We start from the raw sequence: 72,089 nt of genomic DNA, 5'->3' as shown, positions 1-72,089 counted from the left end.
GTCTGCATGTTCATCAGGCTGCTTTCTGTTAGAGAAGAAATGGTTTGGGGCTGCTTTTTATTAAAGGAAAATTCTACTAAGACTTCTTTTACCCCTTTCTAAAACCTGCTTCAAAATAATTTTTTAATAATTCCTGTATTATTTCTTCCCTCAGGAGATGTGACTCTAACTGCTGTTAGGAGGTGTTGGACAATGATTCTTTCTCTCTGCTTCTTGCTGAAAGGGGTGTCATGTCAGGGGACAGCAGATGGAGGTCCTCCTGAGGTTGATATAAGCTTTCTCAGAAGAATGATGTGTCCATGTGTGACTCTGTCTGCAGCACCATTTGAAGTTTGATTATTTCTAGGAAAAAGGAGATAAATTTTATAAGAGCATTTAAAATATAGGGTTAGAATATGAATATTAACATTACCACTCTTAGTAGGGGTACTATAGACTTTAACTATGACAGTAGAACTAAGTAGAACTTAGTTACACCAATGGATTGTAATACTGGTTTGCCTCCACTAGATGTTGATGTTACTGTACATTACCGTAAGTGTTAGTATAAAAGCAACATTTTCTTTGAGGAATTTTCTTTGAGGAAAGCATATATCTTTCCCCTATGATTTGTCTTTAGGAAAATATTTTAGGTTTAGGTTATTTTTATAACTTGGGATATGATTGGAATAAATACATTATTGGCTGGCTAAAATAACTTCACTGTCAGTCTCAGGAATTTCTTTCCTTTAATCATTAAATTATTTTGTGACTTCTACAAAACATTTTACAACATTCTCAAACTTTCTGACCTGTCCTAAACATCCTTCCTTTAAATGACTGCCATTCCAGTCATTTCCTTTCAGGACAAGAATTTACCATACAAGATCCTTCCTTGTATAAAATCTCTTTTTTTATAACCTTATTTCCATAGCTTAGAGTGTTCCATATTTCTCATTTTCAATAAAAAGTTCTATCAAACTTAATGAAAGTAAAACTTTCATGCATACTTCTTGTTTGTAACTGTTACTCCTAATATAAGCAAAATAATCTTGACAAAATCTTTCCTGCAATTATTCATTATTAAGATGATAATTTCACAAAATACAACAGTAATTAGAATTTTGCAACCAGAATTCCATACTGTGAGTGTCACAGCACATAGTTCTTTTGGAAATAGTAACGTGACTATAGCAATTCCCTCAAGAATGAAGCAGTAAATAATTTCGGTTTAAAATTTTACTTGCCAAGATATAACATTTCCCTCTGGGGAATCTATGAAATTGCAAATGCAATTTAAAATCTCTCTGCAGATACGGTTAAAAATAAGTTCTAATATTTGGTGGCGAGTTCTGAGAGAATAGGTGGAAATGATAAAAATATCTGGTGAGGCATGAGTGGAACTTAGTAAGATGAGTAGCCCTCACTGAGTTACTTTTGTTATTTTCAGCTTAAGATCTTCTATTTCTCCACATTGATATTCAAGACATTCCTCTGGGCTTTCAGGGATTGCTCCCTCAGCTCTTCAGGCTTTGAGTTGAGTATGATGTATACAGAAGTTGATACCTGTAACTTTTACCGCGAAGGAAGTTGAAAGAAAAATGTAGGGCCCTTAACAGCTTGGCTTAGAGAAAGAGAGTTGAGTTTTCACTAATACTAAACTTCCTGGATTAAGTCAAGGTGGTTGTATTTCCCATGGTCGGACTTCTGCTTGTTTCAGTTCCTACTGGAAGTGATCTAGAGAGCTTACACACTTAACCAATTTAGAGGTTGTCTGCCTGGAAACAATCTCTTAGCACATTGATCAATTTTATCCTTTCCTAAGTGAAAGGCTTAGTGAAGGATTTTCAGGACTTTCCATTGGCAGGAGGCTGGCAGATGGAGTTTGCCATCCTCTAACTGTAGCCATTCTGAGGGCTGAAAACTATATCCTCAGAAGTGGCCCATTCTATTCCTGCAGGAAAATACTAAGGTTTAATTTCTCTTATGGAGCCTTCTTGATCAGAATAATTTGGAATTTGTTAATGCCTTGAATCTTCCTTGCTGCTTACTTAGCTGACTGATCTGCTAACCTATTTCCTTTGGCTACTTTATCTATTCCCTTTTGATGTTCCTTATGATGCATTCCTGCTATTTATTGTGGAATAAAAACTAAGAATAATAACCTGTTATTTTTCTGGTGATATTTTATGGGAGATTCATCAATGTTAAAAAAAAAAAAAAAAAAAAGCCCCTTCCTTTCAAATGGTAGGATGAGCATGGAGAACTGATAAAGATACCTGGAATTAGTGTAAATGTTAACTACCTTTCCCTTGCTTAATTTAGATGCTCTTGTAAGAGCTATTAGTTCAGCTAATTGAGTGCTTATCTGGGGAGTGACATTATTTAGCATGGCTACGGCTTATCCTGCCTTATGTACTTCTTGCTTTACCTGCTGTTTATTAGCTAAGAGCTCTCTGTAGAGAACAGTAATCCTGCTACATTATGTGGGGTTGTAAACAGTTAAGTTATTATCTCTTTGGTTTAATTTGGAGGGTTGTTTTGTTTTGTTTTGTTTTGTTTTGTTTTGTTTTGTTCGACTAGCAGAGTCATAGTGACAATGGTTTGGAAGCATGTGGAAAAAACATGTCCTCCTAACTGCAATGATGAGCTTGAGAAAAATATTGAACTAAAGTTTTCCCTAAGATGCCCTCTGTGGTTATGCTATGAGAAGAGGGGAGGCCTGGATTAGAAACTACAAAATTAGAGACTGGCTCTAGTGTTTAGAAGGAGGTCTACTTTCCTTCCTTCAACTTCCAGAATCATCTGGGGCTTCCTGTGCTATACTGGGAGTTTGAGGCACTGGAGCCAGGAATTTGAACCCCAGGACCCATCGGTCCTGCTGGACCATCTGTGAGACTGATTTTTAACCCACTGCCCTCCTCCCCTGGAAGAATTTTGATCTCCAGTTGCCTTCACCACAGGCTGGACATGGTCGAGCTGGCTTCTTGCTATTTGGCCACTCCTTCTTAAAATACCCTGGTTTGCCAAACTGAGAGCACCTAGTGGATACATCTCAGGGATCTAGCACTTTGCAACTCTGCAAAGCAGACACTAGAATATTTGTCTTTCCCCTGAGCTTTCTCTCTTTCATTTGGGCCTCCTCTTTCTAGCTATTATAAAAGACCAAAGTGGCCACCTTCAGGGGGTTCTCTAAGTTGCCTCCTGGTCCTGTAGCTTGCTTCTGTCATTTCCTTCTAATATTTGGAGCTGCTTGTGTAATAAACTTATTCTTTAGAATGAACGGTTCCTTGACTGAATCGGGGGATAAGGAGAGGTACTCTATGAGTGTCTTGCTCAGCCTTTCCATGAAGGCTGCAGGATTCTCATTTGGCTTTTGGTCTATCATAGACAGTTTAGAATAATTGAGAGGTTTGGCCTTAGATTTTCATAGGCCCTCTAAAATGAATATTAAAAAGTGCTTCTTCTCCATGTATCTGTAGAGCTACTAAGGTATCAGGGCTATCAAAAAAACTGCTTCCCTTACTTTCCCTTCCTATTGAGAATGGTGTTTCTCCTATTTATCTGCTCTTCCTATCTGCTTTCTACTTTCTAGGTGTAATATAGGAAATATATTTCTCATCTCTGAAATTCTCTACTGCCTACAGAGCTGCCTCTTTTTTAGCTGTGGTTAGGGTTTGGTTTAAGAGCAGCATAACATCCTTCCATGTGAGGTGAAACACCTGAGTTAAATTCTGCAAAGCTTCTGCATGCCTACTAGTGTTGTGAAAAAATTGGCCTTAGTTGTCCTTTATTTGCCTAAGGTCCTGCAATCAAAAGGGAATTTGGGGTGGCCCCAAATAAGGAAAATACTCAGATGATTCCATGGAAATTGCTTCTAATTCTGGTGAATTGTTCTCTATATGCCTGCCTGATATGCCTGTTAAGAAAGTTGGGTTGATCTTACAAGCTTGCAAAGGTTTAGTAAAAATGACATGGCCTTGAGCAAAAGAAAATGAGGACTTTTCTTTTCAAATTGCTGAGGTTAAAAAAGTTCCAGTGTTTCAGAGTGCATGTCAGAGCGGTGCAAGCTAAAAATGGTCTGTTACCCATCTGGCATGAGAGGTGACAATTATTCCCCACTTCTTTTATTGTGACCCAAGATGGATGGGAAGGCAGTGGGAGTGTTCCCCCAACTATTTTCTCTCCTTGAGTTTTGAGTCCCAGCACTGGGTTAAATGTGCTGCTCACAGTTGTGAGCATGGTTCTCCAAGCCATGGAATGGGATAAACTAAGAGATGGGATTAACCACAATTTATCCATGCAAGCTTAGCTTATCCTCCTGTGTGATTTGCCTGGCTCTCTGAAAAATGAGTGTTCAAAGAAACTACGTTGTCTTTGGTAGAAGCTTCTTTAATGGAGGCAATGTGCTAGATTGCCTCCTATTACAGTCTGTGCTAAAACATTTACCATTAGAAAAGTGGTTCTGTTTAACTTCTAGACCATTAAAATCCACTTACTAATTAAGTACCACTCTAATTGAAGACAGAACAGATGTCTTAAAAGAACAGATGTCTTTCCTGCTGTTGGGACATTATTAGGACTAAAATTTGACTATAGAGGACGTTTAACTCCTAATTGTTGAAGGCTTCCTTTTCCCAGAAGGGGCTTAGAGCCTGATTTCTAGCAGTGCAAAAGGAGAGAATTAGGAAACTTCAAAGTGCCTGATGAAGAGGATTTGTTTGTCCACTAGGTGGAGATGTTGGCTCAGAAATACAATGGGATCATCAGGGAACCGATAGAGACAGCGAGGCACTTATTGAGTAATATGTGTTTGCTAATACCTCTTAACAGAACTGTTTCCCTGAACTGTTAAACTCCCTTCACATTGCACAAACAGAGGGAATATAAGCCAGAGTGACTGAGGATAGAAAAGAAAGTAAAATTTTGCAACAAGATAGCTGGAGATCCATTACAAACATCCAGACTGGCTGTCAGAGTCTGGGTTCAGTCCAGAAGCATTTGAATCACACCAGAATGTGCCCTGGCCAGAAATTCTTAGTTGCCCCAGGACTCTTCCCAGCCTCAGGCAATGATGAGGACTTCTGTGAAAGAAAACTGCTTAGAAGAGAGCCTTGAGATTAAGGACAGACAAGGTTCACTCCAAACTCACCACTCTGATGTTTGTAGTTCTTGTTCTGATCCTGATCCCAGGTGAGAACACCAAAAATGAAATGACTCCATCATCTGGAGTATATATACCCTGGTTCTTAGTCATGGTTGAAAGAGACTTCAGGACACAGACACATGGAAGGAGTGCATTTAGGAGTGGAAAGTTTAATAGAAAAGAAGAGAGAGAAAAGGCTTCCTCATGCTGACAAAGCAAGTCGACCACAAGACGGTCTCCAAATTGCAGTGGCATGCAACTTATTTTGTAGAGAGGCTTTGGGAGGTGGTGTCTAATTTACATAGGCTCCAGGGGTTTGGATTGATCAGGGGTGCCGTTCATATAGCCAACAAAATAACTGGCTATCCCACCCCAGTCTTTTACTATGTAAATGTGGCACCTACCTGGAGGTTGTCATGATAACAGCACACATGGTTTTAACTGGATAGTGCCATGACACCAGTAAACATGGTGACAAGAAAAAAAAGTGGGAATCACCATATTGAATGCACCTGGCTTCCAGGTACACCTGCATTTAGATATAAAAGCTTCTAGTTTGCATATTTATCAGGCTGCTTTCTGTTAAAGAAGAAATGGTTTGAGGCTGCTTTTTGTTAAAGGAAAGTTCCACAAGAAAAAGACAGGAAAAATTGCACCAAGTTGGAAAACATATTTCATGAAATCATCCAGGAGAACTTTTCCAACCTAGCTAGAGAAGCCAAGACTCAAATTTGGGAAATGCAGAGGACCCCAATAAAATACTTCATAAGGAGATTATCCTCAAGACACATAGTCAAAAGTTCTCCAAGGTGAAAGAAAAATAAAAAAAAGTGAGGGTCACTCAGAGAGGAAAACCAGGTCACCTACAATGGGAAGTTCATCAGACTAACAGCAGACCTCTCAGCATAAACTCTACAACCCATTAGAGATTAAGGGCCAATATTCAACATTATTTTAAAAAAGAAACTCCAGTCCAGAATTTCAAATCCACCCAACAGAAGCTTCAAAAGTGAAGGAGAAATGAGACCCATTTAAGATAAGTAAATGGTAGCAGAAATTGTTACCACCAGACCTGCCTTACAACAGCTCCTGAAGGAATCAATAAATATGGAAAGAAAAAAAACACTACCAGCCACAACAAAAATACACGGAAGTATACAAGCCAGTGAAACTATAACGCAATCACATAAACAAGTCTGCAAAATAACCAGCTAGTATCATGGCAACAGAATCAAATCCATGGTTGCTTCCAAGATGGCTGAACAGGAACAACTCCAGTCTGCAGCTCCCAGTGAGATTGATGCAGAAGACAGTTGATTTCTGCCTTTCCAACTGAGAGTACTTCGTTCATCTCATTGGGACTGGTTGGACAGTGGGTGCAGCCCACAGAGGGTGAGCCAAATCATGGTGGGGTGTCACCTCACCCAGGAAGCACAAAGGGTTGGGGGATTTCACTTTCCTAGCCAAGGGAAGCCGTGACAGGCTGTACCTGGAAAAATGGTATACTCACATCCAAATATAGCACTTTTCCCACAGTCTTAGCAACTGGCAGACCAGGAGATTCCCTTCCATGCTTGGCTCAGAGAGTCCCATGTCCATGGATCCTTGCTCACTGCTAGTGCCACAGTCTGAGATCAACCTGCAAGGCTGCAGCCTGGTGGGGAAAGGGGGGTGCCCACCATTGCTGAGGCTTGTGTAGGTAAACAAACCAGCTGGGAAGCTCAAACTGCATGAAGCGCACCACAACTCAGTAAGGTCTACTGCCTCTCTAGGCTCCACCTCTTTGGGCAGGGCATAGCTGAACAAAATGCAGCAGACAGCTTCTGCTGACTTAAACACCCTGTCTAATAGCCCTAAAGAGAGCAGTGGTTCTCCCAAGATGGCATTTGAGCTCTGAGAACAGAAAGACCACCTCCTCAAGAGGGTCCCTGACCCCCGTGTAGCCTAAGTGGGAAATACCTCCCAGTAGGGGAAAACAGACACTTTGTACAAGCTGGTGACCCTCTAGGATGAAGCTTCCAGAGGAAGGATCAGGCAGCAATATTTGCTGTTCTGCAACATTTGCTGTTCAACAGGCCTGCAGATGAAGGGCCTGGCTCTTAGAAGGAAAACTAGCAAACGTAAAGGGATGGCATCAACATCAACAAAAAAGAGATCCACACAAAAACCCCATCTGTAGGTCACTTTGATATTGATCACAATATCAAAGACCAAAGGTAGATAAAACCACAAAGATGGGGAGAAACCAAAGCAGGAAACCTGAAAATTCCAAAAACCAGAGTGCCTCTTCTCCTCCAAATGATTGCAGCCCCCCATGAGCAATGGAACAAACCTGGATGGAGAATGATGTTGGTGAGTTGACAGAAGTAGGCTTCAGAAGGTCAGTAATAACAAGCTTCTCTAAGCTAAAGGAGCATGTTCTAACCAAATGTAGGAAAGCTAAAAACCTCAAAAAAGGTTAGATGAATGGCTAACTAGAATAAACATTACAGAGAAGACTTTAAATGTCCTGATACAGCTGAAAACCACAGCAGGAGAACTTCATGAGGCATGCACAAGCTTCAATAGCAGATTTGGTCAAGTGGAAAAAAAAATCAGTGATTGTAGATCAAATTCATGAAATAAAGTGAAAAGACAAGATTAGGGAAAAAAAGAGTAAAAAGAAACAAAGACTTCAAGAAATATGGGACTATGTGAAAAGACTATATCTATGTTTGATTGGTGTACCTGAAAATGATGGGGAGAAGGGAACCAAGTTAGAAAACACTCTTCAAGATATTATCCAGGAGAAATTACCCAAAGTAGCAAGGCAAGCCAACATTCAAATTCAGGAAATACAGAGAACACCACAAAGATACTCACTGAGAAGATCAACCCAAAGACACATATTGTCAGATTCACCAAGGTTGAAATTAAGGAAAAAATGTTAAGGGCAGCCAGAAAGAACGATCAGGTTACCCACAGGAAGCACATCAGACTAACAATGGATCTCTCGGCAGGAACCCTACAAGCCAGAAGAGAGTGGGGGCCAATATTCAACATTCTTAAAGCAAAGAATTTTCAACCCAGAATTTCATATCCAGCCAAACTAACTTCAAAAGTGAAGGAGAAATAAAATCATTTACAGACAAGCAAATGCTGAGAGATTTTCTCACCACCAGGCCTACCTTACAAGAGCTCCTAAAGGAAACACTAAACATGGAGAGGAAAAACCAGTACCAGCCACTGCAAAAAAAATGCCAAATTTTAAAGACCATCAATACTATGAAGAAACTGCATCAATTAACGGGCAAAATAATCAGCTAGTATCATAATGACAGGATCAAATTCACACATAACCCATTAACCTTAAATGTAAATAAGCTAAATGCCCCAATTAAAAGACACACATTGGCAAATTGGATGAAGAGTCAAGACCCATTGGTGTGCTGTTTTCAGGAGACCCATCTCACTATACTTCAAGGCTGCAGTAATCAAAACAGCATGATACTGGTACCAAAACAGATATATGTGCCAATGTAACAAAACAGAGGCCTCAGAAATAACACTGCACATCTACAACCATCTGATCAATCTGACAAAAACAAGAAATGGGGAAAGGATTCCCTATTTAATAAATGGTGCAGAGACACAAAAAGGCTCAAAATAAAGGGATGGAGGAAGATCTCCCAAGCAAATGGAAAGCAAAAAAAAAGAAAAAAGAAAAAAAAAACAGCAGATGCAGTACTAGTCTCTGATGAAACAGACTTTAAACCAATAAAGATCAAAAGAGACAAGGCCATTACATCATGGTAAAGGGATCAATTCAAGAAGAAGACCTAACTAGCCTTAGTATATATGAACCCAATACAGGAGCATCCAGATTCAAAAAGCAAGCCTTAGAGACCTACAAAGAGACTTAGACTCCCACACAATAATAATGGGAGATTTTAACACCCCACTGTCAATATTACACAGATCAATGAGACAGAAGGTTAACAAGGATATCCAGGACTTGAACTCAGCTCTGCTCCAAGTGGACCTAATAGACATCTACAGAACTCTACACCCTAAATCAACAGAATATACATTTTTCTCAGCACTACATTCCACTTATTCTAAAATTGACCACAAAAATTGGAAGTAAAACACTCCCTAGCAAATGTAAAACAACAGAAATCACAACAAACTATCTCTCAGACCACAGTGCAATCAAATTAGAACTCAGAATTAAGAAACTCACTCAAAACCACCCAACTACATGAAAACTGAACAACCTGCTCCTGAATGACTACCAGGTAAATAATGAAATGAAGGCAGAAATAAAGATAGGCTTTGAAACAAATGAGAACAAAGACATAACATACCAGAATTTCTGGGACACAGTTAAAGCAGTATGTAGAGGGAAGTTTACAGCACTAAATGCCCACAAAAGAAAGAGGAAAGATCTAAAATCAACACCATAACATCACAATTAAAATAATTAATGAAGCAAGAGCAAATTCAAAAGCTAGTAGAAGGCAAGAGGTAACTAAGATCAGAGCAGAATTGAAGGAGATAGGGACACAGAAAACCCTTCAAAAAATCAATGAACCCAAGAGCCAGTGTTTTGAAAAGATCAGCAAAATACGTAGACCAATAGGAAGAATAAAGAAGAAAAGAGAGAAGAATCAAATAAATGGAATAAAAAGTGATAAAGGGAATATCATCATGAATCCCACAGAAATACAAACTACTATCAGAGAATACAATAAACACCTCTTCACAAATAAACTAGAAAATCTAGAAGAAATGGATAAATTCCTGGAAACATACCCCCTCTGAAGACTAAACCAGGAAGAAGTTGAATCTCTGAATAGACCAATAACAGGTTCTGAAATTCAGGCAATTATTAATAGCCTACCAACCAAAAAAAGTCCAGGACCAGAAAGATTTACAGAATTCTATCAGAGGTACAAAGAGGAGCTGAAACTATTCCAATTGATAGAAAAAGAGGGAATCCTCTCTAACTCATTTTATGAGGCCAGGAAGATCCTGATACCAAAGCCTGTCAAACACAACAGAAAAAGAGAATTTTAGACCAATATACCTGATGAACATCAATGCAAAAATTCTCAATAAAATACTGGCAAACTGAACCTAGCAGCACATCAAAAAGCTTATCCATCACAATCAAGTTGGCTTCATCCCTGGGATGCAAGGTTGGTTCAACATACACAAATCAGTAAGCATAATCCATCACATAAACAGAACCCATGAAAAAAGCCACATGATTATCTCAATGGATGCAGAAATGGCCTTCAACAAAATTCAACAGAACTTCATGCTAAAATCTCTCAATAAACTAGGCATTGATGGAACATATATCAAAATAATAAGAGCTATTTATGATAAACCCACAGCCAATATCATACTGAATGGGCAAAAATTGGAAGAATTCCCTTTGAAAACCATCACAAGACAGTGATGCCCTCTCTCACCACTCCTATTCAACATAGTGTTGGAAGTTCCAGCCAGGGCAATTAGGCAAGAGAAAGAAATAAAGGGTATTCATTTAGGAAAAGAGGAAGTCAAATTATCTCTGTTTGCAGATGACATGATTATATATTTAGAAAACCCCATCATCTCAGCTCAAAATCTCCTTAAGCTGATAAACAACTTCAGCAAAGTCTCAGGATACAAAATCAATGTGTAAAAATCACAAGCTTTCCTATACACCAATAACATAAAAACAGACAGCCAAATCATGAGTGAACTCCCATTCACAATTTCTTCAAAGAGAATAAAATACCTAGGAATCCAACTTATAAGGGATGTGAAGGACCTCTTCAAGGAGAACTACAAACAACTACTCAATGAAATAAAAGAGGACACATACAAATGGAAGAACATTCCAGGCTCATGGATAGGAAGAATCAATGTCATGAAATGGTCATACTGCCCAAGGTAATTTATAGATTCAATGCCATCCCCATCAAGCTACCAATGACTTTTTTCACAGAACTGGAAAAAACTACTTTAAAGTTCATATGGAACCATAAAAGAACTTGCATTGCCAAGACAATCCTAAGCCAAAAGAACAAAGCATGAGGCATCATGCTACCTGACTTCAAACTATACTACAAGGCTACAGTAATCAAAACAGCATGGTACTGGTACCAAAACAGAGATACAGACCAATGGAACAGAACAGAGATCTCAGAAATAATGCCACATATCTACAACTATCTGATCTTGCCATATGTAGAAAGCTGAAACTTGATCCCTTCCTTACACCTTATACAAAAATTAATTCAAGATGGATTAAATACTTCAATGTTAGACCTAAAATCATAAAAACCCTAGAAGACAACCTAGGCAATACCATTCAGGACAAAGTATGGGCAGAATTCATGACTAAAACACCAAAAGCAATGGTAATAAAAGCTAAAATAGACAAATGGGATCTAATTGAAGAGATTCTGCATGGTGAAAGAAACTACTATCAGAGTGAACAGGCAACCTACAGAATGAGAGAAACTTTTTGCAATCTTCCCATCTGAAAGAATCTACAAAGAACTTAAACAAATTTACAAGAAAAAAACAAACAACCCCATCAAAATGTGGGCAAAGGATATGAATAGACACTTCTCAAAAGAAGACATTTATGAAGCCAATAGACACATGAAAAAATGCTCATCATCACTGTTCATTAGAGAAATGTAAATCAAAACCACAATAAGATACCATCTCAGGCCAGTTAGAATGGTGATCATTAAAAAGTCAGGAAACAACAGATGCTGGAGAGGATATGGAGAAATAGAAATGCTTTTACATTGTTGGTGGGAGTGTAAATTAGTTCAACCATTGTGGAAGACAGTGTGGCAATTCCTCAAGGATCTAGAGCTAGAAATACCATTTGACTCAGTGATCCCATTATTCAGTATATACTCAGAAGATTATAATTCATGCTACTATGAAGACACATGCACACATATGTCTATTGAGCACTATTCACAATATCAAATACTTGAACCAACACAAATGTCCATCAGTGATAGACTGGATTAAGAAAATGTGGCACTTATACACCATGGAATACTGTGCAGCCATATAAAAGGATGAGTTCATGTCCTTTGTAGGGACTTGGATGAAGCTGGAAACCATCATTCTCAGAAAACTGTTACAAGGACAGAAAACCAAACGTCTCATGTTCTCAGCCATAGGTGGGAATTGAACATGAGAACACTTGGAAACAGGGTAGGGAAAATCACACACAGGGCCTGTTGGGGATGGGGGGCTAGGGGATGGAGAGCATTAGGAGAAATACCTAATGTAAATGACAAGTTGATGGGTGCAGCAAACCAACATGGCACATATATACCTATGTTACAAACCTGCATGTTGTGCACATGTACCCTAGAACTTAAAGTATAATTTTAAAGAAGAAAAAAAATCATGCAAACAAGCAGAAAAAAAGTCAAATTAAACATAAATTCGAGAACAATTAGAAAAAAACAGCGTACTGAAATGAGTAGCAACCATAAAAGTAATTCCAGTAATACAACAAAACAGCATTCTATGAAAACCCCAAAATATCACACATTCTCTTCAGCAATGAATCCAAGTCATAATAAAATATTTTAAATACCAGATAAGGGTTTCAGCAGGTAAGTTATTAAGCTACTCCAGGAGATATCAGAGAAAGATGAAAGGCAAACCATCATAAAGAAATGTAAAAAGCAGTTCAGGGTGTAAACAAAAAGTTTTCTATGATATAGATATCATCATCATATCATAATTGAGTAAAACTTCCCTGGCTTGTCTAGAGATAACCAAATCCAAGAAGCATACGGGACTCCTGACAAATTTATTGCAAAAGGATCACCAAGGCATTTAGTCTTAAGGATATTTAAATCCAACAACAGGTAATTTCCAAAAGAAAAAAAAAAAATCAGAGTAACTGCCGGCTTCTCAGCAGGAAACTTACAGCAAGAAGGGACTGGGGTCTTATGTTCAACTTCCTTAAAAAGAAAAACTATCAGCCAAGAATTTTATACTTTGTGAAATTAAGTTTTATAATTGAACAATAAAAAGTCATTTTCATGCAAATACACGTCAAGAGAATTTGTCATTTCCACAGCAGCAGTGCCAACTGGAAATGATAAAGTAAGTTTTAACCTTGAAGCAAAACGCTAATATGCACAAAAATAGAAAGTCTTAAAAGCTTAAAACTCACAGGGCCTGAAAAACAATAACACAATAATAAACAACCTACATTAACAATTAACACAATAAGACAACAGTACTTCACATCTGAATATTAACACACTGAATGTAAATGACCTACGCACTTTACTTAAAGATACAGAATGGAAGAATGAACAAAAAAATTTCAATCCAAATATCTTATGTCTTAAAAAGACTTACCTACCACAAAAGAATTCATGTAAACTCTAGGTTAAAAAAAAAAAAAAAAAAAGAAAGGAAAGAAATCCCATGCAAATGGAAACCAAAAGAAAACAAAGGTAGCTATTCCTTTTTGGTTGTTTGTTTTTGTTTTGAGATGGAGTCTCGCTTTTTCACCCAGTCTGGAGTACAAAGGAGCGGTCTTGGCTCACTACAACGTTCGCCTCCTGGGTTCAAGCAATTCTCCTGCCTTATACTTCCCAGTAGCTGGGATTATAGGCATGTGCCACCATATCTCACTTTTTTCTTTTATATTTAGTAGAGATGGGATTTCACCTGGTTGGCCAGGCTGGTCTGAAACTTCTGACCTCAAATAATCCACTCACCTTGTAGCTATTCTTATATCAGAGAAAACAGACTGCAAAATAACAACAGAAAAAAAAAGTTAAAGTTGGTCATTATACAATAATAAAAAGATCAATCCAACAAGAAGCAATTAAAATCCAAATTTACATACATCCAACACTGAGCTCCGAAATTCATAAAACAATTACTACTAGACCTAGGAATTGAGAAAGAAAGCAACCTAATAATAGTGGAGACTTCAATACACTTCTGACAGCACTAGACAGATCTTTGAGAAAGAAAGTCAACAGAGAAACAATAAGCTTAAATGACTCACTAGAACATGTGGATGTAACAAATATTCATAAAAAATTCTACCCAAGAAATATTTAATAAAAATTATATCAAATATCTTCTTACATCACAGTGGAGAAAAGTAGAAATCAACTCTAAAAGAAACACTCATAACTATATAAATAAATTAAAATTAAATAATCTGCTCCTGAATGGTATCTACGTTAACAATCAAATCAAAATAAAAGTTAAAAAATCCTTTGAATTGAATAATGATAATGACACAAGTTACCAAAAGGTGTGGGATACAATGAAATCAGTGCTTTACAAAAAAAGGTTATAGCACTGAATGTCTATGTAGAAAAGCCTGAAGGGATCAAGGGCAGAAACTGACAACCTCCTGTCATACCTCAATGAACTAGAGAAACAAGAACAAACTAAACCCAAAGCTAGAAGAAGAAAACAAATAACAAATATCAGAACAGAATACATGAAATTCAAACAAAAGAAACAGCACAAAAGATCAATGAAACAAAAAGCTGTTTTTCTTTGGGAAAAAAAAGTTATACTTTCAGCTAGATTAAACAAGAGAGAGTATCCAAATAAGCTCAATTAGAAATGAAAACAGAGACACTTAAACCAATGCAACAGAAATTCAAAAGATCATTCAGTACTATTATAAAAACCTTTATGAGCACAAACTCTAAAGCCAAGGAAACCACCTTTGCAAAATTGTAACTGAGAAAATTATGACAGTGAACCCCCTGTGATTCTGCCTCCAACTTGACCAGTAAGAACTCCCTGCCTCCCAAGCCCCTATCCACAAAGTTATCATTAAAAACCCTGATATCCAAATGTTTGAGAAAAGTGAATTGAGTAATTATAAAACTCTGGTTTCCCACATAGCCAGCTCTGCATGAATTACTCTTTTATTATTGCAATTCCCCTGTCTTGATAAATCAGCTCTGTCTAGGTATTTGGCAAAGCGACCCCATTGTGCAGTTACAAATTTGGTGCATTGTTCAGGAAAAACCTTTGTGGCTACCTGCCCATGGTTTGGTGGCCTCACTCCAGCAATGGATCTAAAAGCTAGCCCAAGTGGCTACCTAGTTCTCTTGGGCTGGGGGGTGGCTCTGGTACTGTCTCTACTGGTGGGGCACCACTGATGCAATGTTCATTGATTTAATTGAAATGGGAGAGTCATGGGGAGACCTCTCTTAACTGTAGCCCTGTCACAGGGTGTTTTTCTGTAGCCCCATGGTGGGGTATCTATTTCTAGCTCCATTACATGATGTCTGGATTGGTGACTATCCTAGGCACTGCCAATCCCTCCTTTCTTTTTCCCAACTGGTTCTGTAGCCCCATGGTGGGGTTTATGTCTGTAGTCCCATTGTAAAGTGTCTGGCTTGGTGAGTATCCTAGGTGCTGCCAAAAACCCCTTTCTTCTCTCCACTGGTTCTGTAGCCCCACTGTGCAGGCCAGTAATAACATTTCATATTGGCTGAGTGTTTAAGTTAAATATGAAAAGCTAAAAAACACCACTGCACTTATATAAAGGCTGATGTAACCAAATCCCACCAAGAGCTTTGCCTAGGCCTTTCCTGGGCTTGAAAGCATAACAAAATAATGAAGGAATTCTCAACAGCACCCATTTAGAATTAAACAGGTCTTATTGTGGGTCTGAAGAAATTCCCCAGGCCTCCACAAACAAGTCTATTGGGGGTCTGAAGGAATTCCCAAACCTCCATGATTCAGCAGGAGGCAAGACAAGGTAATTACTCCAGCACCTAGACCAATTTAGATTAAGTAAACTTACTGAGGCTCTAGAAAAAGGTCTTTGAGACTCAGACTTTAGTTATAGAATAAAACAGTTAATCACTTATATCTTTAGAGGAATGCACACTGACATGTAGACATACAGCTTAGAAGATATATGAACTCTAGAAAACTTTGTAATTTTGAGTTGATCCAGTGATAATTTCCAGGCTTTCTCCCTGTAACCAGTTACAGAAATAAAAACTCTCCTTCTCCTCAGTTTCTCTGCATCTTGTTATTGGGCCATGAGAAATAGCAGTCCAACCCTCTCTTTGGTCTGGGAACAAGTTTGGCATGCCTGTGAGGAATAAGACAATGCTGAATTCATTGACTGAAAGGTTGTGACAATAGGGATCCTCCAGAGAGCTGTTCCATGCACAAGTGTGCACATTCCTTTCACTACTATGGAAGAATGGAGATCAGGAACAAACATGCTAAAAGATTGAGCTAACCAGATTGTATGCCATGAAGCTATTGAGTATGCTAATCTTTGGTTTGTTTTTTAGAATCAAGGAAAGTTTTCTTTTGAGCTACTAACAGCTTTTAACAATTAAGCAAAATCTATCGCTATGAACAAAATTTGGAGCATATTTGTTTCTCTCTACCTGATTCTCCAGACTTTGGAAACTATTTGTGAGTATTCTTAACTTATGGCAGTAAAGTTATTTGTGTAAGTGCAATAAGAGTCTGTTCTGTTTTGTTAACAGGACACAATTGGAGACACAGCTTATTTTACCAAATATTTGATTGGAATGGGATGCTCTTTTTTAAAGAATCAAACTTGCCTTATGGAGCCAATAAAGTCTCATATTTTGTGTACACAGTCCCTGTATACAGGGATTCTGATCTGTGTTAAATAAAGGAAGTCACTTTCGGACAGGCAGGAACCCCATGTCATCTTGGAACCTCAAAAGGAGAGGAATTCACCCAACTCATAGGTAGTTGATGGTAGAAATCCATGGCTGGGCTCAGCTTTGAAAAGGTCTTATCTTATATTCTTTCTATAGAACAAAGTTCCATCAATGCCAGTTTAAAAGGCCTACATAAAAAACAACTATCCTTGCTGCACTTTATTAAAATAATCTGACCAAGTATAATAAAGTAAATATGTCCTATCATGACTTCTCTTTAATAAAAATGGGAAACTGGAGAGAGAAAAATGTTTCCAAAACTATATTATATCCATTGTTAAATTCTAGTCTTGCCTGGTGTTTTTTAATTTTTATTATTTTCTGCAGTTTAAGTTAAATTCCAAAATAATATTTTCAATTTTTTTCCTTTTTCTTTTTCCCCATTTTGTCCTAATTGGAAATCACTAAAACCTAACCTGTGCTTTCTTAATGCTCTGTAAACTGAAGACTAGATGTTTCAGCAGATGCTTCCTCTAACTCCTTGAAACAGAGAGTGCTACTGGAAACAAACCACCCTCTTATACTCCAGCACTGGGTTGGGTGTCCCATAATGATGACCCCCATGTCAGCAGGAAGTAGCCAAAAAGATTATGATGCCCCATCTCCCTGTGTAGAAGCACAATAGAAACCATGCACAAATTGATGGTGGGGATTGTGGCAGACCAGGTCTCTGAAACAACTGTTTCAGTACTGACTGAGTGATTAAGTTAAATATTAAAAGCTTTAAAAAAAAGCCAGTGACTTTATACAAAGGCTGGGATGTAAAAAAAAAAAAAAAAAAAAAACCACCAAGAATTTTGACTAGGCCATTCCTGGACCTGAAAGCATGACAAAATAATGAAGGGATTTCTAACAGGACCCATTTAGAACTAAACAAGTTTTATTGTAGGTTTGAGGAAACTCACCACACCTCCACAAACAAATTTATTGGAGGTTGAAGGAACTCCCCAAACCTCCATGATTTAGCAAGAGACAAAATAAGGATAATCAGCTTAGCACTTAGACCAATTTAGATTAAGTACATTTACTGAGGTTCCAAAAGAAGGTCTTCAAGACTCAGACCTTAGTTATAAATTTAAAAAAGCTAATCACTTATATGTTTAGATGAATGTACACTTACATATAGACATATAGCTTAGAAAATATATAAGCTCTGGAAAACCTTCTAATTTTGAGTTGTTCTGATAATAATTTCCAGGCCTTCTTCCTGTAACCACTCACAGAAATAAAAACTCTCTTCCTCCCCAGCTAATCTGCATCTCATAATTGAACTGTGTTAAATAGTTGCTCAATCCCTCACAGTTTGGTTCAGAAACACTATGATGGGTTGTCTGTCTGTGGCCCCATTGTGGGGTGCCTAGATTTATGAGTGTCCTAGGTGCTGCCAATACTACCTTCCTTTTCTTATTTCTCTAGCCCTGTGGTGTGGTATCTGTAGCTTCATTATGGGGTGTCGGTTTGTAGCTCCACTGTGGGATGTCTTTGTCTGCAGACCCATTGCATCGTGTCTCCTCAGCTGCTAGAGTGAGGGGTTGATCTTGGCTGGCTCTTTCTAACTAGCAGGAAGAGTCTTTGTTTGGGAGATTTCTCATTCAGAAAGATTTCAAATAGATTTCTCAGATGGAGAATAGGAGAAAAGTTTGTAAGGGATACTCTTGGAGGTTTTGCTTAGAGATCATCTGATTTGGAAGGCCTTCTGTTTGCCTCATTGTTAGGTACAGTAAGTTCCTCTTCAAAGAGTCAGCTTGTTCAACTTACTTCTTTGTTTTCTATTTTCAAAGCCTACTTTCTTCATTCTTTGTCCCTCCTTGCCCCTAGTTATGGTAAACAATATTCCCACCAGCTCTAATCAATAACTCACATCTCTTCCCCTGGTTGCCCACTCTGCAGCTATTCTTCCTGCTGAAACAACTTGTTCTGCCACTCACATCCCCCTTCCCTTCCTTATTTGGGAAAGTATTCACAAATAGCCAGTTGGGTCAGCTTAGATTGTGCGATCTGACACCAGCCCATGTGGGAGTGACAAATGGGTAGGGACTGCTTTAGGAATAACAACCCTTTTCCTCCTTTGTTTAGTGTGCTCTTGTAACTGTGACTGATGCAGGCAGCACCCTTCTGCAGAAGTAAATTGCCTTGCTGAGAAAACTTTTTGCCTGAGTGCTAGTTCTTCTTTGCAGCATTGAGTACTTGTTTCTAACAATCTGGGGGCTCAATGAGGATTCCCATTCTCCACCAGAGAAAGGGTCTCTGGTCACCTCTCATCAGGAGATACATCCTGCTGCCTTATTGTGGTGGCCTCAAGGTGACAGATTGGGACCCACTCAGTGCAATGAATAAACCTGGACTCTCAGCAATATGGAAAGAAACAGGCCAACAACTTGGGAGAAAGAATCCTCACATACCATGGCAACCAGGTAAATCTGTGCACAGACCAAGGTAACAAGCATCACAAAAGTGACAAAGTCCTTCCTTGGTGGTCAGGATATCTTGGAAGTTGAAAGTGTGTGATTCATATTCAAGTATACTGACTGCAGAGTGAGTGAGTGCAATCTGAGATTTGGCTATGGTGCCCCTTTGGGGGTCCTGTCAGGGGTTTATACTGACCTGCCAATGTTAAAAGGGACCTAAATTCACTTTGGGGAAGTGGCCAGAAAGGAAGAAGCAGAAGGAGAAGAGTGCAAGAAACCTCCAGTTGTGGGGGTTGAGCCTCCAGGATAAGAAAGCAAGAAATCTCCAGTAGGGGGGATTGAGCCTAACACAAACCTTTGGTAATAGACAAGGCAAGACATTTCCAATAGGGGAGATTGAGCGTCACCTCAAAACTATTAAGATGGGAAATACCCCAAGTAAGATAGAGGGTAAAAAAGGATAAAGCTAGCAGCAATAACATTCCCCCTGAAAGTTCCCAATAATTCATGCTAAAATATTGGAAAGACAATGAAAGGACTAAGCACAAGAGAAAGCAACAGATGATAAATATTGTTATGTCATTTGAACCAAGGAACCAATCTTCGAACCCTCAGTTTTCTGGCCAAAGTTGGAGTCAAATGAGGATTGGATTTGTCAGCTTTTAATAGAACATATGATGAAAAAACCTTCATCTCCCAGGAGGAGATAAATTATGCCCTATGTTGGTGGCAAGGACCTGTCCTCCTTCACCCTCTAAAAACTGGAGGGAGAAAGTCAAAGACTAATTCCTCTGAAAAAGATAAAGTCCCTATTCCTAGACAGCCCAGCAACTCACGGGACCCCCTAGACAAACTTGCCCAATCCAATGCTCCTAACTCTAATTTACCTCCCCCTCAAGCAGAGACAGTTTTCTCAGATCCTTCTCCTACTCACATTGTCCCACCTCCTTGTACCCCTGCCTCTTGGTAATCATCCCAAGAGCCTGTTCACTACCAGCCTAAGTACCCTTCTCTGAAAGGACTTCAATGTGAGATAGAGCAATGTAAAAAATGGTATTCAGAACTCCCGATTCCCCTCTACCTCAGGAGAATCAGCTCCAGCCCTCTTCTCCTTAAGAGAGGTGCCCCTAGGAGGAGAAGGCATTAGTTTTATTAATGCTCCTTTAACCAGCTTGAAGATCCAAAACCTAAGAGAACTCAAGCCACTATTAGACAACCTTTATGGGTGTTACCAGACCAAAGAGAAATGTTATCCAAACCCCTCATGAGAGAAGTTCTTTCTCATTTGCAACAAGGAACTCACTGGGGACCTCAAGCTATGGATGATGCAGCCCTCAGGGTTCACGGATGTACAGGAATTTATACTTTAGCAAGACAATTTACAAATATCTGCCTGGTACGTAAAAAGACTAATAAGCAGACCCTCAGAAAACTATCTCGTGGAAGGAGAAATCCAGGATTAAGTCTGTTCCAAAGTGTCCAATATGATTACACTGAAATGCCCCCAATCGGCCACTTAAAATATTTATTAATGATAGTAGATCACCTTCCTCATTGAGCAGAAGCTATTCCCTTTTCAAATGCAACTGCTAATAATGTAGTCGAGGCATTAGTTGAAAATATTATACCCAGGTTTGGATTAATAGAAAATATCAATTCAGATAATGGGACTCATTTCACTGCTTATGTCATTAAAAAACTTGCACAAATACTAGATATAACCTGGAACTGCCATACCCCCTGGGACCTACCTTCAACAGGACAAGTAGAAAGAATGAACTAGACTTTCACAAACTGCCTAACTAAATCAGTCCTAAAAACTCAGTTGCCAAGGACTACATGCCTCCCCATCACCATGTTAAAAATCTGAACTGTCCCACAGAAAGATACTGGCTTATCCCCTTATGAAATGCTGTATGAGTTCCCTTATTTACACTCCATTGCTGACATCCCTATGTTCAAAATGAAAGATCAGTTCCTCAAAAACTATTTACTTGGTATATCCCCCACTTTCTCTTCCCTTAGGACCAAAGGCCTCTTAGCACAGATGCCACCCAGTTCACCGCACCAGCCCGGAGACTATGTTCTCTTCAAAGGTTAGAAAGATGGGAAGCTTGATCCCACCTAGGAAGGACAGTATTTGGTGCTTCTAATGACCAAGTTAGCTGTCCATACTGCTAAAATGGGATGGATTCATCACACTAGGATCAAAAGAGCACGACGCCCTCCAGAATCATGGACAATTATTCCAGGGCCAACTCCAACCAAGTTAAAGTTAAAACAGGTTTGATCTTCTTATGTTATATTTCTTTATCTTCCCCTGCTATTGCTAGTCCTCTCCTTATTAACGTAACCAGGTCAAGCTGACCCCAAACTATTACCTTTGATGCTTGTCTTATTATACCCTGTGAAGATCTCCAAAGTCAAAGGCAACTCTTAGCCTCACAGAAGTATCTCTTCCCCTTTAAGACAAAAGGCTCTCCCTCTCAAGACCCTTGTTCCTTAACAAATGCAGGAAAACAAATCTGCAATAGTGAAAATGAAATTATGTGAACAACCAAATATCAAGACTGGACCTCATCAACAGATGGTTGTATGTCTTTAAAACCATACATTCACTTTGCTAAAGGAAGCACCCACCCCCAATTGCCAGTATAACTAATCTAATCCAGTGCAAATTTCTGTCTTACTCCCACTTCTCCTACTTAAGTCGCTTATACAGCATGGGAGCTGAAATGTCAGGGACATATCTTAATGGATCTTTCAAGATATGTTTTATTACTCCTTCGCCTCCTACACTTCCTTCTACACTATCCCCCAAGGAAACTAGTATTCTTCCTCTACATAATGATAAAACCAAACTGGGTATTGTAGAAGTTAAGGATTTAAAACAAACTGTAGCCTTTGAAATAGGATATCAAGATGCAAATGATTGGTTGGAATGGATTAAATATTCCGTTTGAACTCTAAACAAAAGCTATTGTTATGCTTGTGCATACCGTATACCAGAGGCGCAGGTCATCCCCTCTCCACTGGGATGGTCATCCAGCTGACCAGGCATGTAGCTCTTTTCCAGGATCCCACAGTCTAGGGCAATAAATCCTGCCAAAGTCTCTCTCTGGTACTCCATGAAGTCCAACACCCTGTGGGTCAGCCCCCAAGGGCCATTCAGCCTCCGTCTTCTGACACCAATTTTACCTCATATCTCTCACAACAAGGGGTAAATTTGGCATTTCTTGGAAACCTAAAGGGTTCCAGTGAAACTACAGCCCTTCCAAGAGCCTACCAATCAGTCTGCCCTTGTTCATCCTTGAGCAGCTATATGGTGATATTGTGGTGGACCCTTACTGGACACTCTGCAAGTAACTGGAGTGGCACTTGTGCCCTAATCCAATTGGCCATCCCTTTCACCCTAGCATACTGTCAATATGATTAAAAAAAAAAATTGTAAAAGAAGAAATGCCCCTCATGGATCTTTTGACTCTCTTGTTTATATAGATGCTATTGGAATCTCATGAGGGGTACCAAATGAATTTAATGCCTGAAATCAAATAGCTGCAGGATTTGAATCTGTGCTGTTTTTGATGGTCAACTCTAAACAAAAATGTAGATTGGATAAATTACATTTATTATCATCAGCAAAGTTTTGTCAATTACACAAGACATGCCATCAAAGAGATTGCTAAACAATTAGGCCTCACCAGCCAAATGGCCTGGGAAAATAGAATGCCCCTTGACATGATGTTAGCCAAAAAAGGGGGAGTCTGTGTCATGATTGGAGTCCAACATTGTACCTTTATTCCTAATAACACAGTCACCAATGGGACAACTACAAAACTTTGCAGGGCCAGACCTCCTCCTTATTCAATGAGTTGGCAAATAGTTCTGGAACAAATGACCCCTCTACAAGTTTAATGGAAACATGGTTTGGGAAATGGAAAGAATTAATGTCCTTAATATGTACTTGTCTTGCAATTGTTGTAGGTGTCATTATTCTTGTTGGATGCTGTATCATACGATGCATTCATGGATTAGTACAAAGACTCATAGAGACAGCATTACCAAAACCTCTCTTATCGCTCCTCTACCTTATTCAGATAAGCTTTTCCTTTTAGAAAACCAAGCAGAACAGCAGAGCCAAGACATGCTAAAAAGGTTGGAAGAGGAATTATAAAAATTAAGAGAGGGAAATTGTTAGGTATAGTAAGTTCCTCTTCAAAGAGTCATCTTGTTCTACTTTCTTGTTCTTTGTTTTCTGTTTTTTTGTTCTTTGTTTTCTATTTTCGAAGCCTAGCTTTCTCATACTTTGTGCCTGTTTGTCCCTAGTTAATGGTAAACAACCTTCCCACCAGTTCTAAAAAATAATTGACATCTCTTCCCTTGGTTACCTGCTCTGCAGCTATTCTTCCCTCCAAAATGTCCTGCCATTGTAAACCACACCACCTTCCCTTCCTTATTTTGTAAAGTATCCACAAATAGCCAATAGGGTCAGCTTAGATTGTGTGGTCCAACCCCAGCCCAGTGGGGAGTGACACAGAGGCACAGACTGCGGGAGGGATAAAAACCCTTTCCCTCCATTGTTTGGTATGTTCTTGCGATCATGACTGATACAGGCAGCAGCCCTCTGCAGAGGTAAATTGCCTTGCTGAGAAAACTTTTTGCCCAAGTACTAGTTCTATTTTGTGGTCAAGCACTTGTTTCTAACATCATCTTTATGTGTGTTTGTATATGTGGTGAAATAACTCAGAAGGAATTGCTGAAGTACAGCAGGCCTAACTCAGAGAGCCCTCCATATTTGTCTGGTTATATTCAGTGAGCCTTGAAGAAAGTTCAACAGCCTGTCTTTGGGTGACTATCTGCTCTTTACCTTTCCCAGAGACCGCATCATAAATTTTCACTCTGAAATCATCCTTCCCCACCTGGAGTAGATCAAAGACAACAAGTACCAAGGGGAAAAAGTTTGAGCTTTTCCAGGTTGATATCGGGTGCTGAACGAAGTGACTAGTGTCTGTTTTGTTATGTGTGTTTTGCTGGGATAAAAAAAAAAAAAAAAGTTAATTCAGTTCTCCACACAGCCTGTTGGGCAGCATCTTGCAAATTAAGAATTTTGCCTATGGTTCCATAACATAGAAAAAGTTCCTTTTCTCTTGTAAAGTGGCTTGAACCTCACAGCTATGGCACAAGCAAGCAGGGTCATCAGAAGCTGCTCTGTTCTTCTGGAAACTGCAGAGAAAGGGAAACTGGAAATCTGGTATGCCAGCAAAAAGGGTAAGAAATTCTTACCAGCCAAGTTTCTGTACTTTCTCTCTGTCTATCTGTGCAAATGGTAAATATCACTATTCATCTCTCTTCAAGGGTCTGATCAATAGAAAAATGATTTATAAGATTAGTCTTAGTGTATAGCAAATGTAGTGTACTTTGTGCTGAAAATTTGTCTTTCTGTGTTCTGTAATGGGGAGAGGCATATCATGGAATGAAATGTGGATTTAGCATCCCTATAAGCCTGCTTTGTAAGCCAGTTCAGCAGGCTGATCAGGTACAAACTTTGCTATGGGTCCCTGAAACCAATATTGTATGAAATTTCTCTATCTTGTTTTGTCTCCTTAAGAGCTTAAACTTGTGACCCTGTGGGGATACTTTAATTTCCACCATCCAGAGGACAGGAATTTCCACCGTCCAGAGGACAGGAATTTTGGGGCCCATGTGATAACACTAATTTTTTTTCCCTAAGCAGTTAAAAAGCCTTTGCAAGCTTGAAATTGGCTTCTCTAGGTTCCTAGGAAGAGCAGTAGAAACTGTTCAATGCTACAGCATTCATTTACGAATCAGTAGCAATCCTAAGGAAAAAGAACAAATCTGGAGCCTTTGCATTGCTGGACTATAGGTACCAAAACAGTACAATACTGGTATAAAAATTGGCATGCAGATTAATGGAATACAAGAGAAACACAGAAATAAAGCCAAATATGTACTGCAAACTGATCTTCAGCAAAACATACAATAACATAGTTTGGGGATTGAATATCCTACCTAATAAATGGTGATGGCAGGCCAGGTGCGGTGGCTTATGACTGTATTCCCAGCACTTTGGGAGGCAGAGGCGGGTGGATCACGAGGTCAGGAGATCAAGACCATCCTGGCTAACAAGGTGAAACCCCCGTCTCTACTGAAAATGTAAAAAATTAGCCAGGCATGGTGGCAGGCAACTGTAGTCCCAGTTACTTAGGAGGCTGAGGCAGGAGAATGACGTGAACCCAGGAGGTGGAGCTTGCAGTAAGCTGAGATCACACCACTGCACTCTAGCCTGGGTAGCAGAGCAAGAAGCCACATGTAGAAGAATGAAACTGGATCTGTATCTCCCAACTAATATGAAAATAAACACAAGATAGATGAAATACTTAAATCTAAGACCAGAAACTATAAAAATTCTAGAGACAATGTTGGAAAAACTCTTCTAGACATTAACCTAGACAAAGAATGTATGACTAAGATCCCAAAACCAAACGCAAAAACAATGAAGTAAACAAAATGGTTCTAATTAAATTATAAATCTTCTGCATGGTAAAAGAAATAATCAGCAAACATCCCATAGGAGAAAATGTTTGCAGGCTACCTATCTAACAGTAAGAGTATCCAAAATCAACAAGGAACTCAAACAAATCAGTAAGAAAAAAGCAAATACTCCCATCAAAATGTGGGCAAAGTACATGAACAGACATTTCTCAAAAGAAGAAACATAAATGGCCAACAAATATTAATATACAAAAAAATGTTCAACATACCTAATCATCAGAGAAACACAAATTAAAACCACAATGAGATACCACCTTACTCCTGCAAGAATGGCCATTATTGAAAAGCCAACAAACAATAGGTATTGGCATGGATGGGGGAAAAGGAAACACTTATACTTTGCCAAAGGGAATGTAAATTAGTACAACCTCTATGGAAAGCAGTGTGGAGATTCCTTAAGGAAACAGTTGTAGAACAAACATTTGATCCAGCAATCACACTATTAGCTGTCTACCCAAAGAAAAAAGAAGTTGTTATATAAAAACAACATTTGCACATGTATGTTTATAGCAGCATAATTCACACTTGCAAAGATCAGAGATCAACATATATGCTACCCATTGACTGATGCCTGGATAAAGAAAATATGGTGTGTATACACAATGGAATACTATTCAGCCATAAAAAGGAACAAAATAATGTCTTTCACAGCAACTTGGAGCTGAAGGCCATTATTCTGAGTGAAATAACACAGGAGTGAAAAACCAAAAACTGTATGTTGTCACTTACATGTGGGAGTTAAGCTATGAGTACAGAAGTCATGCAGAGTGATATAGTGAAATTGAGATGCAGAAGGTAAGGAGTGAGATGGGGCCAGTGATAAAAGAACCACACATTAGGTACTATATATACTACTCAAGTAACAGATGCACTAAAATCTCAGAATTCATCACTATATTATTCACCCATGTAACAAAAAAACACTTGTAACCCCAAAAGCTATTGAAATAAAAAGTTTTAAATAACTGAAATTAAGCCACCAAGGAAATTTGTCAACTTAAAAAAAATGTAACAACATGTTTTAGGATCACATAGGACACAGGACAGTTCAACATTTTCCTTTCCTCGACAGTTTTATTGCATCTTCAGAAAATTTCTGTAAAAGTGTTACAGAAGCATAAATCTAACAAAGTTGAAAGAAATTATAAGCACAGAATTAAAATATTTACATTTTCAAGCAAACTCAACTGTCATTAATTTTCAATATTTTATAGTGAACAGAAAAACAGGCTGGGCATGGCCGCTCATGTCTGTAATCCCAGCACTTTGGGAGGTAGAGGCAGGTGGATCACTTGAGCCCAGGTGTTTTAGAAAAGCCTGGGCAACATGGCTAAACACTGTCTCTACAAAAAAAAAAAAAAAAAAAAAAAAAAAAAATTAACGAAGCATGTTTACACAGGCCTATAGTCCTAGCTTCTCCAGAGGCTGATTGTGGGAGGACCACTGAGCCCAGGGATGTAGAGGCTGCAGTGATTTCTGACTGTGCCTCTGCACTCCAACCTGGATAACAGTGAGACATTGTCTCAAAAAAAAAGAAAGAAAGAAAGAAAGAAAGAAAGAAAGAAAAAAGAAAGAAAGAAAGAAAGAAAGAAAGAAAGAAAGAAAGAAAGGAAGGAAAAGAAAAAAGGAGAAGAAGAAAGAGGAGGAGGAGGAGGAAAATAAATTAAAGTTTCTTCATTAGAAGATCATAAAATATTTGAGATTGGTTCATAGAAACTAATTTACAACCTTTAAGTTAGGTTATAAATTTCATACAATTAGTTGTGTTTCAGTGTAATTTTAAGTTGAAATATACCCAATAGCATATACCTGGCATAAGAAGATACGCAGCAAACAAAACAAAGAAGTTACAATATCAAATGCTTTTACCAAATTTATTCTCCCAAACACTCAATTTTGATGACATTATTTATAAATGTTAATGATCTCTGTCATCAGAGCTTTGTGTGGAAAAAAGTCAATAGGTAGGTAGGTGAGGCTCTTTTTCCTCATTATATTTTCCTTTTAAAAGACGTTCCAAATGAAAACAAATTTATTCAAAGCAGTTTCTGTACATTGAAAATTAAAGAAACATTTCAGCAATTTCATAACAAAAGTAAGTTTAAAATAAAAAGACATCTTTCTAAATCTTCTAGCTAGAGGGTTTATCTTATATAAAGCTGAAATATTTTCATATGTAATAATGTCCCTCCTCCACAGAAGTAGTTGTACTTTGATAAATATAAACAAGGATGAACGCTAGAACACACAGTATACAGTGGGACTTGACTTCTCATCAGTGGTCCTTCTCCAAGGCCACATCCCTGGGATTTAAGCATTCCAGAGAGGAGCCAAGGAGAATCTGGAGTTCATTTGTACATTCTAGTAAATCTAGTAGTTTGTTGCTTTCCAGATTGAAGGCTTCCAAGTCTTTGGAGGAAGAGAACAAGATACTTGCTGAAATCTGTCTGTAAAACTCTGCCTCTGCAATTGGGACAATTTTCAGATGTGGAAAACTCCAGCGAAATATGCAGGATGACATTTTCACTTTCTTAAGTACATCTGAAAGCAATAACCAGTTTTGTGGTCTGCAAAATAAAAAGAAAAGGTAGTCCCAATTTCTGGCAAAAATAAAATTTCCCCCAACCATTAATTATCATCTTGAAAAAGCTACCTTATAGGCATAACAGGAGCCATTTACTTTCACTTCAACACCCCTGCCATTTCTCACCATGCCCACTCATAGACCAACATTCTTCTTTCAAGGTAAGGGTAAGTACCTACTTCTGATGAGGGTAACTCTGGATTCATCTGGTTATCAGACATTTGTAGAAGACCAAACTGAATTATATAAAGCAAGGGAAACACCTTAGTGGGATTTATTATAACAGTTCCTCCACTGCTCTCATTGCTGATGAAAAAATTAAACTCCTGTTGACTCAGCTCTCACCATAATTTGGGTAATGACTCTTAATATGTCTCACTAGGTTTACTGAGATAAGTGAGTCTGTACCCCAACCCAAAAGGATGACTATAAACACCTCTTTGATCTTCCCTCTCCCCCAAGTCCATTCCTTTCACACACTCTGCAACACAACTTTACTATTTCTATTTATAATAAACTTCAAATCAAAACCACAATATCATCTTCTCTTATTTAGGATGCTTATTATCGAAAGACAAAAATAACATATGTTGGTGAGAATGCAGAGAAAAGAGAATGTGTGTATGCTGTTGGTGAATTCCTCAAAAATGAAAAATAAAATTAACATGTGATTCCGCAATCTCATGGCTAGGTATATATCCCAAAGAAATCAAATCAGTATATCAGTAAGATATCTGCACTCTCATGTCTACTGCAGCACTATTCACAGTAGCCATGTATGGAATCAACCTAAGTGTCCATCAACAGACAAGTGGATTTTAAAATGGAATATATTTACATAATGGAGTGCTAGTCCACCACAAAATGACTTGAATCTTGATATTTGCAACATAGGTGGACTTGGAGGTCATTCTATTAAATGAAATAAACCAGGCACAGAAAGTTCTACCTATAGGTAGGAAGTAAAAAATGTTAACCTCATAGAGGTATGGAGTAGAAGGGTGGGTACTAGAAGCTAGGCAGTGTAGGTGGGAGAGGGAATTAAGAGGAGATGATTAAATGGCTATTAAAATACAGTTAGAGAGAAGGAATAACATCCAGTATTTGATAGCACAGTAGGAAAATTATAGTTAACTATAATGTATTGTCTGTTTCTAGAAGAGAAGGTTTTAATATTTCTAATACAAAGACATAATACATGTTTGAAGTGATGGGTATCCCAAGTGCCCTCATTTGATGCTTACATATTGTATGCATGTATCAAAATATCACATGAACCCTCAAATGTAAGAATCCATGGCATACTAACAAAAAATAAAGTGAAATAAAACTGTCACTGTTTACAATGGAATACACATAACTCCAGAGCCTGAGGATACTATTGTTTACTAAGCACCAATGTTAAAATGTTAAAAAAAGTTCTCTTGATAAGATATTGGTCACCAGGGCACAGTGGCTCACAAATAGTGTAAGACTGTATCTTACTAAATATGACCATACACAAAAATCTCGAGTGACACTGATGATTTTCCTAATTCTACATGAGAAGGAAGATTAACGGCTTTGTACAGTACACCTTATATTCCCAAGAAACCCTTGTAATGATCTGTTGAAGGATTCCTAGGACTCCTTCCCAAAGAATTTAGTAAAAGAAACTTCTGTGCTTTGGCTTCTGGGGCCTTACTTACATTGGTGGTGTTCTCATGAGGATAATTTATACTATACTGTACTATACTATACTATACTATACTATACTATACTACACAACCAATTAATTAGCTGAGTATAATAAATCTTTAAAAAAAAAACCTATTTGCTACATCATGTAAAACTCTTAGGCATTTAGCACCCACTCACCCTCATCTACTTAAAAAGAGCTTTAAGTCCTGCTACTACCCACAAATCAGCTCAGCTAATTTTCAGTGACATAGCAGCCATGCTCACCCCTGCAAAGATGAAACTTGAATGTTGTAACAAGGTAAGAGGGGGTATCTGAAAATTTAAATTCAAACACATCACTGCAAGCCTCATTGTCATCATCCTGGTCCTCTGGTCCTGGGGGGTCTGCCAAAACATTGGATTCCCCTCCATTATCTGGTTCTAATGGAGAAAAGAAACAGACAAAGGTGTTAGCAATAGCAGGATTTCAGCTGTCATCAAATGAACAACTCTAAATAAAAATATAAAAATAGATTCTTTTCCAATGGAGTCTGTTTTATAGCATGCACAACCTATCCCCCGTCAACCACACCAAAGAAAAATGTCCTCTTCCTATTTTCCACTCAACTAAAAACAATAATATTGCTCACCACAGACAGAGCTGCCGTAGAACTCCCAAGAGCTATTCAGCTTACTGTCACTGCAACCCTGCAGGTCATTTAAGTAATCTGGAGAGAGAGGGGAAAAAAAAGATCAACTTTTAAAAAAATGTTAAAATTAGTAATTCCAGCAAAGTTGCAGGATACTAAATCAACACACACAAAAAAACCAGTTACATTCCATACTAGTGTATGGAAGTAATCCATTTCCATACTGGTGTATAGAAATGTAGTCTAGTAATGCCTGGGGCTTGCATGATTAGTTCTTCACTCACTGAGCTACACAGACTATTCTAAATAACCTCTTCTGTGGGAAGTTTGAGGTTTCCATTATCCAGAATCAAGATGTAAAAATCTGAGTCATTATTTGTTTAAAAATGCTTGGTAGGAAATCCAAATAATTTGGGGAAATCTTTTACAGCATTAGGGTAAAAATAGATCAAAGGAAATATAGAATCAACGGCTAATTACCAAAATAATTAGCTTCACTAGACTACTATATTCCGCAATACAGAAAAGCCACATTGCTGCTATTTTAAAGTCTCAAGCTTTTAAATTTGTACCTAGTAAAACTCAAATCTCAATAACCTGGTCTCCCTCTAATATTTGAATAAAGAACATATCTTGAACTTTGTTATTCCTGTTCCTTAAAGTGACCCACCTGTTAGAAACATTTCCATAACTTTGCTGTGGGTCATTTTCATAATGGTTCTGCCTGAGTAGGTGGCCAAAGTGGGGCCAGCGCCATAGGAAAGGAGGAGGCGGACAATTTCCAAACAATCATTTTCAACTGCACCATGGAAAAGGCCTAGTACAACCCCATCAAAAAGTGGGCGAAGGACATGAACAGGCACTTCTCAAAAGAAGACATTTATGCAGCCAAAAAACACATGAAAAAATGCTCATCATCACTGGCCATCAGAGAAATGCAAATCAAAACCACTATGAGATATCATCTCACACCAGTTAGAATGGCAATCATTCAAAAGTCAGGAAACAACAGGTGCTGGAGAGGATGTGGAGAAATAGGAACACTTTTACACTGTTGGTGGGACTGTAAACTAGTTCAACCATTGTGGAAGTCAGTGTGGCGATTCCTCAGGGATCTAGAACTAGAAATACCATTTGACCCAGCCATCCCATTACTGGGTATATACCCAAATGACTATAAATCATGCTGCTATAAAGACACATGCACACGTATGTTTATTGCGGCATTATTCACAATAGCAAAGACTTGGAACCAACCCAAATGTCCAACAATGATAGACTGGAATAAGAAAATGTGGCACATATACACCATGGAATACTATGCAGCCATAAAAAATGATGAGTTCATATCCTTTGTAGGGACATGGATGAAATTGGAAACCATCATTCTCAGTAAACTATCGCAAGAACAAAAAACCAAACACCGCATATTCTCACTCATAGGTGGGAATTGAACAATGAGATCACATGGACACAGGAAGGGGAATACCATACTCTGGGGACTGTGGTGGGGAGGGGGGAGGGGGGAGGGATAGCATTGGGAGATATACCTAATGCTAGATGACGAGTTAGTGGGTGCAGCGCACCAGCATGGCACATGTATACATATGTAACTAACCTGCACAATGTGCACATGTACCCTAAAACTTAAAGTATAATAAAAAATAAAAAAAAGAAAAAAAAAGGAAAGGCCTAGTAAGAGATGTGTGGTGGGATTAAACTCATGCACACTTGCTCATTTCTTGACTTTTCTTTAACAATAGGCAAAATTGGATACATGTGTACCATGTAAGCCTCGTAGACACAATATTCAACTCATGAGGAATGTAACTGCCATGTACAGATAGTGAAATTGAGACACAGTTACTGACCCATGATCAAATGACAAATTATTGTTATTATACATTTAATCCTTTTAACAGGACTCATGAAGGGACTATTTCAGCACTAACTCTCAAATGAAAAATCTATCTTAATCTGAGGCCTGAAAAACTGAAGACAGAATAAGTATTTTAAAAGTTCTGAAGGAAGTATGGACAGGATGTAAAAAGATAACTCAAAAAAAAGTTTACCATTATGAAAGCTAATACAACAAACAACTGTTAAACAATTTTAAAAATGCCTGTTTGTTTATATAAAGAACCTGGGTGCAAAGATAAATGGTGAGTTTAGACTCTCCTAAAAGCCTGCCCTGGCACCTTTCACAGATCTGTGATCAAACTTGTGGCTCAGAACCAGAGTTGTCAGGATCAGGATGAGATCTGAAAAAGCACAAAGTTCTCCCACCCATGTCTATTGGAAGGTGGAACACTGCCCACAGTGCCCTCCTGATGGAATGCTGTTTGGAATCTGTGGAAAACCAAAATACGTTTTAGTTTTTTTTTTTTTTTTAACTATTAGCAAACCCTAATACCCAACCCTCAAGCAGCCACCACATTTACACCACCAGAGGATTCCACAACTGACAAATCTTGGTTTCTCACCAATAAACTAAGGTCAAAGGCAGGATGAAGGCCAGATCTGGGGATGTGGATGGTGATAACAGGTCCTTCTGAACCAGCTGTGGGACATTTGTACTCTCAGGACTTAAAACTCAAATATACATTTTGAATATAGTCACAATAAAGAGTCCAGAGTCTTATAAGGCAGTATCACTAATTATTTGTCACTAATTATTGATATTTTCAGGGGCTTTTGCCCCTGGGAACATTAAAGAACAGTCCAACATTCCATGCTCTCACCACTTACCAACTGAGGGAAAGATATAAACATACATATACAGGAATAGGAAGAAATGAGGCTCCAAATGCTATCCAATGGACAAGAAAAGACCTGAAAGTGAAGGCTGAAGGCAACGAGGAGTTTGAGCTTGGTCTCACTGGGAGACCATACATGAGGTATGAAGAAAGATTGTGAAGCTTCACAAGGCCTCATGAAGCAGAAAACTTCTTCAGTTGGGCAATGAAGAAAAGTTATGTCAATTCAAGGAAAAAGTGATCAAAATAATAATATCACTACCCTATCCCAACCAAATGCTATTTGTATTCTTACTTTTGAGTACAAGAATGACTTGGTCACTGACTTTTGGAAAGAAAAAAAAATTAAAAAGAAAATTAGAGAAAAAATTGTTGTTTTTTTTTAAAACAACACTACTATAAAACCACAACAAGAAAACTAACGTGACCCTAACACTGAAATAAACCATATCTGTTGCAGGGAAACACACACACACACACACACACATATCACAGACATACACATATACATATATACACCATAACTTAAAAATCAGAATCAATCCTACAAGGGTAACCACAAGATTTTTGTTTGTTTGTTTATTTTGAGACTGTGTCTCAACTCTGTCTGCCAGGCTGGAGTGCAATGGCACAATCATGGTTCACTGCAGCCTCAACCTCACTGGGCTAGGGTGATCCTCTCACATGTCTCCTGAGTAGGTGAGTAGCTGAGATTACAGGCATGTGCCACCATTCCCAGTTGTTTTTTTTTTTTTTTTTTTTTTTTGTAGAAACAGGGTTTCACCATGTCATCCAAGCTGGTCTCAAACTCCTAGGCTCAAGTGATCCTGCTGCTTTGCTGCTTTGGCCTCTCAAGCTGCTGGGATTACAGGCATGAGCCACCGCATCCAGCCCCATGTGTAGTTCTTTTTTCAGTATTATCATTCCAACAATGTAGAGGTTATAGTAATAACATTTTAGAGTACCAGTGTTGAAGAAGAGTAACTAAAATGAGGCTGAACATTTATGAAGGATATATCCTAACTCTTGTTAAATTTGAAACACTAATTGTTTTATTTGTGGAAAAAATATATGTAATGTACATTTATCATCTTAACCATTTTTAAGTGTTCAGTTCATGGTCATTAACTCTTTCACATTATTGTGCAACCATCACCATCATTCATCTAAAGGACTTTCAACAGGCTCTGTACCCATTAAACAGTAACCCCATTAACCTTTCCTACAAACCCAGGCACCCACCATTCTACTATCAGTGTCTATGATTTTGACTTCTCTTAGCATGTCACGAGTGGAATAATAAAGTATTTGTCATTTTATGACATGCGTATTTCACTTAGCATAAATGAACGTCCTCAAGGTTCATCCATGTTACAGCATATGTCAGAAATTCCTTCCTTTTAAAAAGAAATAATATTTGGGCCGGGTATGGTGGCTCACTCCCATAATCCCAGCACTTTGGGAAGCCGAGGTGGGCAGATCATGAGGTCAGGGGTTCGAGACCAGCCAGACCAACATGGTGAAACCTCATCTGTCCTAAAAATACAAAAATTAGCTAGGCATGGTGGTGGGTGCCTGTAGTCCCACTACTCAGGAGGCTGAGGCAGGAGAATCACTTGAACCCAGGAGGCAGAAGATGCAGTGAGCTGAGATTGTGCCACTGTACTCTGGCCTGGACAGCTCTGTGCAATTGAAAAATGAGAACACATGGACACAGGAAGGGGAACATCACACTCTGGGGACTGCTGTGGAGTGGGGGGACGGGGGAGGGATAGCATGGGGAGATATACCTAATGCTAGATGATGAGTTAGTGGGTGCAGCGCACCAGCATGGCACACGTATATGTATGTAACTAACCTGCACAATGCGCACATGTACCCTAAAACTTAAAGTATAATAATAAAAAATTCAAAAAAGAAAAACAATTTAAGAATATTTTAAGTAAAGTTTATAATGTTTTTGTTATTGAATTTTATGTAATTAATTTGTTTTGACTTTGACTAGTAGTTTATAAGTTTATTAGTTTTTTTATTAGAGTTTTGAAAGTTTTTATTTGGCTTTTTGAACAAGTTATTAGAAACTTGTGTTTAAGACAACTTTTGTTGGGCTGAGCACAGTGCGTCATGTCTGTAATACCAAGTTATTAGAAAGTTGTGTTTAAGACAACCATTTGTTGGGCTTAGCACAGTGGGTCATGCCTGTAATGCCAGCACTTTGGGAGGCTGAGGCAGGTGGATCACTTGTGGCCAGGAATTCAAGACAAGTGTGGGGAATATGCAGAGATCCCCATCTCTACAAAAATACAAAAAACAGTCAGGAATGGTGGCACACGCCTGTAGTCCCCACTATTCAGGAGACAGAGGTGAGAGGATCACTTGAGCCCAGGAGGCTGGAGGCTGCAATGAGCTGAGATCATGACACTCCACTCCAGCCTGGGACACAGAGTGAGATCCTACCACAAAAGAAAAAAGATAATATTTGCTGTATTTATATTAATGGCAAATAAAACAAAAATTTCTTTGCGTGCTTCTTTCCTGCCAGCCCACTAATTTCTAACAAAGACACCAATAACACACATTGGGGAAAGGACACCCAATTTACTAAATGGGGCTGGGGAAACTGGATGTCCATACGAAGAATGAAACTAGATCACAAAACCTCAACAGATAACAATATCAACTCAAATAACAGACTTAAATTTAAGACCCAAAATATAAATGTACTAGACAAAAACAGAGGAAATGCTTCAGGACATTGGTCTAGGCCAAGATTTTATGTCTAAGACTTCAAAAGCATGGATAAACACAAACAAAAATAGGGAAATTGAACTCTGCAAAACAAACAATCAACAGGAGTGAAGAGACAATCTATAAAATGGGACAATATATTTGCAAACTGTTCATCCAATAAGGGACTAATATATAAGGAACTAAGCTCAACAGCAAAAAAAAAAAAAAGACATTAAAAGGTAGGAAAGGATCTGAATAGACAGTTCTCAAATGAAGACATATAAATGGCCATCATATATATGTAAAAATGTTCAACATCACTAATCATCACAGAAATACAATTCAAAACCCCTGTGAGTTACCATATTACACCAGTCAGAATGGATATTACTAAACAAGACAAAAAAATAAATTCTGCCAAGGATATGGAGAAAAGGTTGTTTTACAAACTCTTGGGATGTAAATTAGTACAACCAATATGGAAAACAATATGGAGGTTTCTTTAAAAACTAAAATTAGAACCACAATATAATCCAGCAATCTGACTAGACAGTCTCTATCAAAGAAAAATAAAAAAGTAAATCCCGATAGGTAAACATGGAATTGGCCTAAATGCCCACAGTGAATGAAAGGACAAAGAAAATGTGGTATACATACACAACAGAATATTTTAAGCCATATAAATGAATGAAATGCTGTCACTTGCAACAACCTGGATGGAATTGAAGGTCATTATGTGAAGTAAAATAAGTCAAGCATACCAAAAGAAATATCACCTATTCTCACTCATATGTAGGAAAAGTTGATGTCATGAAGGTAGAGTGTAAGATAATAGTCTCCAGAAGCTTGGAAGTGGGTGTAGGTGTGGGCAAGATAAACAGGGGTTGGTTAATTTATGGTACAAATATACAGGCATATCAAAAGAATATGATCTAATGTTTAATACCAGAGAAGGGAGACTACAATTAACAAGAGTATGGTATATTTCAAAACATCTAGAAGAGAAGGTATGAAATATTCCCAAAACAAAAATAGTAAATGTTTGAAGTAACGCATATCCTAAATAGCCTGACTGGATCATTACAAATTGTATAGATGTATCAAAATATCACATATAGGCAGGGAACGGTGGCTCGTGCTTGTAATCCCAGCACTTTGAGAGGCTGAGACAGGCAGATCACTTGAAGTCATGAGTTCGAGAGCAGCCTGGGCAACATGGCGAAATCGTGTATCTACAAAAAAACAAAAATTAGCTGGGTGTGGTGGTACATGCCTGTGGTCCCAGCTACTCAGGAATCTGAAGTAGAAGGATCACTTGAGCCCAGGAGGCAGAGGTTGTAATAAGCTGAGATCGCACCACTGCACTCTAGCCTAGGTGACAGAGCAAGACCTTGCCTAAAACAAAAATAAATAAATAAATAAAAAACAGAAAAGAAAGAAATCATCACATATGTGATATACATACATGATAGAATATATACCCCAGAAATATGTACAATTATTATGTGTCAAAAAGAGTTTTTTAACTAAAAACTTGTGTTCTATTTAATTTACATGTTGCAAATTCACTTAATATCTGAAAAAGTTACTATTTTTCTAACCATCCAAGTTGCAGTCTAGAAACTTTAATTATCCAAATACCAGAAATCTAAAGCAACAATGACAGCCATCCTTACATAAACAATCTCAAAACCACCTGTGCCATCAAAGGCTTTGGGGCCTAAAGATGTATAGATGTGGAATTTGTTGAAGCTGTTGATTGGTACAGGCCTCACATCCATCAGTTCTATAAAAAACAACCCAAACTGAAACTGTTCTAGGTTATTACCTATCCAAGCCATTTAACACTTCTGGGAGTTAGTTTCCTCATATGAAAACAGTGATAATAGCTGGCAAAGATGATGACAGAGTAAAATGAGTTAGTTCAGATCATGTGAGCTTAGAAAGAGCACACAGCCCAGTGCTCAGTTGACATAAGTCAACATTGTCATCATGCATCTTGGGAGGAGTATGGGTGTAGGGGGCAGGAGTGAGGGGGTGATGAAGGAGCAGTGACTTGGGGAGAAACCCTAAGTCTGAATTCTTCCTCCAGTGCTCAGCCCCAGGGCTACCTTAACCCTCTCTCAGAAAGAGACCACTCAGGTCTGCTCCACACCCTCACATCTGAACACCTGTGCCCAACCTGCATTGCCACTTCCTGCCTGCTATCCACACAGGGCCACCATAGCACAGGCAACACCATATAGAGCTAATAACATCTCTTCCTCTTGCTAATCAGAATCCAAAAGGGCCCATTAAATTTCCCCAAGTCACCAAGCCCTGAATTTTTTCAAGTTTTATAGCAGAAATAAGTAAACCAGACTGGAGGAAGCTGGAGCAACCTGCCTGACTGCTTGCCCGTTTGCACACTGTGACTGCACAAGCCACCAAATAGCAGGGAGACTGAGGCTAACACAGACATGCTAGTCCCCTGATGTGAAGGGGCTAAGCTCTGCTCTCCAAGTCCCCTGATGTGAAGGGGCTGAGCTCTGCTCTTCAAGTACCTCCCACTATCCCATCCCAGCTAGCAAGCCCTGCTTTCCAGCTAGAAGCAGCAGCTGCTCTAGGAGTGCTCACCAGGACACTCACCTCATAGCCAAGCCATGCTGCCCGCTGCAGGAGAGTCTCACCAGCATGCCTATCGACAATAATTCTCCTTGCTCTCAGCTGCACTGGGCGAGATTAGTTGGTTTCCTGAGGGGAACACGAGTGTGGCAGCTTCATGGACTGGGAAGCTGGTAGCAACTCTTGCAAGCAGTTGAAGGGCTTCATCTCCTGCTTGGATGAAGTCAGATCATAGTTGGAACTGGGTTCAAGTTGCTTTCTGAATCTTGGGACAGTTGACTAAGACAAAACGAATTAGTATACACAGTTAAGATTAAGACTACATCCTTTCCACATCCACTGCTTCCCCTCCTCCTTCCTGTAAGACAAACCTGCATGGGGAAGGCAGTTTCCTTTCCTTCCTGGGAGGTGGAATATCAAAGGAAAAGTGTTACAGACTGGGGTATGAACTTAAATTTTAATAGTTTCCAATTTTATCACCATCAAGGAAGACTTCCCCTCTAAGACAGGGAAGTTAGGAGTCCAGTAAAAGAAAGGCTTTACATCCTTGAGAAAAGCAGGTAGGTGGGGAATGTTGGGGTGAGGGGAAATAGCTCCTATATAAGCCCAAGGAGAAAACAAGTGCCAAGAGGTACCTTGCCATCAGCATTCTCAACGTAGCACTTCCCTGTTAGCAAGAACCCCTGCCTCGGGTCCTGAGATATCAAGTGCTTGGTTTTGCATTGTCTCTTCCCAGATGGCTTCTCACTGTTATTAGTGTATTTCTGCAGCAGGGAGGCAGCAGGGCACTCCTCTTCCTTGTCTGTGCACAGCATGTCTGTCTTAACGCTCTCATTAACTTTCTGCTGCTTATCAGGCAGCCTCAACAATGGTATGCAGCTTGAGTGAGTCGGCTTTTGGCTGCTTGCATTGTTGGATAAAATCTTATTCTTCGGTGAAGGGCCTGAGAACATAGACAAGGCTAAATATAGATGGTGCAGAATGGTGGCAGAATAGCTAACAGGAAAGAGACACGGGGAAAAGGGCAAAAAAAAAAGAGTCATTACATAGTTGTAGCCCATGCAGAAAGAAAATCCCACTGTTTTTTTTTTTTATTATTATTATACTTTAAGTTTTAGGGTACATGTGCGCAACGTGAGGATTGTTACATATGTATACATGTGCCATGTTGGTGTGCTGCACCCATTAACTTGTCATTTACATTATGTATATCTCCTAATGCTATCCCTCCCCACTCCCCCCACCCCACAACAGTCCCCGGTGTGTGATGTTCCCCTTCCTGTGTCCATGTGTTCTCATTGTTCAATTCCCACCTATGAATGGGAACATGCGGTGTTTGGTTTTTTGTCCTTGTGATAGTTTGCTGAGAATGATGGTTTCCAGCTTCATCCATGCCCCTACAAAGGACATGAACTCATCATTTTTTATGGATGCATAGTATTCCATGGTGTATATGTGCCACATTTTCTTAATCCAGTCTATCATTGTTGGGCATGTGGGTTGGTTCCAAGTCTTTGCTATTGTGAATAGTGCTGCAATAAGCATATGTGTGCATGTGTCTTTATAGCAGCATGTTTTATACTCCTTTGGGTATATATACAGTAATGGGATGGCTGGGTCAAATGGTATTTCTAGTTCTAGATCCCTGAGAAATCACCACACTGACTTCCACAATTGTTGAACTAGTTTACAGTCCCAACAACAGTGTAAAAGTGTACTTATTTCTCCACATCCTCTCCAGCACCTGTTGTTTCCTGACTTTTTAATGATTGCCATTCTAACTGGTGTGAGATGGTATCTCATTGTGGTTTTGATTTGCATTTCTCTGATGGCCTGTGATGATTAGCATTTTTTCATGTGTCTTTTGGCTTCATAAACATCTTCTTTTGAGAACTGTCTGTTAACATCCTTCGCCCACTTGTTGATGGGGTTGTTTGCTTTTTTCTTGTAAATTTGTTGGAGTTCTTTGTAGATTGTGGATATTAACCCTTTGTCAGATGATTAGATTGCAAAAATTTTCTCCCATTCTTAGGTTGCCTGTTGACTCTGATGATAGTTTTTTTTTTGCTGTGAAGAAGCTCTTTAATTTAATTAGATCCCATTTGTCAGTTTTGGCTTTTGTTGCCATTGTTTCTGGTGTTTTAGGCATGATGTCCTTGCCCATGCCTGTGTCCTGAATGGTATTGCCTAGGTTTTCTTCTAGGGTTTTTATGGTTTTAGGTCGGACATTTAAGTCTTAATTCCATCTTGAATTAATTTTTGTATAAGGTGTAAGGAAGGGGTCCAGTTTCAGCTTTCTACATATGGCTGGCCAGTTTTCCCAGCACCGTTTATTAATAGGGAATCCTTTCCCCATTGCTTGTTTTTGTCATGTTTTTCAAAGATCAGATGGTTGTAGATGTGTGGCATTATTTCTGAGGTCTCTGTTCTGTTCCATTGGTCTATATCTCCATTTTGGTACCTGTACCATGCTGCTTTGGTTACTGTAGCCTTGTAGTATAGTTTGAAGTCAGGTAGTGTGATGCCTCCAGCTTTGTTCTTTTGGCTTAGGATTGACTTGGCAATGTGGGTTCTTTTTTGGTTCCATATGAACTTTAAAGTAGTTTTTTCCAATTCTGTGAAGAAAGTCATTGGTAGCTTGATGGGGATGGCATTGAATCTCTAAACTGCCTTAGGCAGTATGGCCATTTTCATGATATTGATTCTTCCTATCCAAGAGCATGGAATGCTCTTCCATTTGTTTGTGTCCCCTTTTATTTCATTGAGCAGTGGTTTCTAGTTCTCCTTGAAGAGATCCTTCACATCCCTTGTAAGTTGGATTCCTAGGTATTTTATTCTCTTTGAAGCAATTGTGAATGGGAGTTCACTCATGATTTGGCTGTCTGTTTTTCTGTTATTGGTGTATAAGAATGCTTATGATTTCTGCACATTGATTTTGTATTCTGAGACTTTGCTGAAGTTGCTTATCAGCTTAAGGAGATTGTGGGCTGAGACAATGGGGTTTTCTAGATATACAATCATGTCATCTGCAAACAGGGACAATTTGACTTCCTCTTTTCCTAATTGAATATCCTTTATTTCCTTCTCCTGGCTGATTGCCCTGGACAGAACTTCCAATGCTATGTTGAATAGGAGTTGTGAGAGAGGGCATCCCTGTCTTGTACCAGTTTTCAAAGTGGATGCTTCCAGTTTTTGCCCATTCAGTATGATATTGGTTGTGGGTTTGTCACAGATAGCTCTTATTATTTAGAGATATATCCCATCAATACCTAATTTATTGAGAGTTTTTAGCATGAAGGGCTGTTGATTTTGTCAAAGGCCTTTTCTGCATCTATTGAAATAATCATGTGGTCTTTTTCGTTGCTTTTTTTATATGATGGATTGTGTTTATTGATTTGTGTATGTTGAACCAGCCTTGCATCCCAGGGATGAGGCCCACTTTATCATGGTGGATAAGCTTTTTGATGTGTTGCTGGATTCAGTTTGCCAGTATTTTATTGAGGATTTTTGCATCGATGTTCATATGTTCATCAGGGATATAGGTCTAAAATTCTCTTTTTTTGTTGTGTCTCTGACTGGCTTTGGTATCACGATGGTGCTGGCTTCATAAAATGAGTTAGGGAGGATTCCCTCTTTCTCTATTGATTCGAATAGTTTCAGAAGTAATGGTACCAGCTCCTCCTTGTACCTCTGGTAGAATTTGGCTGTGAATCCATCTGGTCCTGGACTTTTTTTGGTTGGTAAGCTATTAATTATTGCCTCAATTTCAGAGCCTGTTATTGGTCTATTCAGGGATTCAACTTCTTCCTGGTTTAGTCTTGGGACGGTGCATGTGTCCAGGAATTTATCCATTTCTTCTAGATTTTCTAGTTTATTTGCATAGAGGTGTTTATAGTATTCTCTGATGGTAGTTTTTATTTCTGTGGGATCGGTGGTGATATCTCCTTTATCATTTTTTATTCCATCTATTAGATTCTTCCTCTTTTCTTCTGTATTAGTCTTCCTAGCGGTCTATCAATTTTGTTGATCTTTTCAAAAAACCAGCTCCTGGATTCATTGATTTTTTTTAAGGTTTTTTTGTGTCTCTATCTCCTTCACTTCTGCTCTGATCTTAGTTATTTCTTACCTTCTGCTAGCTTTTGAATGTGTTTGCTCTTGCTTCTATAGTTCTTTTAATTGTGACATAAGGGTGTCAATTTTAGGTCTTTCTTGCTTTGTCTTATGGGCATTTAGTGCTATAAATTTCCCTCTACCCACTGATTTAAATGTGTCCCAGAGATTTTGGTATGTTGTATCTTTGTTCTTGTTGGTTTCAAAGAACATCTTTATTTCTGCCTTCATTTCATTATGTACCCAGTAGTCATTCAGGAGCAGGTTGTTCAGTTTCCGTGTAGTTGAGCAGTTTTTATTGAGTTTCTTAATCCTGAGTTCTAGTTCTAGTTTAATTGCACTGTGGTCTGAGAGACAGTTTGTTATGATTTCTGTTATTTTACATTTGCTGAGGAGTGCTTTACTTTCAACTATGTGGTCAATTTTGGAATAAGCGTGGTGTGGTGCTGAGAAGAATGTATATTCTGTCAATTTGTGGGGAAGAGTTCTGCAGTTGTCTATTAGGTCCACTAGGTGCAGAGCTGCGTTCAGTTCCTGGATATCCTTTGTAACTTTCTGTCTCATTGATCTCATTTTCTAAGGTTGACAGTGGGGTGTTAAAGTCTCCCATTATTATTGTGTGGGGGTCTAAGTCTCTTTGTAGGTCTCTAAGGACTTGCTTTATGAATCTGAGTGCTCCTGTATTGGGTGCATATATATTTAGGACAGTTAGCTGTTCTTGTTGAATTGATCCATTTAGCATTATGTAATGGCCTTCTTTGTCTCTTTTGATCTTTGTTGGTTTAAAGTCTGTTTTGTCAGAGACCAAGATTGCAACCCCTGCCTTTTTTTCTTTTCCATTTGCTTGGTACATCTTCCTCCATACCTTTATTTTGAGCCCATGTGTGTCACTGCACATGAGATGGGTTTCCTGAATACAGCACAGTGATGGGTCTTGACTCTTTATCCAATTTGCCAGTCTGTGTCTTTTAATTGGAGCATTTAGCCCATTTACATTTAAGGTTAATATTGTTATGTGTGAATTTGATCCTGTCATTGTGATGTTAGCTGGTTATTTTGCTTGTTAGTTGATGCAGTTTCTTCCTAGCCTTGATGGTCTTCACAATTTGTCATGTTTTTGTAGTGGCTGATACCAGTTGTTCCTTTCCATGTTTAGTGCTTGCTTCAGGAGCTCTTTTAGGGCAGGTCTGGTGGTGACAAAATCTCTCAGCATTTGCTTGTCTGCAAAGTATTTTATTTCTCCTTCCTTATGAAGCTTAGTTTGGCTGGATATGAAATTCTGGGTTGAAAATTCTTTTCTTTAAGAATGTTGAAAATTGGCCCCCACTCTCTTCTGGCTTGTAGAGTTTCTGCTGAAAGATCAGCTGTTAGTCTGATGGGTTTCCCTTTGTGGGTAACCCAACCTTTCTCTCTGGCTGCCCTTAACATATTTTCCTTCATTTCGACTTTGGTGAATCTGACAATTATGTGTCTTGGAGTTGCTCTTCTCAAGGAGTATCTTTGTGGCATTCTCTGTATTTCCTGAATTTGAATGTTGGCCCACCTTGCTTGATTGGGGAAGTTCTCCTGGATAATATCATGCAGGGTGTTTTCCAACTTGGTTCCATTCTCCCCATCACTTCCAGGTACACCAATCAAATGTAGATTTGGTCTTTTCACATAGTCCCATATTTCTTGGAGGCTTTGTTCATTTCTTTTTATTCTTTTTTCTCTAAACTTCTCTTCTCACTTCATTTCATTCATTTGATCTTCCATCACTGATACCCTTTCTTCCAGTTGATCGAGTCAGCTACTGAGGCTTGCGCATTCATCATGTAGTTCTCGTGCCATAGTTTTCATCTCCAACAGGTTCTTTAAGGACTTCTCTGCATTGGTTGATCTAGTTAGCCATTTGTCTAATCTTTTTTCAAGGTTTTTAACTTCTTTATCATGGGTTCGAACTTCCTCCTTTAGCTCGGCAAGGTTTGATCATCTGAAGTCTTCTTCTCTCAACTCATCAGAATCATTCTCCGTCCAGCTTTGTTCCATTGCTGGTAAGGAGCTGCCTTCCTTTGGAGGGGAGAGGTGCTCTGATCTTTAGAATTTTCAGTTTTTCTGCTCTGTTTTTTCCCCATCTTTGTGGTTTTATCTACCTTTGGTCTTGGTGACGGTGACATACAGATGGAGTTGTTGTGTGGATGTCCTTTCTGTTTGTTAGTTTTCCTTCTAACAGTCAGGACCCTCTGCTATAGGTCTGTTGGAGTTTGCCAGAGGCCCATTCCAGACCCTGTTTGCCTGGGTATCAGCAGTGGAGGCTGCAGAGCAGTGAATACTGGTGAATAGCAAATGTTGCTGTCTGATCATTCCTCTGGAAGTTTTGTTTCAGAGGGGTACCCACCCATGTGAGGTGTCAGTCTGTCTCTACTAGGGGGTGCCTCCCAGTTAGGCTACTCAGGGGTCAGGGACCCACTTGAGGAGGCAGTCTGTCCGTTCACAGATCTCAAGCTGCATGCTAGGAGAACCACTACTGTCTTCCAAACTGTCAGACAGGGACATTTAAGTCTGCAGAGGTTTCTGCTGCCTTTTGTTTGGCTATGCCCTGCCCCTGGAGGTGGAGTCTACAGAGGCAGGCAGGCCTCTTTGAGCTACAGTGGGCTCCACCCAGTTTGAGCTTCACGCCACTTTGTTTACCTATCAAGCCTTGGCAATGGCGGGCACCCATCCCCTAGCCTCGCTGCTGCCTTGCAGTTTGATCTCAGACTGCTGTGCTAGCAATAAGCGAGGTTCCGTTGGCATAGGACCTTCTGAGCCAGGTGTGGGATATAACCTCTTGGTGTCCCATTTGCTAAGACCATTGGAAAAGTGCAGTATTCAGGTGGGAATAGCCCAATTTTCCAGGTGCCATCTGTCACCCCTTTCCTTCGCTAGAAAAGGGAATTCCCTGACCCCTTGTGCTTCCTGGGTGAGGCGATGCCTTGCCCTACTTTGGCTCATGCTCAGTGTCCTGCACCCACTGTCCTGCACCCACTGTCCAACAGTCCCCAGTGAGATGAACCCGGTACCTCAGTTGAAAATGCAGAAATCATCCATCTTCTGTGTCGCTCATGCTGGGAGCTGTAGACTGGAGCTGTTCCTATTCAGCCATCTTGGACAATATTTCGAAAATCCCACTGTTAACTCTTACTTTGGAGCAACTTCAATTTTAAAATTAAGTTTTCAGACATAATTATCCCTCATTTAAATGGAAAATAGGTTAACACATCAAACTGCAAGTAACAATTTTCTTCAAAGTGCTCAGACAAGAGAACAGAGCACTCTCGTACCAACTCTCTGTGTACATTCCACAAGGAAGTGGGTAGGGTAGTCAAGAAGTGGCCTCTGCATACCTTCTTCATTGTCACTGGGTTTAAGAGATTCTTCCAACCAGCTTCTGTTGCCTTTGACCTCTGCCCTTTTCTTGCTGAGTTTCTCTTTCATGATATCATAATCCCAGGCAGTGACCTCAGGCTGGACTCTCTGTGTCACTTCCTTCCTGCTTTGCAGACTAGGTTTGTTCTCTGCTGCCAACACCTGCTGCTCCCACTGTTCTCTAAGGTGCATCAAATGGTGTTTCTTAGGATGTAGCCCTGTAAATGTAATATACACCTTCAGGTTGGTCAGCTCACTATAATGTGGGTCTTCTAAGTGGACAGAGGAATTTGTCACTTCCCTCTAGGGCCAGGTATCTAATGAATAAATAACTAAAAATTAATCCAAATGCTGCCTTGAAAGAACAAATGACTTTATGCATCACCAGTAGTGTGAGGGGAGGAGAAGGGAAAGGAGTGTGGTTACTCTCTCTGATTTTGGGAGAGAACCTAATTATTTTTGACCCTCTCTGGGCTTGAGTGCCTGCATCTGGCTGTAAAGCAGGTAAGTTATGAGTGGAGTTTGTGGGGCTCCATGGTGGAAATCTCATGGAAGAGGAGTGGGAATAAAAACTCTTCACTGCTATGTGTCATGGCTTCCCTCCACTGATTCTGTTTATGGGGCTACATGCCACACATCCACAGGCCATGTCTGTCCACTGTGACTGTATGTACAGGCCCACTGAGAAGGCAGCTAAAGGTGACAAAACTCACCTATATAAACCTGTTTTTGCTTGTTTTTTAGGAAAGAGTCCTCTGGCAACTTCTCTGCAGTAGTCTCTGTCTGGTTGCTGTCACTTGAGACTTTGTGTTTCCTTTCCAGTTGGAGGATGGGGCTGTGCATCACATCCATAGCTACCTGGTCTGCAGCTGGCTCACCTACAGGCTGCCTTTCCATTAAATACTTCTCTGCAGGAAGATCTTCCTCCTTTAGGGCTTTAAAGGAATTGTGCTGTTTGTTTCCAGGACTATGCTTGCCTAGCAGGAGAGAAAACCAGAATACATAAGTGAATTCAAAAATCACCAAGAGAAGGCAGGATTCAGGGAACAGCTGAGACCATGCCAAGGTAATCTGCTATTGACAGATGCTTCTTTAGAAACTGGAGTTCTCACATTGTTAATATCAAGTTCTCATAAATAGACTTGTCCAAAGGAAGGATACACTGAAGATGAGCAGCAAGCAAAGCAGAAAGTTAGACATACACCACACTCATAATTCTCTCCTTCTACCTCTGTATATTAGGGGAATGAGACAAATAAGAAAGAAGATGAGACATCAATGCTATCTTTTTAAAAAAAATATTACAGTCCTTTCTTTCAGCAGCATGATCCAATCAAGCCAGGACTGGCATAAATATCTCTACAGTAATATGTGCTGAGGTCATTATTTTGAAATAAAAGACTGATGAGATGAAGACCGAAAATATACCCAAAATGTCATCTACTGAAGTGGTAACACCAGTATTCACTTGGACCAACAGCAGAGATCATGAAGAAGGAGGGAAGGGAGACAGCATGTCAAAAGAAACCTAAACCCTTAATGGGCAGAAGTAATCGTCTCTTCCATAGGGCCCATGGTCCAGGACATGGCAGCTGCCTGCAAAATCAGCAGAGGGAAACAACTTCCAGAGGAAGGCTGAGAACCTGGGCAGACTTAAGGTGCTGCGAAGAGGGGTCTGGGAAAAGCCAAAGACAAGGTTTGACAGCACATGCACAAGTTCAGAGACAATTTTTAAAAACTCAGTCTGCTGGTTGCACAAATGTGGAAGGAAAAGCTTTTCACGGAATCCAAGGAGCTTCCATTTCCTGTTCAACATAGGACCACCACAATGAGGACACTGGTCACACCAGCTGGGACTAATCAAATGTTTGTAGAACTACAGACAGCAATTTTGTATGGAAAATGTATGTAGAACTACAGACAGCAGTTTTGTATGGAAATGAGGAATATGTCACCAGAAACTGGATGAAAGGCTACCCTTGCTAAAACAAGTTCAAGGAAGTTGGCAGAATTGCCTTCATGTCCAAGGATGTTGTGAAAGGCAGGACTTAAGAGCGATGAACTAGGATATCTAGAAGGACACTAAGTCTTAAAACATTCATGGTACTATATGGCTTCTTTTGGCAAACTACCAGCAAAATGAGAGAAAAGGGAAATGATTTAAAGACAAAATTTGTAATTAAAAAGAAAGCAAAATGAATATATTTGGCAAACTCTGTCTAGTCATGTAAAGAAAAACAAAGTGGTTTCAAAAGAATAAAAACAACATATAGCAAAGCTATCATTTGCTAAAGAAATAGTTCAGATATAAGGAAAACAGGTGCTATTCATCAAGGCAATGGGATAATGAGCCTGAAGGCATTTGAGAGATCTTGGAGGCAAGCTATGGCCTTGTAGGCAATTACACCCCCTCAAGTATCTATTCCCTGCATTTTGTTGCAGTGATCTTTGGCTGCCCCAGCAATGGCTCAAGCTGGCCCAGATGTGCCTCATATCTCACTGCCAGAGGGGATAAGCCTTAAACTATAATAATATCCATATAGTTCTGACTCTACAGGTACACATAATCCCTGAGCCAGGGCCATGTTCACCTGCATTATAAAAGATGTTTTGGACAGCCTGGGGTTTCAGGCAGAGACATGGCATAGGGGGATAGCCAGGACAGAGTTCCCACTATAGTAATGTTTTGTGGAGCTGTGAGTCTGGAGCCAACTCCAAGAGCCCAGAACTGTAGAACAACCAGAGTGCAACTTCAGCCTGGAAGAGCTACAGGAATGTAACTCCAAGCCATGAGAGCTTCTGGGTGAACTAAAGCCCAGCAAAATCATTCAGGCAGGAATGCCTACGCCTTGAGGGCTGAACTCTTACCTCAGTGTACATGATGTAAGGCATGAAATCAAAAGATATTATTGTCCAGCTTTATAACTCAGTGTTGGCTGGGCAGGGTGGCTCACGCCTGTAATCCCAACACTTTGGGAGGCTGAGACAGATGGATCACGAAGTCAAGAGATCGAGACCATTCTGGCCAACATGGTGAAACCCCATGTTTACTAAAAATGCAAAAAATTAGCTGGGAGTGGTGGCATATGCCTATAGTCCTAGCTACTCAAGAGGCTAAGGCAGGAGAATCACTTGAACCTGGGAGGGAGATGTTGCAGTGAGCTGAGATTATGCCACTGCACTCCAGCCTGGCAACAGAGTGAGACTCTGTCAAAAAAAAAAAAAAAAAAAAAAAAAAAAAAAAAAAAACTCAGTGTTGTTGTTTTTCTCCCTCTTTTGTATTTTGGGCTTACTTGGAACCAGTTACTCCTTTCTTCTTGCCTATTCTCCATTTTTAAATGGGAATGTCTTTCCCATGCCTGCTCCACCATGGCATTTTAGAAGCACATAATTTCACAGGCTCACAGTAGAAGAGAAATTTGTCTTATAGTAAATTAGGTCTTGTGTCCCATTCATATCTGATTAAGAAGAGATTCTAGATTTTGGACTTTTGAGTTGATGCTGGAACGAGTTAAGATTGTGGGGCTATTGGGATGGAATGAATACATTCTGCATATGAAAAGGACAGGAATTTTCAAGACTACAGATGGAATATTATGGTTTGAATGTTTCCCAATATTCAAGTGTTCGAAATCTAGTCCCCAATCCAACAGTGTTGAGAACTGGGACCTGCAAGAGGTAATTAAGTCATGACCATGGGACATTAATTAATGTCATTACTGTGGGAGTGAGTTAGTTATTGTGGAACTGAGTTCATAATTAAATTAAATGAGTTTAGTCCCCTTCTTCTCTTTCCCTTGGGCTCTCTTTCCCATCTGCTTTCCATCATGGGATGCAACTGGAAGATGGAGCTCGCCAGAGCAGTCCCTCATAATTCTTGGCCTCCAGAACTATGAGCAAATACATTTCTGTTGACTATAAATTACCCTGTTTGTACCAGTAGAAAACATACTAAGACATGAATTCTTCTAGTTAGATCATTCAACTTATTTGATCCAATTAGCCTCCCCTGAAGGTACCATGGGAGGGAGTGGGGATGTAGAGTGAAAACCTAAGTATTATCTTAGGAAATGCCATGTGCAAATGGAAAAGTATACTTTTAAACTTTTAAAGTGTACTGTCTTCTCTCCTTAACTCCTTTAAGGTAGAAAACATTTTGAAAAAAGTGATTGCATGGTGTCACAATGCAATTGTGAGTCACAATCAGGAAGCAGCTTAGCTAGTGTGGGACCCAACCCAGAATGAACTTCCCTTCCCACATCAAATATCAGATTAAGAAGCTCTTAACCTGAGTGTTTTAGATTCTACTTTTGTCCTTTATATCTGAACTACAGATCTCATATGGTCATCTATATCTCTAACACTCTCAACTTTGTCTAAGGCATTTTTCTTGAGGAGATACTTTTCCAATTAAGTTTTACCCCTACTGCAAAATTATCTCTCATCCACCTGACCTTTTGCCCAAACTGAGAGCATCTTTTACTGGAAGAGTTGTGATGAGTTATTTCACAGGGTGAAGTCAGTGGGCAATGATTGGCTAGTAACCTCATCTCTCTGCTCAGTGAATGACACTACCTCTATAAGAGCCCTGGCTGACTCTTGTCTACTCCAAAATTTCCCATCTGGCAAAAGCTACCCAGTGAGGGTAGGGAGGTTTCCCCTTCACATACCACCTTTTGCTCCCCTCTTCATGAGGAGACCAGCCAGAAAAGGATGGCCAGCCTGCTACACAACTGTGCCTTGGAAGGTTGTAACTCATCTCATGGGCATTCTCCCGACACCCCATGTAGTACCAGGAAACCCAGGGGACCATGACCTCATCCTGAACTATTATCAAGAACCCTCCATTGCTAAACGTGGGGTTCACTGCAATCACACTTACTCACATAGAGTTCCCCTACCTCTCAAAAGGATTTTTCCCCAAAACTGGTTCCATTCACCATTTCCCAAATCCTCCAAGTCATTAAAAAAAGGGACAATAATTTCAAAGAATTGAGGTATCTTCACTATTACCTCTTTGCTCAAAGATTCTCATTCCTCTAAATGAACCCCTGCCACTCCCCTCACAAGATATTACATGACCTTACAAAAGCCAGTAATAATTCTGCCCACAGTGATGGCCCAAGATACACAGACTATCAGCTATACAGGTGAGAAGTTCTATGTTCCATTGCTGCACATCTTAACCTGGATGTTCTCAAATTAGACTATTTCAGTCATCACACACAGCATTAATCACACGGCAAAGGATATAAATTAAGAGATGTAGGGGTCCTAACCATTAGACTCTACCATAGCTGTTATTTTAAGCCCTTCTAAAAAGCAGAAAACCATGTGCCCTTGATAGATAAGAATGTAAATCTGTTATCTGAGGTCTACCACCTGCTCCCTGCAACGTGGTCTTATGAGACACAGCACATACATTCCATAATTTATCAAAGCTGTGCCATAGTAGTACTTCATAGAAGTATCTCCATGGCAACATTTACAAGTCTCCACAGCAAAAATAAATTCTGCCACTGTTGGTGCCACAGATGCTGGGCCCTAACAAGATGGGAGGAGACTGAGACTTTTGAGGGTTTCCCATGATCCATTTCCTCTGCAGGCAACTGTATCAGCTCCAGCTGAGACTAACCTTGTTATAACTTATGCCCTCTCCATCACGGGCATCAACTTCCTCTGCATCTAATTCAAGATAGTCTACAAAGCATTCAGGCATATTCTCCTGGAAGAGAAGTTCCTGAGCCAATAATTCCTGCCCAGGCATTGAGACCAAACACACCCCAGGTCTGCTTCAGTGAAGTGGCTGGCAGAAGAGAAGGAAACCCACATTATCGAAGGAAGGGCTAATATGTACATCTACTATGTATCAACAAAAATAAATCAATAATTAAAAACCTAAAAATTGTATTATACTGTTTCTAACTATAGGGCCAAGCCTCCTTTATAAAACGAGATGTGTCCCTTGTCTAAAGGAAAATAATACTTCATAGATTATTAAAAGGAAATTATCTTTCACAGATAATTCATTCCTGATTGCCACAATGATTAAAAAGACAATCAGTCCTTCACTCCACAGATGGCAAAAACAGCCCATTTTTCTGAGAAGACACCAAACAGAAGTCAGAATCTTGTATGTGATTGCTTTATCTCACCTCCCTGGGCCCTGGGAACAGGATCACCCTGTTGCCACCAGTGTGGTAATTGAGCCACAAAGCAAGTGGCTCAGCTGTACTTACATCTCTCACAGTTATTCTGGCTGGCAATATCCTCCTCCAGAAGACATTTTGGCTTTTTGTCCTGATTTCCTTTCCACCTCTCTGAGTCAGCTGTGCTGAATTTGTATGGCTTGGCGTCCTTGGTTTCTGAATGGAAAAAAAAGAGGGATGAAAATCAACACCTTATTATAAATGCTATTTCATTTGTCTTACAACTAAAGAAAAATATGTCCAAACAAATGTTTGCCCAAAATTAACCATGGACATAAACTCTTTAACCATACTGTTTTCAAGGAGTTTATGTATCTAGACACACAAGCTATAAGCATGTATATCAGTGAACACATTTTTGTGCACATTCTCTCTTGGAAATAAAAACACAGCATACACACAAAACAGAAACAGCAGGAAAAAAATCTCACAAGGAATATAGGCTATAAACTACCTTTTGAATATTTGGAAATAAAATTTAACTTTAAAGGCTTATATAATATTATAATGACAATAATATGAAAAACATAAATTTGAAGAACTGAACTCATATTAAACACTAGGCAGACATAAAATACTGTCCTTTTTTAATTCTTCTAGTCATGTAATTAAAATGGGCACTCAGGGGGTCATTTAAATAACTTCATTTATTTTTATAAAGATAAAACAAATTCTTTTTAACATTCCAAAGAAAGTGGCCTATTCATCTTTGAAATAAAAGTAAAAATCTTAGAAAATTCCTATACAACATGTATCATAATTAACTTATCAAGTTAAATATATGCTATATCCCATTCTGCCAAGAGGTACGGGAGACAGCGAGAGAGAGAGAATGTGTGTGTGTATGTGTGTGTGTATGTGTGTGTGTGAGTTGCACGATCCTGCAGAACCACAGCTGCTACACATCTTCTCAAGCAAGTAATCAAGTAAGGTATTCTGAGCAGCTAGATATATTGGTTATTTTATCAACAGAAAAATAAAATCAATTGATAGGTAAATGCCATGCATTTTTTAGAAATTATTCACAATAATTAAAACTTCTGTTACAGGCTGAGCATCTCTTATTGTAAATGCTTGGGACAATTATTTTAATTTTTTATCAGATTTTGGAATATGTACATATACATAATAAGGTATCTTGACTATGAGAACCAAGTCTATACAAAAAAATCATTTATGTTTCACATACACTTTACACACATAGACTAAAAGTAATTTTATTCAGTATTTTTAACAATTTTGCATATGTAACAAAGTTTACGTTAAGTATTTGTTTGTGGGCTTTTCCACTTGGGGCATGATGGTGGCATTCAAAAGTTTCAGATTCTGTAGCAAAGTATCCAGAAACATGTATATCCTAAGTACTACTATTCACATTCCCTTACTGGACATAATATAAACATTCAAATTACAATAAGCTTCATTAGTCAAATCTGCATAGTGCCATGTCCTACCATACTCCCCCAGTACTCTTTACATATTTAAACTGTAACAACAGGTAAAGTTGCTAAAATGTGGGTAGAGGGGGTGACCTGCAATGCCCGTTGCTCCCAACTGAGCTGACTAGAATCTGCATACAGTTCAGTAGTAACACACTTGAATCGGTCAGCCATGCAACCTGCTGAGGTGGTGACTCTCTTTACCAGGTTAGATGGCTTAGGTTTCAGAAGTTTGCCATCACTTGATTTGGCCTCATTGGCTCCATCTTTGGTGTAAGTAGAGATTATGTCCATACTTAGTGGGGCATTGCCAAGGCAATATGGTTTGGGATACTCTTGGATTTTACCAAAAGTTACAGCATGACCATCACTCACTAGAGTTGGCTCCAGGAATAATGTTGAAACTGGCATCCCTATGTTCTTTTTGTTGGCTGGAGTCCGTTTGAGAGCATAAGCTTCATGCAAGTCATCAATGTGCCCCAACTCCTCTCTTAGGGTGATAAAATCACCATGCTGCTGCAGGGATGCCTTGACAATTGGGGGCTTGGCAGGCTTGGCATTCTGACCAATATTTTTCACTGTAAAGCATGGTTTGGACATGTTTGCCACAGTTTTGGCATCTGGTTCTTCTTGGAGAAGGTCTATGTAAACAATCTTTTTATTTCTGCTAACAGTCTTCCCTTGGTTCCAGCTGAGGTTTAGTTTTAGATTGTCAGTGTGGACTTCTGGATGAAACTCTGTACTGCCAGCTTCCAACATCTCAGAAAATTGATTCTGGACAGTTGGGTCTTTGTGGCAGGCTCTTTCATGGGAATGGGATCTTTCTCTGGTTTCTCCTCTTTTTTCTCTTTGTTGGCTGGAGTCTGTTTGATAGTATAAGGTTCATGAAAGTCATCAATGTGCCCCAACTTCTCTCTTAGGGTGATGAAATCACCATGCTGCTGCAGGTATGGCTTGACAATTGGGGGACTGGCAGGTTCAGCATTCTGGCCAACACGTTTCATTATGAAGCTGGGTTTGGACACATTTGCATCAGTTTTAGCATCTGTTTTTTCTTGGAGATGGTCTACATAAACAACCTTATCACTTCTGATAATAATCTTACCTTGATTCCAGCTGGGGTTCAGTTTTAGACTGTCATTGGGGACTTCTGGATGAAACGCTGTACTGCTAGCTTCCAGCATCTCAGAAAACTGATTCTGGAAAGTTGGGTCTTTGCGGCAGGCTCTTTCTTGGGAATGTGACCTCCTCTCTGGTTTCTCCTTTTTGGTGATCTCTATGGGCCTGTGTGTCATCAACATGGGTTGCACCATGCCAAATCCCAGGGCATCTTGGTAGATCAGAAACTCTGGATGGCCCATGGGCACCACATAAGGCAGTCTAGGCTTTGAGGCAAGACGCCCCAGAAAGAGACTGTTGTTGGGCAACAAAACTGGATGAGGGTAGACAGGCCCTTTGTCATGTAAGGAGAAGGGTCTTATAGCAGTGGCCTTAGGTACTGGGTAAGGAAAGTAACTTCTGGGGTGGGAAATTGATGGGGGCCTAAAAGCCTCATTTGGAGGTAGAAATAGGGGGCTTGGTTGAAGGCCATTCTTATTTGCTTTGAAACTCAGTTCTGGGCTGCTGGCTTTGGCAACCTTGCTGCTAGTGCTGCTGCTTTTCTTGACAGGCATGGTTGGAGGTTGGCCCACTTGCTGAATGATGGATGATGTGGTATCCACAGAGCTCCTGTTGGTCCTAGTGCCATCTGCCCTATGTGGGGTTGGGGACTGATAATATAGAGTTAATATAGAGGTGGGGTGGCCTGCACAGGACACTGACCCCAAAACATTAGGGATCATAGTTCCTTTGCGATTCATGCAAAGGTAAAAAGAACTTTGCTGTTGTATTATCATCCAGTCCATCACCTTGTTTTTCAACATGCTTTCACCATTGTTCTCTTCATTAGTTCTTGGCCTGGGTACTACCCAGGATGATGGATCAGTGCTAATAAATTCAGATCTATAGATAGCACAGCCATTTCTTAGAGAAGATGTTTCTTTCGGAATCTCACTTCTGGAGAGCACTAAGCCACTTCCAGCCATGCTGTGAACCAGGCCCATGGAAGCCATCTTTTTCATGTGATCAGCTTTGGAAGCATCTACCTCCACCACTTTAGAAGACAACTCTACTGGCTTATTTGAGATGCTTTTGGTAATACTCTGCTTCTCTAACAGAGAGGTGAGACACCATCTTTCCTGTCTTGAGCCACTGTCTTCCAGGTGTACATGGGGACTGGCTGAGCACTCTCACCCACTTCCAGGGTCTCAGGATATTTGCTATTGGAGAGCCTCGCTGTGGGGAACTCACTACCCATCATGTTTGCCTTTGACAGTGTCACTGAAGGAGCGGTGGAGATCCTGGCATAATGCTCACGGAACTCAGAGAATATGTCTGCAACAGCCTGGGTGGGAAGGTGGACCTGGGGTGAGGGCTGAGGGGAGGCAGGGAACACGAGAGTTGTATCGCCTGGAAAGCCACTAGCAACTGCCTTGGCAAATGGCACCCTGGTTGTTTCCTGTTCTGAATATGAGGATAGGTGTGGGAATTGATGGCGTTCTGGGGACTGATGACCATCCTCCATGGTAGGCTTTTGTCTGCACAGCGGAATAGAGGTGGAATGGCTGAGATGGCCAAAGCTGTTGAAAGCCTCATGGGTGATGCCAAGGACAATGGGATGTGGGGACTGAAATAGCGAGGTGATGGCAGGTAGGAAAACTGCTCCCTATTTCTGTTTCCTGGAAAATATAGCAGCTGGGCCAAGTTGGAGGACTACTGAGGTAGCCAGAACATGTTCTGTGAATACATATTTGGCAAATCAAGGGAAGGATGGATGGCTGGTGTGGCACTCTCCATGTAAGGATTGACCCAGGGTAGCTGCAGGTAATGAGCATCATAGATGTTGCAAGGCCTATGATTGTGGCTGGTAGGCCTGTCCAAGCCAAGTGTTTCTGCTGTGCTGAAAGCATTTTGTATTGCAGGAGGTGTTTTACATATAGCAGTGAAGCAATCTGGGGGTTTTTCAGAGACAGCAAAATCTTCCACTATCTCAGGTATATTTAGTTTGAACTGCATCTCTGGATTTATTTCTGAAGAAAACCCAAGGCCACCTACAGTGTTCATGGTAACCTCATGATCTTGCTTGGAGTCTATTCTGCTCAAACTAGAAAGACAGTGTTTCTGGGGAACAGGAGCCCTTCCTGTTTCAGACCTGTGTGGTCCATGATCAGTTCTTCCAGGCCGTCAATCTGATAAGCCAATTTGCATCCACCTTGGCAGAGCAACAACATAGATGCTACTTGGGACACTCCTTCAAAACAGCAGTAGCAGTACGTAAGAGAAACTGCCAAGTAGTTCAATATGACATCAGCCTAACATCTGAGCAGAAGGGGTTAAAGATAAAGTAAGAAAGATAGTATCTGCGTGAACTGCTTTTTTCTCTTATGCAGACTCCTTCTTAGGGCATTGTGCTGCCTGTTTTCTTCACACCTCTGTTAAACTATAATTCTAAAAGCATAAAACAATGATCCTTTCAGATTTAAAGGATATTCAGTTGTCTATTCACTCTGGAAATTTTGCCTCCTCAGCAAAAATTGTTTGCTGCAACTTAGAAGCTACCAACTCCAAAGCTGTCAGCACCACCCTTACTGGGTAAAGAACTCACACTAACCCTCCCAAGGCCTGTTAAGGTTTAGATAAGATGACTATTCACTTAGTTTTTCTTGAGTGTAGGAAGACATTTTTAACAGAATAAGCAACCTTCAGTGGACAACAAAAACTCTAGCCTGGGCAACACAGTGAGACCCTGTCTCAAAAAAATAAAAATAAAAATATTTAAAAATTATAGGTGACACACCGTTTTATAACATAACCATCAGCTGCTATAGTCTGAACAGGAAGCTGCATATATGTGCCAGGCTGCTATGTCTGTCTTGGGGCTTGTTTTCAAAAGTATGTAAAATATTTGGTGCCATCTTGCAAATCCCAATATGCAGCAGAAAAAATTGCAGCATTTCCCTGAAGAGAACCTTTAATTATTTACTGCTTAGACAGAGAAGATCCTACAAGAAAAGAAAGTCACAGGCTAGTATTCCTGACGGACACATACATAAATTCTCAAAAACTACTAGCAAACTTAATATAATAACACATTAAAAGAATAATTAACCATGATCAAATGGTATTCATCTCTGAGAAACAGTTTAACATACACAAAACCAATTAATGTAACACATCACATTGAAAAAAAAAGAAGAAATGAAAAGTACATGATCATTGTAATAACAACTGCAAAAGCATTTGACAAAATTTGACACCCTTTCATGGTAACTCTCAACAAGTTAAGAAGAGAGGAAATTTATAGGCTACATATGACAGATGCATAGCTACCATCAGATTCAATGGTGAAAGGTCAAAATTTTATCCTAAGAACAGAGACAAGACAAGGATGGCTATTCTTCACCACTTATTTTCATCATAGTACTGGAAGTCTTTGCCAGAATAATTAGACAGCAGATAGTAATAAACGGTATCCTAACAAGAAAGAAAGAAGTGAATTTATCTCTACTTGGAGATAACATGATCTTATATTTAGAAAACCCCAAAGACTGCACCAAAAGAAAACTGCTGGAACAGATAAATAAATTCTATAAAGTTACAGGACAAAGAAAATATGTAAAAATCAATATCATTTCTGCACACCAACAAACTACTAAGAAGGAAAAATAACACAATCTCATTTATAAAAGCAACAACAAAGAAATTTAAAACTTGGGTATAAATTTAATCAAGGATATAAAAGGCATTTATAATGAAAACTACAAAAAAAGATTAAATAAACTTAAACACAAATAGATTTGTCCATAAAATAGAAGAATTAATACTGTGAAAATATCCATTCTACCCAAAGTATTTTAGAAACTCGATGTTATCACCGTCAAAATTCCAAGGTCTCTTGTCACAGAAATAGAAAACACAAACATTAAATTTGAATGGAACTACAAAAGACACTGAAAGACTAAAACAACTAAAACAAAAAGAACAAAGCTAGAGGCAGCATAATCCCTGATTACCAAACATATTACAAAGAAAATCTAACAGGAGCACATAGTACTAGCATAAAAACTGACACATTCAACCAGTTAAGAATGATAGAAGCAATTGTGAATGGGAGGTCACTCATGATTTGGCTCTCTGTTTGTCTGTTGTTGGTGTATAAGAATGCTTGTGATTTTTGTACATTGATTTTGTATCCTGAGACTTTGCTGAAGTTGCTTATCAGCTTAAGGAGATTTTGGGCTGAGACGATGGGGTTTTCTAGATATACAATCATGTCGTCTGCAAAGAGGGACAATTTGACTTCCTCTTTTCCTAATTGAATACCCTTTATTTCCTTCTCCTGCCTGATTGCCCTGGCCAGAACTTCCAACACTATGTTGAATAGGAGCGGTGAGAGAGGGCATCCCTGTCTTGTGCCAGTTTTCAAAGGGAATGCTTCCAGTTTTTGCCCATTCAGTATGATATTGGCTGTGGGTTTGTCATAGATAGCTCTTATTATTTTGAAATATGTCCCATCAATACCTAATTTATTGAGAGTTTTTAGCATGAAGGGTTGTTGAATTTTGTCAAAGGCTTTTTCTGCATCTATTGAGATAATCATGTGGTTTTTGTCTTTGGCTCTGTTTATATGCTGGATTACATTTATTGATTTGCGTATGTTGAACCAGCCTTGCATCCCAGGGATGAAGCCCACTTGATCATGGTGGATAAGCTTTTTGATGTGCTGCTGGATTCGGTTTGCCAGTATTTTACTGAGGATTTTTGCATAGCCATATGTAGAAAGCTGAAACTGGATCCCTTCCTTACACCTTATACAAAAATCAATTCAAGATGGATTAAAGATTTAAACGTTAGACCTAAAACCATAAAAACCCTAGAAGTAAACCTAGGCATTACCATTCAGGACATAGGCGTGGGCAAGGACTTCATGTCCAAAACACCAAAAGCAATGGCAACAAAAGCCAAAATTGACAAATGGGATCTAATTAAACTAAAGAGCTTCTGCACAGCAAAAGAAACTACCATCAGAGTGAATAGGCAACCTACAACATGGGAGAAAATTTTCGCAACCTACTCATCTGACAAAGGGCTAATATCCAGAATCTACAGTGAACTCGAACAAATTTACAAGAAAAAAACAAACAACCCCATCAAAAAGTGGGCGAAGGACATGAACAGGCACTTCTCAAAAGAAGACATTTATGCAGCCAAAAAACACATGAAAAAATGCTCATCATCACTGGCCATCAGAGAAATGCAAATCAAAACCACTATGAGATATCATCTCACACCAGTTAGAATGGCAATCATTCAAAAGTCAGGAAACAACAGGTGCTGGAGAGGATGTGGAGAAATAGGAACACTTTTACACTGTTGGTGGGACTGTAAACTAGTTCAACCATTGTGGAAGTCAGTGTGGTGATTCCTCAGGGATCTAGAACTAGAAATACCATTTGACCCAGCCATCCCATTACTGGGTATATACCCAAATGACTATAAATCATGCTGCTATAAAGACACATGCACACGTATGTTTATTGCAGCATTATTCACAATAGCAAAGACTTGGAACCAACCCAAATGTCCAACAATGATAGACTGGATTAAGAAAATGTGGCACATATACACCATGGAATACTATGCAACCATAAAAAATGATGAGTTCATATCCTTTGTAGGGACATGGATGAAATTGGAAACCATCATTCTCAGTAAACTATCGCAAGAACAAAAAACCAAACACCGCATATTCTCACTCATAGGTGGGAATTGAACAATGAGATCACATGGACACAGGAAGGGGAATATCATACTCTGGGGACTGTGGTGGGGAGGGGGGAGGGGGGAGGGATAGCATTGGGAGATATAGCTAATGCTAGATGACGAGTTAGTGGGTGCAGTGCACCAGCATGGCACATGTATACATATGTAACTAACCTGCACAATGTGCACATGTACCCTAAAACTTAAAGTATAATTAAAAAAAAAAAAAAAAGAAGGACAGGCCAACATTACGGATATCTCACAAGCTAGACAGAAGTCTAGGCTTACTATGCAGGCAATAGCAGGTTATTGCAAACTTCAAGTTTTATAATATAATTCTTTTTATAATACAATAAAAATTGCCCTTACAGCTACAAAAAAAAAAAAAAAGAATGATAGAAAACCCAAAAATTACTCAAACATTTATGTTCAATTTTTTTTTTCCAAAGGTGCAAGGAGTGCAGAATGGAAAAAGGACAGGTTCTTCAAACAATGGTGCTGGGAAAACTCAATATCCACATGCAGATGAGTGAAATTAGACTGTTATCTTACACAATATACAAAAATCAACTCGAAATGAATGAAAGAAGCAAATATATAATCAAAAGCTGAAAAACTACCAGAAATCTCAACAATATCAAACTAGGTAAAGACTTTTTTGATATCACCCCAAAAGCACAGGCAACAAAAGTAAAAATAATCAAATTAAATGGCATTAGACTGCAAAGCTTCTGTGTAGCAAAGGAAAAAAGAAAGGGAAGAAACACCCCATTGAGTAAGAGAACATATTTGCAAACTGTATATCTTACAAGCCATTAATTTCAAATTTACAAGTAACTCAACTGGATAACAATAAAACAATGTGAAAGTGGGCAAAGAATATGAACAGTCAGTTATTAAAAGAAGACATTCAAATAGTTGATAGGTCTATAGTCTTTCATACTGCCATGGAGACACCAAGATAACAATGATATATGCACCAAACTTTACTCTGCAGACTCATTAAGAAGCTGCAGCACCCCGTCAAATGTATTGTCGAGAAACACTGCAACCAAAAACAGTAGCCAAGTCCATGATATTTTGCTCATCTTTATCCCTTCCTCTATCTGGTATAGTGAGGAATAATCAGAGTAAACCTTCTAATTCTCAGCTCGTCCCTCAGGATAGAGCAACCCCTCCTTGCTGCCAACATTGTTCTGTCTTATTTTCAGGATGCCTGAGAAACTGGTTTCTATCTCACTTGAATCCGAAGTGCTGAAAGAAACTGTAGCATCATTTGTATACCAGGATGCAGTATGCTGAAAACATGAGCACATTAGAGCAACAAGGAGTCTGCAATGTCAGAGGCAGGAACCAGAGGAAGTAAGAAATGGTGGGCAGATGAATACCAAGACCAGATTGAAACCAAAACCAAATCACCTGAGAAATAGCATGGATGATCCTCTAATGGAAATTAAGACAGTTAAATCAACTATACGTGTTAAAATAAAAGCACATACAGACAAGAGGCATCCCAAGAAAGGTACTGAGAAGTCCCAGAACCTCTATCTGGGGTGACTAGAAAAGATCTTCCCCTCAATGAAGCCAGTACATAAAATGGAGGGGTGGCTGTTTCTCAAATGCCAAAATCCCAAGAAAGATTGCAAGACATGCAAGTAACATGGAAACATGGCCTAATGGCCAAATCCAAAAACAAAGTACATCACTGGAAACTGAACCTAAAGAAACTGAGATCACACAATTTCCACAAAAAGGTTTAAAATAACTGTCTTAATTGTTCATTGAGAAAACAAAACAAAGACAGGCAACTAAATGAAATAAGAAAAATAGTACATGAACAAAAATGAGACTATCAAGAGAAATAGAAACGATTTTCAAAAAAAAATTTTTTTACAGCTGAAAAACAAAGTACTGAAATTAAAAACTCACCAGAAGACTTTGATGAGGTATGGGAAAGAATCAGTAAACTTTAAGATAGTTTATTTGAAATTATTGAGTTACAAGAGAAAACAAAAGAATAAATATACATATCAATATACATATGATGAGAGTCACATAAAAGGAAGAGTAAGAAAGAGGCAGAAAACATTATTGGAAGAATACGACTAAAATCTTTCCAAATTCCAAGAAAAAAAGACATACAAATTTGAAAACAACAAATTCCACTAAGAATTTAAAAACACCCATACCAAGATATACTATGATAAATTGTTTTTTTATGGGGGTTTTTTGTTCTCCAGTTTGGAGGGCAGTGGTGCAATCTAAGCTCACCGCAACCTCTACCTTCAAAGTTCATGCAATTATCCCATCTTAGCTTCCTGAATAGCTGGGATTACAGGCAACTGCCAACACACTCTAATTTTTTGTGTTTTCAGTAGAGATGGGAATTTGCCATGTGGTCCAGGCTGGTCTTGAACTCCTGGGCTAAAGTGATCCATCTGCCTCGGCCTCCCAAAGTGCTGGGATTACAGGTGTGAGCCACAGTGCAGACCCAATCAAGCTGTTGATTTTTAAAGAAAAAGAGAAAATCTTGCCACATACCAGGAAGCTTCTATAAAATTACCAGTGAATTTCTAAGCAGAAACCTTGAAGGCCAGAAGGCAGTGAGAAATTTAGTGAAAAGAAAACCTGTCAATTAAGATTACATATATACACATACATATATATGGCAAACATTCCTTAAAAATGAAGTAGAAATGAAGACTTTCCCAGATAAACAAAACTTGAAGGCATTTATTCCCACCAGACCTCCGTCACAAGAAGTGCTAAAGAGAGTATTTCAAAGAAAGAATGCTAAACAGCAATAGGAAGCCTTATAAGACATAAAATTATCTGATAAGGTAAATATATGGTCAAATATAGAGTCCTATATTTTGAAAGATTGATGACAAATAATACTTTTAAAAGCATTAAAAGACAAAAGCCTTAAAAAATTATACATCCATACATCTGTGTACATGCCATATAAAGATTTAAGTGGGGTGCAGTGGCATGTGCCTGTAGTCCTAGCTACTTGAGAGGCTGAAACAGAAAGACTGCTGAGGTTAGGAGTTCAAATATAGCCAAGGCAACATACAAGATCCGACAACTTTTTTAATAAAAGATGTTATTTGCAATATCAATAACAGAAAGTTGGAGGGAAACAAAGCTGTAAACATGCAGTTTTCATTTGTAGTTGAATTCAATATCAATTTAAAATAGATTATTGCAAGTGTAAGATGTTCTATGTAATCCCCATGTTAACTGTAAATAAATCTCTACAAAATACAGGCAAAAGGCCAGGCGCAGCGTCTCACACCTGTAGTCCCAGCACTTTAGGAGGCTGAGGCGGGCAAATAACCTGAGGTCGGGAGTTCAAGACTAGCCTGGCAAATATGGTGAAACCTTGTCTCTACTAAAAATACCACACACAAAAAAATTGCTGGGCATTGTGGTGGATGACTGTAATCCCAGCTGCTCAGAAGGCTGAGACAGGAGAATCTCTTGAACCTGGGAGGCAGAGGTTGCAATGAGCCAAGATTGTGCCATTGCATTCCAGACTGGTCAACAGGAGTGAAGCTGTGTTTCAAAAAATATATATATATATATATATATATATGCAAAAGGAATGAGAAGAGAATGTCACTAGCAAAATATCAAAACACAAAGGAAGACACTAAGAGTGAAGACAAGGGAACAAAAAGCTCAACACACATAAAAACAATAAACAAAATGGCAGCAATATGTAGGTCCTTCTCTACCAGTAACTACTTTAGATAAATGAATTAAGTTTCTTAATTTAAAAAAAGACAAATGGACTAAATGCATAAAACACGGGATCCACAAAGAGACTGATTTAGAGTCTTTAGGACATGATGCTGAAAGTGAATGAGTGGAAAAAGATACTACATGCAAATGGTAACCAAAAGAGAGCAGGGGTTACACTAATATAATGAGTATATTGCAAACTTATGGAATGCAGCAAAAGTTGTGCTAACAGGAAAGTTAATAGCTGTAAACACTTACAATAAAAAAGAAGGCATCTCAAATCAACAACTTAATTTTACAGCACAAGCACAAGAGGAATACCAAAGTCAACCTAACACTAGTAGAGAGAAGAATAAATGAAAATTAGAGCAGAAATAAAGGAAACAGAAAATAAAAAAACAATACAAAAAAATAAACCAAACAGGTGGCGATTGTTTTGAACACATCAAGAAAACTGACAAAACTTTAGGTAGATATTTTTAAAAAGGGAATAGATTCAAGTAACTAATGTCAGATTCAAATAACTAATAGATTCAAATAACTAATATCAGATGAAAACGGGACATTACAACTGATGCCATAGATCAGCAACCCCTACCACTTTTGCATCAGACAATAGGTTTAGTGGAAAACAATTTTTCCACAGACAGAGGAGGGTGATGGTATGATTTCTGGATGAAACTGTTACATCTTAGATCATCATGCACTAGATTATCAGAAGGAGCACACAGTCTAGATCCCTTGCATGCACTGTTCACAAGCAAGTTTGCACTCTTATGAGAATCTAATGCCACTGCTGATCTGACAAGAGGTGGAGCTTAGACAGTAATGCTGGCTCACCAACCTCTCACCTCCTCCTGTGCGGCCTAGTTCCTAACAGCCTACGGATTGGAATGGCTCCATTGCCAAGGGATTGAGGACCCCTGCCATAGAGGTAAAAAGGAGTGTAAGAGAAAACTGTGAAAATTGTACACCAAAAAATTAGATAATCTAGAAAAAAATAAGTAAATTACTATAAACATACAACCTAATAAAAATAAAATACAAAGAATGATAAAATCTGAAGAATCTTACAGTAAAAAGACTGAATCAGAAATCAAAAATCTTCAAAAAAGAAAAGCTCAGGATCAGAAACCTTCACTGCAGAATTCTACTTAACAAAGAATTAACACCTAAAACTCTTGCAAAAAAAAGTAAAGAGAAGAAAGAGTTCCACATTCATTGTTTGAAGATTTATACATTCATTCATTCCATACTGCCCAGATAGTAACACTAAAGAAAAGGCTTAAGAAGAAAACTATAGGCCAGTATAACATTTAAGTGAAAATCCTCAACAAAACACTAGCAACAATTCAACAGAACATTGAAAGCATTATACACCATGACCAAATTATGTAGGGTTTACACCTACATAAATACAAGGACATGCAAGAACATGAATAAATGCAAGGAATGCAAGGATAGTTCAACACCTGAAAATCAATCAATAAAATGCATTCTCACTAAGAGAATGAAGAGGGAACATAAACTATCAACACCATTTATACGAAAAAGGTATTTGCAAAAATTAAGTCCATTTTGTGATATAAAAAAATACTCAGCAGACTTGAAATATAAGAAAACTACCTTAACAAATGTCACATATGAAAAATCTAGAGCTATCGTCATACTCAACAGCAAATGATGAAAAGCTTTTCCTCTAAGACCAACTACAAGATGAGGATACTTGCTCTAGACTCTTTTAGTCAACATGATACTACAAGTCTTAGCCAGAGCAAATAAGCAAAAATAGTAATAAAATAGAAAGCATCCAAACTGGAAAAGAAGGAGTAAAAATATCTGTCTTTTCAGATCATATGATTCTATATATAGAAAACCTGAAAGATTCCACTGGTGGAAAACAAATAAAAAAACCTGTTAAAACTAATAAATTAATTCAGCAAAGTTACAGAACGCAGAGCAATCAAGTTGTGTTTTGTAAGCTTACAATAAAACATACAAAAACAGCTGACAAAAATTCCATTCATAAGAAAATTTTACAAACAGTAACTTGACATATTGAAACAAGAAATCATTGCTGAAAAAAATTTAATATACAAATAAAGAGAAAGACATCCTGTGTTCATAAATTGGAAGACCTAGTATTGTTAAAATGTCAGTACTATCCATATTGACATACAGTACAACACTATCTTTCAGAATGTTAACGGGTTTTTTTGCAGAAGCACAAAAACATATCCTAAAATAATTATGGAATCTTGGAAAACACTGAGTGGTAAAAACAAGCTTGAAAAAGAACCAAATTGGAGATCTCAAACTCCATGATACCAAAGCGTATGACAAAGTTACAGAAACCAAAAAGTGTGGTGATGAACCAAAGAGAGAGCACAGAAACAAACCCTCAACTGTATGGTCAAAAGAATAAGAGTGACAAGACCACCCAGCGTGGAAAGAAGAGGTCATTCAGCAAGTGGTGTTTAATAAACCTAGATACCCACATGCAAAAGAATAAACTTGACCCTTATACCATACACAAAAAGTAAATCAAGATTGATTAAAGACCTCATGTAAGTACTAAAGTCATGAAAGAAAGAAAAAAATCATAAACAGAAAGGTTCATGACACTTAATTTGGCAGTGATTTCCTGGGTATGACCACAAAATCAAAAACAGAAAAACGGGATTGCATCAAACTAAAATGCCTCTGCACAGTAAACAATCAGCAGGTTAAAGGGATCCTAGTTTTTTGGTGTACAATTTTCACAGTTTTCTCTTACATTCCTTTTTACCTCTATGGCAAGGGTCCCCAATCCCTTCGCAATGGACCCTTTTACAAACCAAAAGGCTTTTAACTTGAATTAATACCCAATATATAAGGATTTCCAATCAATAGCAAAAAATTGAAAATGGGACTTTTAAAATGGAAAATAACTTAAATAACATTTCTCAAAAGAAGATTTACAAGTGACCAATGGGTATAGGAACAATGTTCAACATCATTAATCATCAGGAAAGGCAACATAATACCACAATGAGATACCATCTCACACCTGCTGCAATGGCTGTTAGCAAAAAGACAAGAGATAAAATATATTGGCAAAGACGTAGAGAAAAGGAAATCCTTTTACACCACCAGTGAGAATACAAATTAGTACAGCTAGTATAGAAAACAGTATAAAGTTTCATCAAAAACTTAAATATAGAACTGCCATATGATCCAGTAAATCTGCTTCACAGTATGTCTCCAAAGAAATTGAAATCAGTATGTTGAAGAGACATTTCTTCTCTCATGTTCACTGCAGCATTATTCATAATAACCAAGACATAGAATCAAACAAAGTGTCCATCAATGGATGACCAGTAAAGAAAATGTGGACTATATATTCAATGAAATATTATTGTGAAAATTACACACATAAATATTATTTTGAAAATTTATATTGCCTTGATGTGCCTTGGTTTTACTGTGGCAAAATATATATAGTATAAAAGTTACCATTTTTAAGTGTAAGTTCTGTACAAAAAAATGAAATCCTATCATGTGCTACAACATCAAACTTTGAGGATATTTTGCTAAGGGAAACAAGCTAGTCATGAATACTGCATGATTCCACATATATGAGATATCTAAAGCAGCAACACTCAGACACAAAAAGGAATTGTTTGTCAGGCACTGCAGGAAGAAATGTGTGGGGGTGTTCAGTAAGTACAGTGTGTCTGATTTGGACGATGAATTTTGGAGACTGGTTGCACAACATGAATGTAAGTAATTATACTGAACTGTACACTTAAAGTGGTTAAGATAGGAAATATATGGGGTTTTCACCACAGCTTAAAACCCCCCAAAAAATTGTTAAAAGGACACTGGCAGGAAAATTAAAAAGCAATTGACAGAATGGGAGAAAATATTAGCAAATTATATATCTGATGAAGGATTAAAATTCTGAACACATAAAGTATAATAACAGCTCAACACCACCACCAAAACAACCCAGCTAAAAAAATGGGTAAAGGATATAAACAATAAACAGTCATCCAACAAAGGTACAGAAATGATCAATAAGCACATAAAAAGGTGCTCAGCATCGCGAATCTTTGGAAAAATGTAAATCAAAACCACAATGAGATACCATTAAGCTGGCTATTAGGGTTTACCCCATCAGGATGGCTACTACCAAAAACAAAACAATAAAATGAAACAAAATAACAAGTATGGGGAGGATGTGGAAAAACTGGGACCCCTTTAAATTGCTGGTAGCAAGGTAAAATCATGCAGTCAGTTTGCAAAACCATACTGTGCTTCTTCCAAAAATTCAACATATAATTACAATTCTGGTCCAGCAATTCCACTTTTTGGTATAACACAGAAGAATTGAAAGCAGAAATTTAAACAGTGTTTTTAAGTGAAAAAAAAGTCCACTGATGGATAAATGGATAAACAAAATGTTGTATGTGTGTATATACATATATATGTATATGTATATACACACATATATATGGCATGAATGAACCTTTAAGATATTATGCAAGTGAATGAAACCATTTGCAAAACAACAAATACTGTATTTAACTTACATAGGTTACCTAGAATAGTGAAATTTGTAGACCCAAATTAGAATGGTGGTTGACATACACGAGTGGGGAAAGAGCATTTAATGGATGTAAAGTTTCACTTAGGGAAAATAAAGAAATTCTGAGGATGCAGAGCAGTGATGATTGCACAACAATTTAGATGTGCCTAATGCCACAGAATGTATACTTAAAATGGTAAATATTATATTATATTGTATATATAACAATAATAAATCTAAAGCACATAAAAGAAATAAAATAAAATAAAATAAAAAAACAGAAAATACTCGACTATTGGTAAGAACGTTGCAGCCCCAATGGAAAAGAGCCAGAAAGTTACTCAAAGGAATAAAGAAATAGGAAGTTGGACTGAGGACACGATTAGCACCAGGGTGTTTTCTGCTGTCTCTGTCTTCTCTGTATAGACTGAATGTTGAGATTTATTAAAGTCCACAAATTACACTTCTCAGGAAGCCTAGACAAAATGGAAGGCATCTCAGAAACCACCCCATATAACACAAATCAATGTCTCTCGTTTCTTCATGCAAGCACCAAAGAGTCCATTCCTAGAAAAGGAGAGGCTAAGAACAAAAATCATTTTCATGTAAATCATTTTGCATAAAATTAATCTGTATCAGGTAGGAGACTCCAATAATGCCCTCAAGGTTGCCAGCAGGATCGTATAAGAAGCACTGCAGAGGGAAATACTACCCACTGTTGCTATCTGCTTCCATCACCCTCCTGCCTGTCTACACACACACATGCTCACAAGTTCAGCAGTTACAATAAAATGAGTCTTAGCGAAGGAAAGAAGAGGAGAGAACTGGAAATCTAGAGTAGAAAATACAGTGGCCAAGTACTTGACTCTTGTCAGCAGCAATATAGAGAGAAGGAGAAATGTCCCTTCCTCTTGGTAGACCGTAACACTTACCACACACCAATTGGCCTTGGCAATCCAACTTATTTTTCCCATGCCTGTACCTTCTGTCCCTACCGGAATCTTGATGAAAAGAAACTACATGGTCAATGGTGCAATTCCACATGCCACAGGGAGACTCCAGTATACCCAAAGCCTCATTGATAATACTGCTGAGCTTACTAGGAAATGGACACTGAAGATACCATCCCTCCACCTTAACCCACCCCCATCTCAACCTCCACAGTCATTCAGGAAACCTTCCAAACTGACTGAAGTTTTGCTTCCCATGGTTGGCCCTTCCTCCCCTACAAAGATATAAGTGAAGTGTAAGCAACCACTGGGGATAAAGCAAAGGAGGGCAGTGCAGACCCTGGGAAGTACTGGAGAAAAGGAACTAGCCTGCCAATCAGCAAGGAGAGTATAGGGAAAACCCAGGCTTCCCCACAGAACCCCTCATGCAAAAGCGTCTTGGACCAGGTGCCTCTCCCAGATCAACTATTGCTGTGAGGGACTCCCTTTTCCATTAATCTCTCAAGCTACTACATCTGCTTTTGTGTTCTTCTCATTTCTTTCACATTGTGCCACATGCTGAACCATCAGGGAATCATTTGCCTATGTGACAGCAGAAGCATTTGAATGCTGGGGTCCCTCAATAGAAGAGGTCCCAAAAAAAGAAATCTGTATCTTTCATTACTGTATCTTAGCATTACTTCTTCTCCCCCAAGCACATTCTTGATCTGGTCCCTACAGAGCTGGTTCCCACTCACAGTGATGGGTGAGAGGGGTTTGCGTAGGGAGGAATAGATCTAGAATAGGCAGATCTACAATAACTATTTATTTAAACCCTGAGTGCCTGTCAAAGCACTTGCCTCCACTAGAGTATCACAGGAAAAAAATGCACTCGAGCTAGGTATTTTAACTCATGCCTATAATCCCAACACCATAGGAGGCCAAGACAGGAGGATCACTCTAGCCCAGCCTGAGCAACAAAGCAAGACCTATCTATATCTACAAAAAATTAAAATAAAACACGTAGCCTAGTGTGGTGGTATGCACCTGTAGTCCCAGCTCTTCTAGGGGCTGAGGTGGGAGGATCATTTGTCCAAATGTTAGAGGCTGTAGTGAGGTATGAGCATACTAATGGACTCCAGCATGGGTGACAATAATAACAATAATAATAATAAAGTACTTAATATTGTTGGATAGAGTAAGCTCCTCTATCCAACAAAATGGAACAAATTATACCATTAGCTAATAGCAGCATTTATGATTATACAAAGGGAATATAAAGAAACTTCACTCAGGAGTTCTGAGATTCCTTGCTCTTAATCCAAAGTCTGAGAGTCCACAGAAAGCAGGATAAGGGCCAGAGCAAAAAGTAGGAATCCATTTTCTTTGCAAGGAACAATGGGAACCCCATGTGTGCTGCTTAATGTTAGAAGTCTAAAAACACAAAAGAAAGACTTAGAAAAACTTCAGTGTACCAACCATCCACAATTACTTTTCTGGTTGGTCAGAGTTCAGTCACTCCTCCTTGCTCCATAGAACTACACACACTGCAACACATGGAATTGCCTCCAAAGAGCATCAAGCAGATGTAAGCATGCTGGTGCAAATGAGGCCTACCTTGGAGCACAATAGCAAGTGACTAATACATTGCATACCATTAAAAATATTTTTTTCTATAATTTGCATTTAGTTCAGAAAAATGCCAACCAAAGTCCCTCCTCAAAAGCACAGATCAAATCTTGAAAGTACAAGCCCAGCTGTAAACAGGAAAAGGCCTCTAACGTTTTCACACTACAGGCTTGTTTATCTTTAAGCCTTTCCTCCAGATGAAACTGAAGCAGGTGAAATGGAAGCAACATTTCTCCAGAAAATGGCACAAGTCATAAAAAGAGACCAATTTATAGAACTGGCAATGAGTTCAGGTATCACTCCAGAAGCATTTCTGTGCTCCCCATTAGGTATCCTAAATATATGAAAAAGCCCATGTTAAAACTTAGGGAGACGGGAGGGAGGGGG

General features: G+C 38.9%; 2 protein-coding genes across 2 annotated transcripts; both read right to left on the bottom strand.

Moving 5' to 3' along the window:
- Positions 1–28,113: 28,113 nt before the first annotated feature.
- Positions 28,114–53,919, bottom strand: LOC465993 (BCL-6 corepressor-like). Its single transcript, XM_063805032.1, is given in 11 exon segments — positions 28,114–28,405; positions 30,367–30,406; positions 30,409–30,522; positions 30,732–30,809; positions 31,402–31,593; positions 38,761–39,100; positions 39,457–39,782; positions 46,297–46,635; positions 47,032–47,295; positions 52,558–52,683; positions 53,913–53,919. Coding segments are annotated over 11 exon segments (2,118 nt in total).
- Positions 53,920–54,008: 89 nt separating this feature from the next.
- On the bottom strand, positions 54,009–56,589 carry LOC101059302 (BCL-6 corepressor). Its single transcript, XM_003954133.1, has 4 exons — positions 56,259–56,589; positions 54,802–56,175; positions 54,710–54,721; positions 54,009–54,397 (listed from the first exon to the last, which is right to left on the bottom strand). Exons 1-4 carry the CDS (start codon positions 56,587–56,589, stop codon positions 54,009–54,011), a joined length of 2,106 nt encoding a protein of 701 aa, XP_003954182.1.
- Between the last annotated feature and the right edge of the window lie 15,500 nt (positions 56,590–72,089).

The sequence above is a fragment of the Pan troglodytes genome, chromosome Y, assembly GCF_028858775.2.
Source record: "Pan troglodytes isolate AG18354 chromosome Y, NHGRI_mPanTro3-v2.0_pri, whole genome shotgun sequence".
In the NCBI taxonomy this organism is placed as follows: Eukaryota; Metazoa; Chordata; class Mammalia; order Primates; family Hominidae; genus Pan; species Pan troglodytes.
Note: the sequence above shows the minus strand (reverse complement) of the source record. Positions and strands in the feature narration are given on the sequence as shown.

Coding starts and splice junctions, on each gene's coding strand:
- LOC101059302 (XM_003954133.1), bottom strand. CDS start 56,589: ATGGAGGATGGTCATCAGTCCCCAGAACGCCATCAATTCCCACACCTA. Junction 56,176..56,258: donor TCCTGAGACCCTGGAAGTGG/GTGAGAGTGCTC, acceptor CCTCTCTGTTAG/AGAAGCAGAGTATTACCAAA.